The 72,089-nt window shown below is 35.9% G+C and overlaps 1 protein-coding gene across 1 annotated transcript; it reads left to right on the plus strand.

Annotated features, from left to right (window-relative positions):
* The first annotated feature begins 9,262 nt into the window (after positions 1 to 9,262).
* Positions 9,263 to 56,092, plus strand: LOC119072955 (prolactin-releasing peptide receptor-like). The gene is made up of 2 exons (XM_037178276.1): positions 9,263 to 11,155; positions 55,146 to 56,092. The coding sequence occupies exon 1, from the start codon at positions 9,742 to 9,744 to the stop codon at positions 11,143 to 11,145; it is 1,404 nt and encodes a 467-aa protein (XP_037034171.1). The 5' UTR covers positions 9,263 to 9,741; the 3' UTR covers positions 11,146 to 11,155; positions 55,146 to 56,092.
* Positions 56,093 to 72,089: the final 15,997 nt, after the last annotated feature.

The raw sequence follows: 72,089 nt of genomic DNA on the forward strand, positions 1-72,089 counted from the left end.
AAATTTACTCTTAATTTAGAAGCCTGATGTAATAATTAAAAACCAAGAGAAAATGTAACCAAAACCAAAATTTAGTTTATCCACCCTATATCACATTTTGAAATCGTGACTGCAGCGCCGTCATTGCGACCGCTGAGTTAACTAAATTTAAATTTGTGGATTCCATTGTTGTGGGATAAAGTGTGGGTTAAATAAGATTAATACCTTTGGAAAACCCGAAAACTAAATTTCTTCGACTGTATTGTTGTTGTGCTCAATGCCAATTATATTAACTAATGAGTTCGTCTAACTCTTCCATTTTTTTTTACTTCTGGGAAATTTCAATTATTTTCGGCTGGTGAAGAAGTTCACAGTCGCTGAATCACTGACAAACATTTCAATCAAAACCGATTCCCTTAAAACTTAAGTATCACATTTCCACCGTCATAATTGACAATGAATTCGAAAATTCAATTACACAATCCCGACTTCTATCCAGTCTGCAAAACACAAATGCAAATTCATCTTCAGTTACATCTGTGAATTCTCTCCGGGTACAAATTACGAATGCGAAATCCTTTTTATTAGGTTCGTTTATTTAATTTAATGATGGTTGGGTATAATTATACCTTTTCAAACAGAGATTTTATCGATTTACGAGATAACTGTTGATGTTTAATAAAATGGATATACTCAATGCGTCTTTCGTCAGGCATTTCACTGAATTTATGGATTTCATCATTAAATTGTTATTGATAAAAGCTCTTTTGATCGTAACTGTTTTAAAACTTTCTGGTCGGGATTTTCGAGGGACAGCATGCAAATATTGACATTGGGGATTTCATTCAGGATTTATTAGACTCATTAATATTCGGTGAGTGGAAAAGTTGGTGAAAATTTTTGACGACAAATTACTTACGTTTTGATTTGTGTTGCTTAGTGTTTTGAAGCAATTAGTGCAACAGATAATTAGCCATATTATAACGCAATAATTACAAGAATAATTTAATGGCTTTAGTCATCTGTTGTTATCAACTGCACAGTCCACGACCATAAATGCGTTGCGCTCTATCCATCATGCAAGCATGTCTAAGAGTATTATTTTACAGCGCTAGCAGAGGATACTCCTAGTTTTAACATCGTTTAAAATCCAAATTTTCGAAAATAATTTATTGGAGCCAAATGTAGAATGCGTCTGGCCACATTTTTGATCAACAGAATGTCTTAAAACAGTGCAAAGTAAATCGAAGATGTGGGCATGGAGCCATTTCATTTTTTTTGCTTCTAATCATGCTTTCTGTCGATTAAAAATAACTTGTCTGAATGGTCAGGGACTATTTTTTGTGAAAAACTTTTCCCCGTATTTTCTTGACATTTTCCAGAAATTTTCTTTCTAGAAAAAAAGAAGAAATTCGTAGAACAAATGCAGTGGGAGACTAATATGCATTAGGGTGTAATAGTTTTTACAAAATGTTTTAGTTTTTTGATGGGTCAGCAGGGTCAGCCACTATTTCCACCAGGGCCTACTTTTTAGAAACTTTTAGAGAAAATCGAGAAAATCAAGAAACTTTGAGAAATTCAAGAAACTTCGAGAAATATTTCTTGAATTTCTCAAAGTTTCTTGATTTTCTCGAATTCGAGAAATTTCAAGAAATTCCAGAAAATTCAAGAAATTCCAGAAACTTCGAGAAATTCAAGAAATTTCAAGAAACTAATTTCTCAAGTTTCTTAAAGTTTCTCGAATTTCTCGAATTCGAGAAATTTTAAGAAATTCCAGAAAATTCGAGAAATTTTGAGAAATTCAAGAAATTAGTTTCCAAAAAGTAGGCCCTGATTTCCACTATTTAATGGAAGAAACTCTCCAAACTATAATTTAGTGCTGGTGCCAGATCGGCCGGCTGAAAAATATTTTATATTCAGGCGGACCAAAAACGTCACATTCTCTCTCTCTGTCTGAGCTCCGCTCCATCCTCTGACATCTTTATCACCTGGGTCAAAAATATACCTTTTTGACGCCAGTGACATAAATTACTACTCAGTAAAATTCTATAGAAATTGACGTTTTATAATAAAAATCTATATATTTTGTAACTGCTCGACCAACGCACTTCAAGCAAAAGTTGTACTCTAAATAGGGTACTGAAACTTGACAGTGTCCCAATGACACTGTTCCATACAAAATTTTACACTGTAAAAAGAGTGGTGATAAAATTTCATACAAAAAGTACTCTATTTGACAGCTGTCATTAATAGCACTTTTGCTTGAAGTGCGTTGGCTCGACATATCCGCTTGTTCCAGAAAAACTGCAAAACCAAAAAAATATTTCGTAAAAACCGCTACACCCTAATATGCATGCATGTCCTATCGGTCTATTTGTAAGACTGCATGTGAGTGCAGTCTTATAGCATAGCAAAATATAGTTCTTGTGCGCTATTGTTGTTGTGATTTTGCACAAGTAGCAGCTGCGGTAGGTAGCTTTTATTCAACTCTCTTGAACGTGTGTATCCATTTTGTTGATTTTGTTTACCACTGTGTATCACAATACAATCGACTAGTTTCAGACATTCGGCACTTGTTGGATATGTTGTTAATTAAATACACTTGATATTTGCGATAACAAATTTGCGGTTTTATCAGCAGCAAAACTGTTATCCGGGGTTAATTAGACGCTGTGGTGAAAATGTAATTATAATGTGCAGGTTGATATTGATAGAAAATCAATGAATAATTTGATATGGATTTTTTCCCAGCAACTATGGATTTTCATTGTTTATATAGGCCTGGAGTCAATTGAATCGGATTTCATTTAACGTTTCGGATGACTTTAACGAAAACATGACACTTTTCTTTCAGCAACTGAGCACAAAGGGTAATCTTTCATGACTTTTTTTTCGTCTCCTTGGGATGTAATTAGAAGATAATATCAATGTCCTGGTTGGTTCGGCTTCACCAGATTACCACACCAGATTGGAATCCGGTTATTGAATGTCCCAACATAAATCAGAATCTTTAAAAATTAAAGAAACGATTTTCTAATGAAATATTTTGGCTACGTCATTATGGTCATGGCTACAGTAAACATCGTAAACTAAACACATAAATTCAGAGCCTACATTTCTCGCCCACATTACAAATCTATAGAAAAAAAGGTTTCTTCGGCAGTGTAAAAAATGTGTTATTGATAGAGCAAGAGCATGCACACACAGATATAGATGGTTTTAACTTCGGCTTTTCAGTACAATGAATGCCAAGACACGGTTCGTTCAGTGGCAAAGATAAATCCATCTTTGATCTCTCCCATTCTACCACTGTTTAAATGGGTATTTGATGTTTATGTCTTCACTTCCACGTATATGTACCAAAATAAAGCCATAAACGGCTTGTAGATAACGTTTAAATCGAATCTCCAGAGGTATTTAACGTACATATGTACTGGAAGAATAATAGACCCGAATGAACCACTCCGAACACCACATCCATTTTTCTCATTATGTAAACTGGATGTGTCAGTCCTATAAGACAACCTGTTAAGACTTACGTCCAACAATAAGTGGACATATTTTCTTGCAAAAAAATGTAGCAGAAGAGAGAGAGAAAAAAGAAAAGAATGTTCACCAGCCAACATATTGCAAATATAATTTATCTTTGTATGGTTTAATGTGTCACACAGGGTTGTCAATGCGATCGTGTCATTCGGAATGCTGAAATTAGGAAAATAGGAGTCTCGGGATACCCTGAAAACAGATTGCATGTGTGACATAAGCCAATATTATGATAGAATCTGGTACTTCTTTTGATCAAAGTTAAATTGCCGATTGAAACGAAATCTTCTACTTCATTAGTTTAAACACTAATTTTTCTGTGAAAATAACAGCAATATCCAGAGCTTTTATCTTATCGCTATCGACGACATATATGACACAGCTGTTCGTAAAAGCTTCAAGAGTAAACTAATCATATTTTCTTCATCTGGGACATTTCTCCGTATACGCAACCCTTTTAATTTTGTAATGGAATCTAGAGGGACAACTAACTACGAAAAACCTTGTGACATGATTTGTTAATGCTCAAAATGATTTTCTAAATAGTTTTGGAAAGGTTTTTGTTGTGTTGTGTAATTTTCGATGATTTTCACGATTTTCTCGGAACTGTGACATGATTTCGAGGAGAAAGCTACCCCTTGCTGTGAACATTAAATATATCGCACACATAACATGACCTAATATGTGTTAATATTAGAGAAAGTTGACAACGAACATGCCTTTTTTGCCGAACAGATACCGTTCATTATTCATCAGTGTTTCCACGAAAAGGACAGAAAAAGTTTTTCGCTTTATTCATTAGTTCATCAGAAAAGTTGGTCAGAAAATACAGTCGTCAACCAATTATCTTCTATAATTCTGTTTTTAGAACTTTCGTTGTTTATTTCGATATTCTCTAGCTTGGATAATAATGATAATAGTCCGCACAAATTGACAAAAACTACTCGATTCCGATACGGGACGAATGTAAGATTGATAGTTTGGACGATAGATTAAAAGCAAACACCAACCTGAAGCACACATTTTGGAACGATAGCTAATAGTATCAAGAAGATTACACTACAATCGGCACCACGTACTTAATATGAATCCCGAAATTTACGCTTCCACCTGTGCGATTTCGATATCGAAATTATTATCGAACATGACCATTGTCCATAACTGTGGACAGACTTCGTTTCGGCCAAACTATACTCAAAATTCTCATCTAACCGTATAGCACTGGAGCGCTGACAATTGCTCCGCAACAGGAAAATCGACAGAACTTTTGTAAAATTAGAAATTAGTCAACAGTCTGTGATTCTTCAAACAAAGGAATAAGGTGGTATTTTGACAGTGTCAAAACGGAGTTTGTTTGCTAGAGAGTGTATTGCCTCTTCACATCGGATGACTAGCAAACTTCTTTAAAATTTGTAAAATATTTTTGAAAATCATTGGCGTTGAGTTGTTTTGAGATGGAAAAACCAACGGAAAATTTGGGATGTTGTTAGGTAGGTTGAAAGTAAAATGTTGACCGTAACGCAGACGCAAAATTTTGTTTTTCCTGAGTATACAAACAAACAATTAAATTCCAAAATTAAATCTTTCCATCAAAGCCCGACTATGAAAACTAGATTTTCCTATCAAAGACCGAAATGCCAGCAATAACGCACAATATTTGCTCACAAACAAAATTTTTCCACATCCCTCAAGCAATGTTATATCTTCCTTTCATGTAATTTGTACCGTTACAGAACTTCCAGTATGTGAATTAATTCCAATCACACTGTAGCCTGTAACCATGCGAAATGTTTTGATTTCATTTCAGATATGAGACCCTTGGAACATCAGCCAAATTATTTTTATTTATTTAGTTAAACAAATCATGCAGAAATATGGGTAACTATAATTTTTCAAAAAGCTGCGAGACGATTTCGGTTCGGAGTTCAGGTGAATAGCACATTGGTGGTTGGCACATACGTGATTGTCTGACTACCAATGGTAGTCTACCATTGATTCTTTGTTCCTATTTGAAGTTTTATCTCTTCATGTTTCACATTTGGATCTACATTTTGTTTCGATGAAAATGATTTCCTCAGGGTGTCTGCTGTTCTTTATTAACCCATCACATACGGCTATTCCTCTGTTATCGATAATGACGACAAAAATAATGACAGGCTCTGGGTAATATGGTCCTTAAAATGCATGTAAAAAAAATCGAAGTACAAGATTTGAAATCAACCGATTAAAAATACTTTGATCGACTGGTCATATGCTATGTATTCAGATCAGAGAAGATTGTTGGAGGACATTGTCGAAAATGTGGTCGGAAAATTTCCAAAATTTCACAAAAATTCTTAAAATTTCTAAATTTGGTTTTCTGATAGATGTCATTGCAAAGTAATCAGTAAAGCTCAAAGACATGAAAAACAACTAAAAAGGCAGTAAGAACGACATTTACGATGCAATCTGTTGTGTTTCTAGATAAAATGACGAAAAGTGATGGAAAAATTTGAGAATTTTTGGAAATTTAATTTCCTTAAAACAGGCCCTGGCGTCATCAAACCTTCTAGAGTTCGGATCTTCACTGAGTCCCATCTTATTCAGGTGGTATCTCAACTTAGCATGACCCGTCAACACTCCTGCCATTTGCTTATTGCAACCCATCACAAACTCCTTCGCTTGCATGCAACTGAGTAGCTCTCTTTACCATTAGTTACCACGTTAAGTGATTACGATAGGAACCTCTTACCTCTATCTAAGCCTAAGTTGTGAAACTGCAACAACTTCCTCAAATACTTCAAAAGGCTGAGGGATACATTGGCTCTTAAAAAAAGCCAAAAAGAAGAGGGACTCAAAGTGCCGTGGGGCACTGATCTCTTCATGTAAAAGAATATTTTTTTCCGTCGAATTTTCTCAATGTGCTTTCTTTGATGAATCATTAATATATGATGCAGCCATGGTATCCCGGACGGTAACATCCCACAAGAGTGATCTCCCATGACTCCATGGTATCAAAGTCATACCGTCAGGTCTTTTACCATCATCTCTTGAAATACCTGGAGGCTGTACCATATTTGGAACACCTGCACTAGAGAAAGCATAAGCGAATATGTTATTCATAATATCATGTCTAACGTATTTTCCTTCTGCGCATTTAACACAAGATAAACCATGCAATCCATCTTTTTCGACTGTTTTACCGCAAAGACATTTATGTTCCTCACATATTTGAGTGCCTAATCGAAGACCAACAGCAATTCTAGCAGAATTGTTATCCAGTAGTAATCCTAATTGACTCAATGGGATCACTTGCAACCACTTTGAAGATTCTTTAGTCGATGATGCAAGTAGTCTGGCACGAGTTTTCAGGCCACCATTTTCAAACAATTCATTAAATTGATTTTTGATCTTCGGGATGTCCCAATTCTTTTGTTCCTTTTTAAGAGTATCGTTTTCTGGAACAAATTCTTGAGGAATTTCATTAATTAATTGTACAATCTGTTCATCAATTACTCGTAAATCAAATCTTTGAAGAATCACGTCACACAAATCTGATGAAGAAAAGACTGACGACAAGTAAGCCGGTATTGCTAAATCCTCAACTTTCCTAATACCCATACCTCCGAAAGACAATGGAAGCGACGCTTGATCCCAAGAAAGGCCTTCTACCCTATTATTAGTAATCGACTCCAAAGCTGACCTAAAAACTTCGTCAACAGACCTCAGCTTATCCGGAAGCAAGTAAGCTCTAGAAGCGCGCATCAAATAACTGAACCTACAACTGCTCAAAGATTTCCTAAAAACACACAAAGCAGGATGTACGTCCATCAACTTCAATCGATCACACATCAATTTGATTGATTCAACCTTAGACGAAAACATCCTCTCTAAACCTGTCTCAAACACCGGCGAGCCTAACAACTCAAGGGTAGACTCATCCACCTTCTTAATACCCGGCAACAAAGCTGATATCTCAGCATACATACGAGATTCTTCATCATCAGTCGCATTGATAAAGAAAACCTCGCACTTCTTAGCATTAAGCCGCAAACCTGACACCTCACAAAAAGACAAAACTTTCTGAATATCATCTAACACTACAGACAACTCATCACCTATAGTACCGTCATCCAAATACCAACCATTAAACCGAGACAAAAGAGCATGCGTCATCTTCATGATACCTATACAAAAACCTGGCGGACCTAACGGATCTCCCTGCTGAAATCCTCTCTGAGACAACAGAGGATCACCAACAAAGTACAGATTCGACACGAGCCTATATGCTTGTTGCAGCAAAGGAAACAGCTCAGGGCAAACATCCCGCACTTCACCTAACATAAACTTCCTAAACAGCATATTGAACGCATTCTCAAAATCAAGCTTAACAAGAGCCATCGGCCTATCATGATCAGCTTAACAAAACTTACGCACTGAATGAACTGAAGCCTCCGCTCCTCCCTGAATACCGTAACCAAACTGAATTGGTTTCAGCTTCTCAACCAAAGATTCCCTAACCTTGAAATTCGAGATCTTTCCCGCCATACGCCTCCAAACAAGACCAACCGCTATTGGTCTTACATCTGCTTCTCCCTTATTGAGAGCAGTCAAAGAAGCACCAAAAAAAACTTTCGCAACATCTTTTTCTACCTTACCCGACCTAATCACATCCACCAAAGAAGAAACAGCTTTAAGCAGACGACTCGCCGAATCGCCACAAGTAAAAGATATAAGATCTTTTAAATGCCTCGGCCGCAACCCACCAACACCTTCTGACGAACTCAAAGGAAAGCTTCTAATAGCCTTAATAACCTCATCTACCGTCGTCAAACCTAAATCAATATCCACTTTCACTTCTTCAAAAATCCCACCTGTATCCTCAGGGTGCTTAGCCCGTAACTTAACTGCCGTCTCAATCGTCTGAGGAGCCACAGACTCGTTAGAGCATAAAACTCTAATCGCACCACTAATATCTCCCTCGCTAACTTTTCTAGTAGCCGCCTTAACAACAACACTATCTTTATCCACAGATTCCTTGATCCTAAAGGAATTCCCTTTAGTTTCCAAAACATTATTCAACGTATCATTAACATTGACACAATCTTTGAAAACGTTCAGATTAGACCTAATCACATTAACCCCATCAGTTTAACCCTTAGACTTACTACTTAGACTTATTTTTTTAATTTTTTTATCAGTTTTGTATTTTCAATATTTTCTCAATCGCTTTCTTGTGCTAATGGTACACACGGTTTTTGTGTTTTTTATTTTCATTTTTCGAATTAAAATTGAAACTTCAATTGAATTACAATTTTATTTTTTGATTAAATCGATACTTTCTGAATAATGTTTTAAACAATTAATAAAATAAACAGCAAATCAATTGAATTGCATAAAAATACCATTGATACCCTCCAATCATTTGTAATGGATCCTGGTGTGTATAATTGAAAAAACGAAACATTTATTTCACTCATCCCAAACTGAATCATTTATGGGTCAATAACCATGAACAGTGCATGAACAGTGTACCACAATCAATTTAAATGCCACCATTCACCAATGATTCTGTTACGTTTAAGGGAATGCCAGCAAACTATTAATTAATAAAAATATGTGTTAAAACCATTAATAACCACAACCAGTAATTAATTTTGGAAAATTTCAATTTTCACTGAAAATTCATCAATAAAAAAATATTTTTTCGGTCATGTTTTACTAACAACAACCCAATTTTTTCCATTCTATTTCCAGACATAATTATCTTCAATGTTCTGAACAATAGCATGGAAACAATCACGGACAATGAACGGAGTGTGTTGTACTAAGAACCGCAATTCAATGGTCAAAATCTGCATAAACAGTTGTACGGCTGATTGTTTAAACCAGCTGAATAATATCCCATTCGAAATGAAAGACTCAGATCCATTGAATATAATAAAAAAGTGGAAAATGTAAGGTAAAAAAGCAATTTGCGAAAAAGGTGGAAAATTCTATAGAAACTTTAACAATCGTTAAGGAGTTGGTGATAAATTGAGTGTTGATTGGAGTACGAATAAAAATAATTGTGGGGCTGATGGGGCTCTGTATACAATAAAAATGGGAAAAGAGAAAAATGGTTGCTAGAAACCAGAAAAATAAATCTCGAACTTGAAGCACAATAAGTTCAACCGAAGGGCAAAAGCAACGCAAATAAAACAAACGAACGAAACGAGGACCACCCTCATTTTATATACCATGAATCGAAATATGGTCACGGAAAGCATCATACCTTTAAACAACCTAACGTCATCGTGGGAAAATTATACGAAATCCGAAAATTTCACCGGTAAACTGTTGAATGCCACTCTAAATCTACCAAGCGCAAATGACACACTTGCCAGCAAATTCATCATAAACAATGCATTTGTTCAGGCTTCGTTTAGTGTGTTCTACATTGCAATATTTGTCGTCGGCATCACGGGCAATGTATTGGTGTGCTATGTGGTTTTTCGAAATAAAGCCATGCACACCGTCACCAACCTTTTCATAACCAATTTGGCTCTATCCGATATTCTTTTATGCTTCCTAGCCGTACCCTTTACACCATTGTACACGTTCCTGGAACGGTGGATTTTTGGCAATTTACTTTGCCACATGGTGCCATTTTCGCAAGGTGTCAGTGTTTACATATCGACCCTCACACTCACTTCGATAGCAATGGATCGATTCGTGGTGATTATCTACCCATTTCGCCATCGCATGAAACTGTCGACCTGTATATCGTTGATAACTAGTATTTGGATAATATCACTAATGTTGACCCTGCCGTACGGACTGTATGTATCGCTAAACAATTACCCGGAATCGCCAGAATTAAATTATTGCGAGGAGGATTGGCCAGATGAGGTAACGCGTAAGGTTTACGGCACCGTTACCGTTTTCCTGCAATTCATCCTTCCCTTTGCCATTATGTCTGTGTGCTATATACTGGTGTCGATAAAGTTGAACGACCGAGCGAAATCGAAGCCGGGTAGCAAGACTTCGAAGAAGGAAGAGGCGGACAGGGATCGAAAAAAACGAACGAATCGTATGCTAATCTCAATGGTTGCGGTATTTGGTATATCTTGGCTACCGCTCAACGCTGTAAATATCTTCAACGACTACTACGAAACGAAAAGTGAATACTACACACTCCTGTTTTTCATTGCACATTGCATTGCCATGTCATCCACTTGCTACAATCCCATTCTATACGCCTGGCTAAACGACAATTTCCGAAAGGAATTCAAATTGGTGCTACCATGCTACAAACACTCGTTAAACAATGGCATTTACAATCGAGTCTATCGACCGAATCAAACGTTTTGTAACGGAAATGAAGCTGGACATCGTGAATCACTGTTGGACGGTACAACAACCAGAGTGACGGAAATTATTCCGCGTGGACCGACGTGCAATAGCAGCATCAAAAAACCGATTGTAAAGCCATTAACGGTTAACAACGACAGCGTCCAGTTAAGTGATACAGTGAATGGACACCAAACCACTAGCAGTACGAAAATTTCGTCTACCGGCGTCTTGGAAACTCCGTTTGACATCGAGACGCTAATTGAGGGCAGTTCGGAGCCGAAATGTCGTGATCAACCTTCAGAATTATAATTGGACAATGGTAAGTTGATTTGTTTTCTTTGTTCATTCTACCAACGAGTTGTTAGCTAAGAAGCTATTCGAACTGTGAACGTGTCTACTTGGCATATATACTTCGTGTGCACCTCCCTTGTTTAATTTTTACAAGTTGTTTCCCAATTAAAGTTTATCCTTTAATTGGAGGCACCCAATTGCAGCGATGCAATTTATTCTGAACTTCAATTACATGCATCACCACGCAGACATATTCCAAGCTAATAATACGTCGTAGGTCTTCACGTGCTCTATGTACGTATCAAAGTTTTACGAACACTTTCTTAATTGTTTTTACTAAAAACGTGCATGGTATTTTGAATTTTCGCTGACTTTTCAAAGGAGTTTTTCACTTTTAAACTACACAAATGCACAACATATTGTGTGCACCACCGAATAACTAATTCGTTGCACACTCTGGAAGCATTGTGTTACGTTTGCTGTTTGCATCAGTTTATTTGCCGTTTACTGTTAGTTTTTCAGGACGAACGTTCACGATATTACCATAGTTTCGTTAGAGACTTTTGCTCGTGACAAACGTACACCTTTTCAAAAGTTTTTTATGGTGCTTATGTAACACTACCTTCATATAAAGCGCCTATTGTACTCGAGAAGGGAGGAACATTTTATTGAAAACAGTTTTTTTCTCTAACTGAGAGGAAAATTAAAGGTTCAGTGGAAAATTGGTGAGAGTGCATGATATTTAGTCTTTGGAATAGTGTAGAGTTGTAATGCCCTTGGATCACGTCGGGGTCACCAATGTAATGCTCTTGGCATTAACAAATAAAATGAAACCGCTCTGGATCAAATATAACAATTTATTGAGCCCTTTAAGACTACTCTGTATGTTATGATGGCTGAGCGAAGAATAAACTTTTGTCTAAGTCACACCACTTGTTATACCTATTCCACAATCGGAAATAACAAGTATTGTTGATAACAGATGGAGCAATACATTGACACATTGACACATTGACAAGAAATAAATAGGGGTAGTGTGTCGGATTCGGGACACTACAGAGTTATAGCTCCATGTTTGGAATAGGTGTATTGTTGTGCCTTAGACTATGGAGTCGTATTTCGAGTTTTAGCGTTTGTGGAGACTTCAATTTAAGCATTTTCTAGAAATAGGGTTCAGAACAGATCAGAACAATCTGAAATTTTTTCAGATTGATCTGAAATTTACCCGATCTGAAAATTTTGATCTGATTTGATTCTGATCTGAAATCTGAAAACTTGAATCTGATCCAATCTGCATGATCTGAAGTGATCTGAATTTCCAAGAATAAAATCTGGAATTCCAAAAGTTGCCTTTATTATAGAAATATTTTTGATTTTTTTTATTTCTTCTTTACTCGTGGAGCCTAGCAGTTCAAGAATTTGTAGTAAATTAGCATTTGTTTAGTCATACTGATTTTCAGATCTCAGATTGATCCGAAAATTTTCGGATTCAAATTTTCAGTTTTCAGATCAGATCAGATCAAGCCGCCAGAGATCTGGATCTGAAAATTTCAGACTGCTTTTTTTGAGATTCAGATCAGGTCAGAACGATCTGTTCCGATCCATATCTAGAAAACTCAGACAACTTCAACTTCATCTAATACACAAATAATTCACAGTTTTCATACACTTATCGTTACTCGAGAGTTGGATATTTATAGATTTCGTTCACAAAGGATTTTCAGAAAGATTTTCCATAAATTTTGGGAGGATTTTCTTTTACATTTTCTGGATTTTCCAGGATTATCATCGTTTTTTAAAGATTTTCTGTTATCGGAGATTCTTGCACACGAACAATACCCTCTCTGCCAACCTAACTACATTTATTAAGGTGGTAAAATTAAAAATTAGTCAACAGTGTATGATGCTACAAACAAAGGAATAACGTGGTATTTTGACAGCGTCAAAATGAAGTTTGTTTGCTAGAGAGGGTATTGACACGAAGCAAAAAAATGAAATTTTTAAAATCATTTTCACAATCTGTCATAACCCACTCTTAAGTTTCGAGGATTTTATTTGATTTTTAAGAATTATTTCCATTGATTTTTACGAATTTTCATCTTATAGTCAGGGGATATCCTTGGATTTCTAAGAATTTTCTTTAGTTTTCTGAAGATTTTTTTTTAGTATTCTTGCATTTGAAGATTTTCTAGATTTCAAAAATTTTGAAAGGAAAAAATTTATAGGATTTTTTTTGCTGCCAAAGGATTTTCTAACTGATACAATGTGCATTTTTACCCAACACTTTAACCATATTTCGGTCAATTAGAATGAGAATCATGGCTCGGCATTCAATTGAATATACAATTTGTCGATGTATTACAGTGGCCGACTTTCAATTTTGTGCACTATTTTGAATCAGCTGTTTGACCAGCTGGTCCATGTAAACAAAGTAAGTTAATTTTATAAATTAACTTACTTTGTTTACATGGACCAGCTGGTCGAGCAGCTGAATCAAAATAGTGCACAAAATTGAAAGTCCGCCACTGTATGTCAGATTGTTATCCAAACATGTAACAAAGGACAAGGAACATTCGTCAAACTGCTACAACCAAATCTGTTGAAAGCTAACACATCCGTGGTCATTATTGCGGTCCTATATTTTTGAAAAAACATTCTGATAGAAAGAAATCATCGAAAGTAAACTAAAATCCAGTATTTAAATGTATGATTTTAAGCAAAGCATCGATGCCTCTTAACAATACCCTCTGTGTCTATAGTGCCCTAACTGTATTTATTAAGGTGGTAAAAATGTAACGTTGACATTAGTCAACAGTGTATGATTTTACAAACAACGGAATGAGGTGGTATTTTGACAGCGTCAAAACGAAGTTTGTTTGCTAGATAGGGTATTGCTCTTAACAGTCAAACTCGTAACTCATACAACATTTTTTTTATGAAAGTGTTACGCACTTCCTTTTCCGTTCGTTGAGTCCCCCTCCCGCATCTTCTACACAACACCAAACAATAATTATCCGTTTAAAAATGTTTTCTTTTTTTTGCATACAATATTTACATCACTAGATCGATATTGATTTTACATCAATTTCATAATATTTTGTTTGTTATCATGGTGTATTCGCTTGGGCTTTGTCAATGTTACGTTCCATGTACAGTGAAATTGATTCAATGAATATGCATATACCTTCGTTGATTTGAGTATTGACAATGAAAAGAAAATAAATTATATTTTCCATTAAATTGTGGTGTGAAAATGTGAGCTCTGTATCTGTGTGAGTGTGTGCGGTGAAGGTATGAAAAGAAAAAGTTAAACTTAATTTCAAATTCAAAATAGGTCGGGGAAAAAATGTTATAGACAACCATTGTTGCGGAAAATTGAATGTTTATGATATTAAGTTTCAAGTTGACACAAATGTGCACGTATAGTAGACTGTACGCATACGCATTATTATATTCCGTAATCCCCTTACCTATCAAAATATCTAATTTTTCTATTTTACGTAATCCTATCACCTATCATCTCGCATAAAAACTTTTCGTGATCCTGATGTGAGAGAAGCATCGGATAAACTCAATTTTGAGCACTTTACCATCTTATAATGTAGACAAACGACTCGGTTGTAAGTGAAAAGAAAATGGTCCCTTTTCATGTTATCGCTGCAACCAATCTGGTTTTACGATTTTAACCAGTTGGATAGCGAACTTCTCTCCCAAACAATAACTAGATTTATGTTCAGATCCGAGTTGCTTAGGTATATACTTATTGTGTGCGAATGTGAGCTCATGTAGTAAAATATGCGAATGGGTTATAAAATTCCTTATAACGTAATCATCTGTGACGATTACCTATCCATCAGCGTAATTTATGCTAAGACATGCTCGCTAAATTCTATACCCATGACAATAACCATAACGCCACTCTTTGCTTCGCTTGAGGCAAAAGATTTGTTCGATAAAAACATGTTGATAACATGCTGTTGTTCGATTAAGATAGTGGAGAAGGTGACAATGAGATCGTTGGAGTTTTCAGATAGTTATAAGTTGTAAGCAGAAAGATGAGGGTTCGGATTCAGAGGGTGCCTATACCGTACCCTATTGAATGAGTCAAAGATTTTCAAACAGAACAGATTGAAGGTTAACCTTATAGAAACGGCAAGCATACAGACAATTATAACAATTAAATCTGTAACTTCTTCTGTTCGAAGAACCTGATAGAAACGGCAATCTATTACTTCATGAGAATACACTACCTGATTAACATTCTCCTGCTCTTTTTTTGTCTGTCAAAATGTGTCGTCGATATTCCCTCGTTTACGCTCTTCTTACGCTTAAAAACAGATGTAGGTGATCAAATGTTATTGACCTGAACGGAAAAACACAAAGTCGGTCTGTAATTAAGGACAATTTCACATCCTCTATTTTCTTCGGCTTTAGTGGTTGACTCCAAGTTTATAATAAATAAATCCGACGAAACACAATTTATGTTATCAGACTAGTTGCCCATTTTGCGTACAGTAAGTGGATGTAGAACGCAAAATAAATTCTCCATCTTCTTTTTTCACCCATCTACAGCTATATTTTATGGTGTGCCTAACACATCCCACGTTATAAATTTCAAGTGAATGGTTATTCGATACCCATATTTGTTCTGTAAAAACAGTTTTGTTTGACTTGCACTCTTATGGTTTAATGGCTCTTAATTATATGGCGGTTTTCCTACAATGGAATGAAAAATAAACTCTCGATTTTTCATCGGAAAAATCACATTTTTATGTTACGTGTTAAAGGGCGACTCCATGTTTAACGAACACACAACAAGAGTCTATAAAAATTTTTGCATCATGTATACGTACCTCCTCGTATACAAGATCCATTGAATTTTATATAACATTGCCTCAATGGAAATATCTGATTTAGAGATGATTCACGTTCAAAGTCATAAATTTAATTAATTTTTCAATATTTATATGGCAAAATACTGGCATCGCTTACAATTTAAAAGTTTGCTGGTGATGGGACAACGACAAAAGCATAACTATACAACAACGATAGTCACTGTTTTGTATACATTTTCAATTTTACTTTTAACGGTTATTATACCGACCCAATTATAACAAGTTTTCTTATTCATCGGTTTGTAGATTTTAATTTGGCTGCGGTCTTGCATAACCTTTTCAAAATTGATCACTTTCATGGCACGCCACCGATGTGGTAACCACTGTGGAATTTTGAGGACAGGCCAATGGAATTTTCGGGAATAAGAAATGGAATTTTTGGAGTTAAATGGAAATATTCTAATTTCGAGAGGAATTTTGTGGAAATATTGGAATTTCGAGTGTAAATTAAATTAAATATTTAAGATTGCAGGGAAGACATTCGACCACTGTATCGATCTGAGATAAAATTAAATACAAATTTCGACGTTTTGTGTTAATATGCAGTTCAAATATACCATTTCTTATCGGACCATGGCGATAGTGGTACTTGATGCAAATGCTCTAACAACGCTATACCAATTTGCTCACGATCAGGTCTAGCGAATAATAGTTGAAATGTGAAATTTCAACTCCAAACGTTCTAACTCGTGACCAGTCTATGGTAAAACTACCACGGACGGAATATAGCAAGGATTTGCACGTACGTTGCACAATTAGAATTATTTGAATTGAATGGAACTTTTGGAATTTAGTGAAAATATTAGAATTTTGAGGGGAAATTAAATTGAATATTTAGGATTGTTGTGTTGACGAATACTTGGCTGACCTTGACTCCGCTTCTATTTAAGTTCGTAATGTTTGATTTGCATAATTGTGTTGATATAACTTCTCAAACCACGGAATTTTTGGAATTTTTAATTTAAATGGAATTTTACGAATTGAATACTAAAATTGGAATTATTGGGACAGATTTTTCACCAGTGGTTACCCCCTCAAACACCACAGAGGAGCACAGGCACAACCAATTAACGATGTGGTTTTTAGCCCCGTACGAAGTACGAAGGGGCTTATAGGATTACGATGCCGTGTGTAATTGATGGAATTCGAAGCAGACGGTAAGGGCAAAGTGTTTGCCTATGTTCATAGATAACGAATCCGCAATAAAAAATTTTGTCCGTCTGTCCGTCTGTCCGTCTGTCCGTCCGTCTGTCACGTCGATATCTTGAGTAAATCAAATCCGATATCAAAAAATTTTTTTCCCTGAAAGATAGTCAAAATAGTGAGGCTAAGTTCGAAGATGGGCGATTTTGGGTCGACCCTTCCGGAGCTGTGGCCCAATAAGTGACTAACTGTTTTTCGACGATATCTCCAGACATTTAAGCACTACACTTGTAAGTGATACGTCAAATGAAAGGTATTTACAATACCGATCGACAAAAAAAAAGTTTATGAAAATTGGATGACCGACTCGTGAGTTAGACCCCTTGGTGTGAACTAGGTACAGGGCGGCAAGCCGTTTTTGCTTGTAGGTTGGCCAAATTTGAACGTATTTAGATGGATTTTGCTTTATTAGATAGGTATTGACCGTACCAATCAGGGAAAAAAATTTATGAAATTATGTTCTCCGGAGCGTGAGCTAGGTCTCTTGGAGTGAGCTCTTATCTGGCTACTCGGCCGTACAGTGAACGTGAAGTATTTTGTCAATATCTCGAGTAAATTTTGACCGAATTTCATGAATTTTTTTTGTTTGAAAGGTATTAACGAATGTAAAGCGTCGGTACTATTTCCGGTCTCCTAACAAAATGGCTGCCGGCGGCCATATTGGATTTTATTAAAAGTGATATAAAGTGGGAAAAATGGTACTTAGAGAGTTTCTGTTAACATGGAAATAATGTGTTAAGTGTGAGGGGTTTCAGGGATTCCATATATGGACATCTATATATACCTATATACAGCTATATTGAGCTATATACAGACATATAGAGCTATGAAATAGAATATTCCTCTGTGAAATGTTTATTTACAGTGAAATATAGGTAAATATAGCGGTATATAGCTGTTTAAATAGGAATTTATGAAATTTGACTTCGTACGGGGCTGTCTATATTGCCTCCGGCAATTTAATTGTATATGATAACAAGGTGGATAATGTAAGTGATTTGAAAGGAAGAATAGTTTTTCAGCAGAGAAGAAAATGAAGTAAGAGAAATGAAGAGTTTCACATTAAAGGCTTTTGATACGAATAGGTGTTTCGTACGGGTCGGCGTTAGCTATGTTTTTTGTTAATATCTCGAGTAAACTTTGACCGAATTTCAATTTTTTTTTGTTTGAAAGGTACTAACGAATGTAAAGCAGCCGTACTACTTTCCACCTCCTAACAAAATGGCCGTCGGCCGCCATTTTGGATTTTTGTAAAATCAATACAAATCGGTGAAAATGATACTTACTTAATTTTAGGTCAATTCGAAATTTGTGTTACATTTGAAAGGAACGTCGTACGGGGCTTCCAAATTGCGCTATGCGCAATTTTTAAGACGTACACATTTCATAAGAATTTTACTTTACCGACGTTTACGGGCGCAGTAGGCTTACGGTAAGAGTAGGGCGACGGACGAACTAGGGTCACGTACGCAATAGATGTACGGGTTTGTACGGGGCTCAGTCGCAGCAAACGCTCCGACTGTTCTGACGGCTCGTTTTGGTGAGAAATGACATCCATTTTCTTTCAAGGTCGTAGTTATTAATTGAAGTAATGAATCAACATAAACATTTTCCTAATGGTGCAATAAAAATCTTCCGAGTCGTTCAATCCGAAACAATAAGAACAACACTATCCAACGCAAATGCGATAAGTCTGTCTAATAACTTACAATTTGTGCGTAAAATTTGGGTTTGAATTTAATTAACAGGCCTGTCTGAGCACATAAATTGAAATATTTCGTAATGCTGACGTTCTCCCAACTTAAAGTATTTATCAGATGAGCAAGTGAGCTTTTGCATTTCTGATGAGATTGTCTTACAAATTTCGGTAAAAAGCAGTTCAGGAAATATAATTCCTGTTCATACGGGGTATATGAACATCTGAAAAATGTGTGAAGTATCACTCAAATTACGACGAATTATATTTTCGACTATACCGAACTGATAAGAAACTTGTTCTCATTTCCCATTGCTGTTTGGATGATTTAACAATGAGATGTAAAATTGCGATAGGAATTTTTTTCATTTATTTTCTTTGTTAGGCAACAATTTTTGGAATCCGATTTACGTATTTGCCGAAATTAATCTTTCTCGTCTCTTTTGTTCTTTTTCTCATTCATTTCGAAAATCCCCGTTGGCAAAAGAAAAACTAAAACTCATTGTAATTGAAGAACAATACTTTTTTGCCGTTTCAACGATGCGTAACCAAGCAAACAAATAATTGTTTGAACGAAAAAAAAAGAATAAATAAGTCGAAGACAAAATTAATAAGACATGTTAGGGGTGATTCAATAGAGACAACGAGTTCATTATTACAGTCCCTAAAAGCACTTCCATTGGACGTAAATTTTCACTCTCAGATTTTTTATGCGTAACACATAAATGACAAAGCGGTTCTAAAAAATCTACCAATTAATTACCTGGAATTTGTTAGCTTACGTGACCTACGTGATTTTTGCAAAAAAAAAAATTTTAAGTTTTCGCCAGACCTGTGGCATTCTTTTTCATGTGCAAATTCACAGAAACATCTAAGTAAAAGTTTAGAATTCGCAAAGGTTTCGGTTGAGTCATGTTCGTTATGTTGCAGCAAAAGAACATGTCTAATGTTTATTGAACCCACTCCTTAGTGCAGCAACTGGAACAGTTGTTGTTATGAGATTTGTAGAGGATATCAAGGGGTGCTTCTTTAATGCCTTAAAAAACGTTTCGAGCCTACAAAAAGAGAGTATATAAACCCACTCAAAATAAACAAATTTTCTAGCTCTAGCAAAAACGTACAGTAGATATGAACCAAATTTGTGTCTGCCTAACTTTAGCTGGCTCACTCAAAAGCATGTAAAATCCATTACATAAACTCGGGATAAAAAGTTGAAAAGTCTCGTTTCGTGTGTTTATTGACCCCTGCTTCGCCTCGGATCAACAAAATTCACACGAAAACTCTACTTTTCAACTTTTTATCCCTTGTTATGTAATAGTATTTTTCGCAATTCCGGTCCATAATCATCACCTTTCCATGCATCCATTTAATGTCGTTTTGAAGGTATTTATTTCACAGTGCGTTTTTGATTATTTTTTTCGCACTAGGGCTTTTTCACATTTTTTCGCACGCTACATAGCTTAGTTTTTGCACAAAATATTTATAATTTTTATTATTGTAATATCAATTTACATCAATTTACATTAATTTATATTTGATTTCTGCTTGGGCAAAAGATAAAAGATTTCTCCAAGATCATTGGTTGATGGCAACGTTCCTAGTACAGACATAGCATTGCCGCGTTGTATATCTAAACTAATTCTTTGTTTAAGATATAATGTTGACCTCTTTTCGTTTGTTGCTGTTGAAATTCTTTTACCCAAATCATCGATGAATTTTTTTGCATGTGGACCCCATGGACCCATTGTTTCGAAGCCAACTGGAACGAAAATGTATTGACCGAGTAATGATCGATATAGTGAGATCTTCTTTTCTTCGGCTGTTGACGCGACCCAACCAACGTTTCGTGATGTGTGTTTAATATATGATTTAGCCACAGTATCTCCACAAGTTGCGTCCCAAAGCAAACATTTACCGGCCGACCAAGGAATTAATGTTATGCCATCCGGACGCTTGCCGTCTTCTCTTACAGTTCCTGGAGGTTCACGAAGTGCAGGTATTCCAGCAGACACTAGGCCTCTACGAATCGTTTCATTGAAAGAATGATGGCGAGGATGACGACCAGAAGCTTTTAAACAACTTAAACCATGATAACCATATTCGTCCACCATTTTCCCACATTTGCATAAATGACTGTAACAGATTTTGGCTCCAATTCGTAGTGCGACCGCAACTCTCAGTGAATCATTATCAAGGCATAGACCAAGAGAGGAAGATGGTAAAGCGCCTAACCATAAACCAGATTCTTTCTCAGATGCTGCTAGTATACGAGCTTTTTGACAGGCGTCATCTTCGAAAGAATCAATTAAGGTCGACAACTTTTTTTCCATAATTGGACATGACCAAGATTTTTGAATACTTCTTTTCACCAATGGAGCTTCGACTGATGATTCTATTTCCCATTCTTCAACTGCATTGTTCAGATATTCGTCATTTGTTGCTAAGATTTCATTTCGCAAATTCTTGGTTGAATACATTGAAGATATAAATGCTGAAGAAGCAATATCACATGCCAATATCAATCCAAGTCCACCTCTGCTAATTGGGAGTGAACTCTGGTTCCATGAATTTTCGTTCAAGCTGACGTTAATAATATTTTCAACTGAAAGTTTCATCATCTTGTCGAATGCGCTTAAATTCTGTTTAAACAACCAACACGGTGAGCATCTTAAAAGATGCATCATTTTGGGTATCAGAAGACAATTTCTCATAATGAACAATGCTTGGTGTGCTTGTAGGTATTTCAGTCGTGCAATAAGTAAGGCTATCGTTTCTGTTTTCTGTTCGAGGGCTTTCGGTATACCATCAAGTGTTAATGGGGCACCAAGCAAACAAAAATCGTCAGGAGATGGAACCATAATGCCAGGAATAACTTCATTCAATGCTTCTAATTCTTTATCAGTTAATGGTTTCAATCGCAACACCTCGCATTTCGAAGGATTCAACTTCAAACCAACTTCTTCACTTGCAGAAATGATGGTTTTAATATCTGCAATAACTAACTCAAGTTTTCCTCCAATACTTCCATCATCCAGATACCATTCATTTAATTTTGATTTTAAGCTTTCAATAATTGGCTGGATCACGAGACAGAACAATAGCGGACCCAGTGGGTCACCTTGCTGAACCCCTTCTTCAGATAGTATGATGTCACTACCGTAAACTAGGTAGCTTTTCGTTGCATAGCATTGATTAACATATGGTAACATAAAAGGATATTTTTCGCGTACAATTGCAATCATCTTTGCTCGAATAACTGAATTGAATGCATTAGAATAATCCAACTTTACCACTATTGAATCTTCATCCAATGATGACAGGAGAAAATCTCTGACCGAATGAACAATTGCTTCTGCTCCACCAGGTATTCCAAATCCTGTTTGCTTTGGCTTTAAATAATTGGACGCATCCTCTCGGACTCGATTGCACATTATCTTTGCTGACAATCTTCTTAACGTGTTCCCAACGGCGATTGGTCGAATACCTCCACTTTTTTTCAAAAGTGCAGTAAGATTTGCTCCAAACATTACAGGACAAATTGAGGCTGGGACTTTACCAGAGATCATTACGTCATTTAGAATACCGAGTGCATCTACAAGTTGATCTGCCAAATGACCATTTGTTTGTGAAACTAAATCTTTTAAATGCTGCGGTCGTAGGCCATCGATTCCACCGGCTGAACCATTGTCAAAGGATCTTATACCTTCTAAAATCTCTGCACGACTTACTAGACTTTGTTCAGACATATCGTTATTTGAACCAAGATCGCTGTCCAATTCTTCTTCACGTTTAGGGTGTTTACTGATTAAAGCGTTCAAGGTCGTCAAATTGTAAGGTGCGATCACTTCATCCGAGCATAATATTCTAACTGATCCTTTTATATCACCGTCTTAGTACCTTTAAGAAAGACTAAATTTTATAAATAAAAACTTTGCACAGACCAGGATTTGAACATCCAACACCAAAATTCTTCCAGACACCAAGCAACGACCATAGCCATTCGGCTACAGAGTCACAATATTATACAGAACGTATTGTTGAAGCGTACATACTAAGCATTGACTACTTGATTTTATTTAGCGCGTCTCTATACATCACATTGCAATGTGTATATAGAACAGGTTGCTTGACCGTTCAAATGAATTCATGTTTGCATGTGAATGTTTGGTAGAAATTTTGGTAATATTTTGCATTGGAAAGGTGATTATGGCCCGAAATTGCGAAAAACGTTGTATCTACCACGGTAGGTATGCCGGTATTTTTTCGCACACGACGTCTTGTCGACCTCGGCTTCGCCTCAGATCGACAATCGACATCTAGTGCGAAAAAATACCTTCATACCTACCTTGGTAGATAAATAACTATTACAAAGTAGATGTTAAAAGTGATGAAGTACCAGATTTTTTTTCGAAAATCTATCTAAAATGGCTCACATCAAAAGATGGAACAGATTTACACCGATATTCGTGAGATGCTTGTTTCTAAAAATTGTATTAAGATTATCAAAAGATAATCAAATCACTCACGACGTCCAGTACACCTCTGATACGGGCTTTACGGACTATTCAGAACCTGTTAACATGCTTGTTTATGTGTCTCATCTCATTTTAAGTTGACTAGAGTCTTAATTGCCAGTTTATTGATTAAGCTTACGTACGAACAATTCCCGTTGTTTGTTCAACACAAATTACATTCTGTTTCCTAACACGGAAATTTAAACATACATTTTCGCAATACAATTATTTCCAGTACAAGTTAAACAAACGTCCATTAAAATGTTATATCAATTTTGTGTTTTCGCATATATCTTCACTGAAAAGTTAGATTCCATGAAGTTTGGGAGTAATTTATAATTACAAGTATTTCAAGACAATCTTATTTATTGACTGAAACCCTTTCTTTATTCAATAATTTTTTTTCATTTTATTCTCCGGACTGTTACACCTCGCGGCTGTATACCTTTAAATAAGTTAATGAAGCGAGGTCTTTGGAACGAGAAAAAAGAGGAAAATTTTACTTAGTTTTTACATTCATTATTCAACGTAATGATGTGGAGCCTGCTGACTTGCAATTACTGTTGACAAACTTACCCAAATTACGAGTAACTTTATTGCTTTTATACAAATAATTTTGGTCGTTCCATGAACAACAGCTAAGGCGTGGTATAAGTTAAACGTAGAATGAATTGCTATTCATGATTTGATTATATGACTAATATGAATTATGTAATTCGTAAACCGAATTGTATACACACAATGTATGTGTCTGATAAAACATTGCGTATGGTTTATTCAACAGATTTTAGTATTATGCCATGTTGCCGGCACCATTGTCTCCAAGGAAGCTCAGCTCATCGTCGCACAATAGTTAAACGAATTCGAACCTCATCATTAAAATGAGTCTACACCATGTTTGTGAAAGCGGTTATTATGGAGTGATGCTTATGGTGTTGCTTTTATAACCATAATTAAGTCGCCTCTCTCCGTGTTCATTTTCAACTTTTATCTGAGATCTTTGGTTTTTCTTTAATGTTCCATTCGTCTTTATGCATGAGCTTTATTCATACGTTCATTCATACTGTTCATTCATAAGTTATTTGTCTGATGGTAGATTTTCTTTTTTTGTATTTTAAAGTCGGATTAGCTCAGTTTATTCTTTTAATTTGCCAAATATTTCGACTTCAAATCGAAGTCATCATCAGTGGCTGTAACAAAATTCATCAAAAAATATCAGCGCACTGGACACAATACAACTTTTGTTTAAATGTAAAATTACCTCACAGTCAAAAATCAAATTCTAAAGTAAATTACACAGTATCTCCAATTCTAAAATAAATTGACAAATTCCTTTACATTAGAACTAAATAAAAATCAAAATCGGTAAATCGACAATCTTACATAACATCGGTGGTCAAAACGAAATCTTCTCTTATCAAAAAGAGACCGAAAACAGTCAAACGACTATAGTTAAACGACTAAATGACAATCTAAAATCATATAAAGTCCAAGCAATTAGAAAACATCAACACAGCAACAGAAAATTACAAAATCGTCATTCAACAAAACGCATCACACACCGATAATGTTGTTATACGTTGCAGACAACATTATAGAGTCCGTTTGTTTGTTAGGACAATTCTTCGTTCTCTTTATGGCAATCATCTCCAGACCTTCTCTTTTCTTCTTGTTACTCTCTCGATGAACAATTTTTGCACGATTCCAAAGCGGAGTATGATTACATTCAATAGTATGTTCACACAACGCACTATGTCCTTTGTTCTTAATGCTGATATTATATTTGTGTTGATAAATACGTTCTTTCAAATACTGTTTAGTGGTCCCGGTATAGTTGAAACCACAAGTACATGGAATACGGTAAATCAATTCGGATTGCAACAGTTTCGGAGTGCTGTCTTTAAGCTTGCTAAACAAGGACATCTTCAAATTGTTGTTACTTTTGCCAACTAACAATAAGTCATCTTTGCAGACCGATTTCAGCTTTTCGAAAAGGCCTTTAACATAAGGTATAGCAACAATTGGTAATTTCTCTTTTCGATCCAATTTGTCAATAGTATGAGCAGCAAACTTATCTCGTACAGACTCGACTAACTCTTCTAACCGGATACAAATTTTCTCTTAACGTCGTTTTTAGCAAATCGAAATTCTTGTCATGATATTCAGGCTCGGATAATTCCCAAATTTTCTTAGCAAGTAATGTAACGGTGTTTCGTTTATAACTCATTGGAAGATGCGATTTGAAGTTTAAATATCGACCGGACCAAGTAGCTTTGTGAAACCAATCAGTCTTGACGCTTCTGTCTTCTCGAATGCACACGACTTCCAAAAACGAAATTTTTCCATTATTTTCCTTCTCTACAGTAAATTGTAGATGTTCATTATACTCGTTAAATTTTGAAACAATTTCTTCGACTTTGTCAACGGGAACCGCAGTGAGAATGTCATCGACATAACGCCAGAAAAAGGGTAATTTGAAACCCAGTTTCTTGATGACATCATCTTCCAAGATTTCGAGTACTAAATCTGCAAATACTGGACTGGCAGGCGAACCCATTGGTGAACCAAATATTTGTCGATAGAATAAGGGAGGGACTTATCGATTTTATTCGCGATTTCTTGTCAAATATCAATAGAAATACGAAAAATAAGAAACTCGTACATCGGGCATCCTCAAAATATTGTCTCATTTAAAAGATTTTACAAAAAGAAAATCTATGAAAATAGCACTTCCCACTCAATTTCACACCCAAATCACATCCACCTTGAACTTAGTCAAATATGGTTTAACGAAGAAAATCATCGTAAAAGTCGTTCATCGGAACATGATTATAGTTTTTCAAACGTCAAATCGCCAACACAAAAATGTAGTGTTTGTTGTGAAAATGTCATAATTTCGGTGATTTCGGTGTGATTTAATTCAGATTTTGTGAGGAAATGTGCTTCTTGTGTTGTTTTTAACAGTTCACTTATCGGTTGACTTAAAATATTCGTCGAAGCAACCAAAATTATGAAAAAAAATTTATGACCAATCATGTAAACAAACAACAATATTGTCGTTTGGTGGGACGTGAGTTGCAGAAGAGATGACCCAGTAGAAATAAAATGACGGCGGTAATCTTAAAAATTACGTTTTAGCGGAAACGTTTTGCTTTAAATGTGTATCCGTTTCCGGTAAAATAAATTAGTGCGAAAGCAACTACTTTTCATGAGCTTTATAATAACACCTTTAGTTAGGGGTGGGTCACATCCCTTATTGATCATTAAATTGAAAACAGCATCCTTCGAGAACAACTTTAATGCCCGCTAAGAATTCATATTTGGGGAGGTTGGTGAATTTCTTGATTTTGGTCCAGCGTTTGTGAACAGCAGCATAGACAACCTCGTTAGGAATGTTGGTAAATAACGAAACAACATCTAAAGAAATCAACCTGTAGTTAGCTGGCAGCCTTATCCGTCTCAGTTTCGAAACTAGTTCAGTAGCATTGCGTATCGTTCTGCCAGATTTACCAACCACATTTTTCAACACGTTGGCAAACATTTTAGACAAATTATAGGTGGGTGAATTGATACTCGCAACAATAGGTCTAGCAGGTCGATTATTTTTGTGGATCTTAATCAAACCATACATCTTTGAGCACACTGAGTTGTATCTTCTGTAGATTTTCTATACAGAATCTAAATTTATCAAATTGAGCAACTATTACTTTACAGGCGGGCGGCTCCGTGCTCGTTTGTTAAAATACAAGATTTGTAGGGGTAGATCTGGGCGATATTTCAACACATGCGGAATACTAAATATCTCCTAATCTAGAAGTGAATGCTCTGTTAAGAGTACAAGCCGAAAGCAAGCCTCGTAGCGATTTTTCTAAAATTATTGGCGTTTGTGGTGATAGCTACTATTACAAACATTTTAAGCCCCCTTCTCTCACATTCGAATTTAAAACTTCATTTTGTCTCTCTCTAGCAAACAAACGTCGTTTTAACGCTGTCATAATACCAACTTATATCTTTGTTTGTAGAATCATACTCTGTTGACTATTTTCTAGTTTTACATGTAAAATGCACAGGCAACATTGTATTTTTACCACCTTAATGAAAGTAGTTAGGTTGCTAGAGAGTGCATTGATATCTTGAGAAAACCAATCATTTTTATGTAATTTTCTGGTCGGTCTATTACTTCTTTTGATCTAAGTATTCTTAACATCTTATGAAGAATCTTTTACTTCGTTAGATTTGAATTTGACATATATTCTGCGATAGAGGGCCTCATTAGTCTCTCCTTGTCGATTCCTTTGTTTTTGTCATAGCGGTCGTTAACTGTCACATTTTGTTATTGACCTCGCTGTGCTAGATTTAGTTGGATGTCGTCATCGTTTTCAATGTTATGTTGACGAAATGGTTTTAAGTTTAATTCATTTGGTTGAAGAAAAAAAATTGCAATAAAATTTTACGTTCAAACCATTCATTCAGGAATGGGACAATACTTTCGCTGAAGTTTGTTCAACATAACAAAAGCTTAACTGTGTTCGGAAAATCTGTTTCTGGCGAGTAGATTATCAAAATTTGATATACGGAACATTGTTTAGTTTGATATATTCTTTGCATTGGGTTTGAGCCCTGCAGCTACAGCCACGCAAATAAATAAAATCTTTTTGTATTAAAAACACAAAAACTTTTTAAATTTTATTTCGTTTTAAGCCCATGCGAGCTTTATATGTCATCTACAGTCTGTGTTGCAGGGGGAACAAAGACTTTCTTCCAGAATTATTTTAATGTTATCTAAATTTCATTCCCAGCATTCGGCGTTCTAAACTCTTTCCTTTTATAGAACCAATTAAATCTACGTAGTGACTATTCGCCCGTACGGGCGAATAGCATTCTTATAATACTAACACGATTCGTCCGTACGGGCGAATAGTATTCTTATAATACTAGGACTATTCGCCCGTACGGGCGAGTAATATTCTTATAATACTGACACTATTCGCCCGTACGGACGAATAGTACTCTTATAATACTACGACTATTCGCCCGTACGAATTCTGTTTAAATTGCACCAGTGTGAGTTTCTGGGCCTTAGAATCATAATTCGACGTATTTCGTCACTGCAGCTACGATCGAAAAGTGATTGCTAAGAAAAGCTGAAATTGTTGAAATGTTTTTGTTTTGTTTTTCGTCTCATTATGATCCTTACGGCACAGAAAACGTAGTTCGTGACTTGTGACGAAAGCAGAAAGTTTTCAGGACACGTCTTAAGCTTGTCCTAACCAGGCGAAGACGAAAAATACTATTTGCATACCAGAGTCTGCCCATGCCAATTTTTATGAATCTTTGGTGTCGAAGATGTGTTCGTGTACTAGTACTTGCGTTGCTGTGGCGATAGACGGTTTCCGGAATTACAGCCGAGAGGTATGTTGGGAATCGACAGGACTTTTTGGTATTCTCTAGAAAAGCGTGTTGCCTTCTTACTTCTGGTGGTGCTTTATCACAGAGAGCGTAGAGCCATGGCAGAGGTTTGGATCCGACCGTACCAGTTACGATTCAATGGCTTCGTTGAGTTGTGTGTCTACTTTTTGTGTGTGTGCGCTGTTTATCCACGAGGAGCAGCAGTATTTATCGTATTCATTGTTTGTTGGCACGATGCGGATACACCCCAAGTGGTGCCGGTTAATTTGTTCAGCAAGTTTTTTCTTGTGCTGATTTTCTTCTTGTTTCAAAGTTAGCGAACGGTCGAGCGTGACTCCCAAATAGGCTGGATTGAATTCATGTTTTAGACACGAGACGTTGAACCAGATTCTTAGCTCTAAGGAGTCTGCGCGGTTGTTCAGGTGAAAGGCCGATGCGACGGTTTTCGATGCGTTTGGAATTAATCTCCACTTCCGGCAGTATTAAACGTAATTTACCATGTCTTCGTTCAATGTTTTGTTCAATTCTTGGATTTTTTTTTTTGTGGTGGAACGCATATGTTTTGTCATCGGCGTACAAAAACTTGCGAAATTTGCGTGTGCAGTTTCGATGTAATTGGTGAGTGAAAGGACCTGGTCATCGCATCTATGTCCGGTACGGAAACCACCTTGGTCATCTAGCAGGATTTTTTCAATTTCCATTCGGTTGTACAGGACACGTTCCATTAATTTTAGCGTTTCTGGTTTTCCTTCGTTCTTGTTCGGTTTTAGAAGTGCCATTACTTTTGTTATTTTGAACGCTCGTGGTGGGATGTTCGTCTTGATTATGTTCGTGAAGAAGCCTGCTAGCTATGTTCTGCATCTGGGTCCAGAATTCTTCAGAAATTCTGGGTGGATCGCTACTTCTTTTGGAGTCTTTTTTCGGAAATCACGATTTTTTTGGTTATCCGGCTCAGGAAATCTCTGTCGTGCGGAGCTTTTAACGTTTGTACCAATTTTCGTGCGATTCTATTCGGTTTCATTTTCGTTTTTTTTTTTCGAATCAAAGCTCATGCTATTCTGCTCGATCTGCATGTCCATGCTTTCAACTGTTTGAGTCAACTTTTTCTTCCTCGTTTCATCCAATTATTTTAGAAGCTCCTTAGCTGCTCCGGGACTTTAATTTTCCTTAACCTCATTGTGCAGCAGTACAGACGGTTGCTCTCTTCGCACCAGCACCAGCACGGAATGTATTCCTTTCTATTAAAATTTCTCTTAAGCTATGTGTGCCTGTTGATTCTCTTTAATCGAAAAATATAGTAAATTCCAACTCATTCATTTGAATTCCTTCCTATATCTTCTGGGCACGTACCTTTTGGCTGTGGTGACGATCATGATTGTAAACGGTGGCGATACATATATCATTTCACTTATTCAACTTTATTTAAGTATAATGTTTTTCAAAGAAATAGTGTCAGTATTATAAGGATGCTAATCGCACGTACAGCCACCTGCCACAGTGATGATGTTTGGCCGGCCGGACACTATTTGCCCGTACGGTCGATTAGCATTCTTATAATATTGAGACTATTCGTCCGTACGGTCGATTAGTATGCCTATGATACTAAAACTATTCGCACGTACAGACGAATAGTCTACTTATACTACTGACGCTATTCGCCCGTACGGGCGACTAGCATCTACCTTAAATCTAAACTCTTTCTTCGTTGGTCCAGGCCAAAATCCAAAACTCTTTTAATGATCGAACGTTTTATTCAAATGGCAAATAAAAGAAAAAAAAATTGTTTGCAAAGCAAACAGCATCAACAAACGAACATTTTTCCCGATTCAAGTTAGGACTGAAATAACATTTAATGATCCTGTGAAATAAAAAGGTCAAAAAGTTTTTGATAAAAATCTGACCTTTTCGCTGTAACGCTTCCAGTGAGATAGCACAGCATCATAAAATTATTATGTCTTCGTTACATTATCTTTATTGGGGAATAGAGTGAGCATTAGATTTGTCTGTTTGTCTTAAAGTAAACATCAGTTACAAGATGAATGAAAATAATAATTTCTATCACGGACATTACAATGCAACAGTATACTCACAAAAGAGCAAAATCATTCACGTTATGTCTTACCAACATTTCGGTTGTGATGGATAATTGTGGAATTGTAGACGATAATGGAAATGTGAAATTAAAAGCTTTGACTGCGGAAGTCAGTCGTCCTTCTGATTCTAAGTTTTCTTGTGCGTCGCTCCTTCGTTCTATGATTGAACATAACATGACAATGGCACCCTCTGGCTGACCTTTTCCTATAATAAAGCATCCCTCAAGTAACGGCCCCTTAAGATTTAACAGAATGTTATTTCTGTTCGTCAAATAAGAAATACGAAAAACGAAAATGTTTGCAAAGCAAAATGGTCCATTAAAAATGATGATTATGTTGAGGAAATTTTACATTTTCATTTTCTTTACATCATTTTTGTCTGTGATTCTATGAATTTATATTCTCTAAAAAATGTCTATGCGTCGTAGTATGGTTCAGTGTACCATGTGATATATTCATAAACAGGTCTCATACGTATTGCCTTATGACATGCCTGTGTATACATGATTAGTATATAGGAGAAAACATACTTATTCCATTCGGAAATCCCCATTTCAACAGAGCTCATATTCGTATAATCAATCTAAAAATTCCCCATCTACTCAGCTCGAATCAAATGGGTTAAAATTCATTCATACCATTCACACTGGAATAGTAAGATTGATACGGTCTCGTCCTTCAGAAAAAACTGTGGATAAACCATTTTGATTTGCATTTGTATTGTACGAGGAAATTACAGCTATAGCTGGAAGTGATCATTTTCAGTAATGTGACTGAGCTGAAGTTAATTCGGCAACGACATGCAAAACTTATTTTATAAATTTGAATTTTCAATCTTACAATACGGAAAATTTTCCTTTTGTTACACGTGAAACCTTTCAATTATAAACATCTACATTCTCAGACTGCGCTGAGATACTTTTACTTCAATGGAAATGTTCCTATTGTTATAGTTGTAACGTTCTAAACTTTTACGTTTCACAAAAGACCACTTTACAGCTTCTTTTGCACATTGCGCAAAAATATATAGCGTGAAATGCATGCATGCATGTCTGAAAATCAAACAATGTTTTCATCGTAGATAAATGACGAAACTATGCATGAGTTTTCCATGATAAATTGTCATTTCGCTATGGAATTTTAGCGAAATAATTATTCTTGTAAACGGGAGTTGGAGATGGGAATTCGCAAAAATAATTGATCATAATGTTCAAAGCACAATCGTGTTCAACACTCTAAAGCAATGAGGTAATGATTGAGAAGTAAAATCTTCTCAGCAACAATCTGTATGCGAGATCATCATGGAAACAGCTCTCGCCAGCATAAAATATTTTTGCCGACGTAGTACTTATGTACACAATTTACTACAATGTACACTCGACAGTATATTCCCAGATTTTAAGTAGCCATGGTTAGGGCAACGATAACATCAAATTATTCGAAACAGTGTATTCCGTTGGGTATATCCCGAGTATCGTAATAAAATAATTTTGATTTCTGTTGGATTTCAAACTGGAGCAAACACAATTAAAGCGTGTAACGAGATTGAGAATGCGTTCATAACATTCTGTTACCTCGTTTATAACAATTCATAATTTCGCAAATATTCTCGAATTCTGTGCAATGCAAACTGAAAATGGAAGATAATGGAGTAGTTCCTATCATTGCTGCACAGATACAAAATTAGGATTAATATTTTTAGGTCCGCGTGGGATTACTTTTGATTTGTTAGTTACGGCTATGGATTAAAGAAAGTATTTTAATCTAGCAGGGATTTTTTGACTATAATAACGGTTCGAAATAAACTCCGACGGGATTAAAAACGCAAAACGCTCAGTGTGAAAATTCTCGGTACATGAAAAATGGTCTTCTTAGAATTCAAACATTTCCCATTTCAGATATAAAAAATGTCTCGCTACACGTAGCACATATAAAAAACATAGCTAACGCCGACCCGTACGAAACACCTATTCGTATCAAAAGCCTTTAATGTGAAACTCTTCATTTCTCTTACTTCATTTTCTTCTCTGCTGAAAAACTATTCTCCCTTTTAAATCACTTACATTATCCACTCTTTGCCTTGTTATCATATACAATTAAATTGCCGGAGGCAATATAGACAGCCCCGTACGAAGTCAAATTTCATCAATTCCTATTTAAACAGCTATATACCGCTATATTTACCTATATTTCACTGTAAATAAACATTTCACAGAGGAATATGCTATTATATAGCTCTATATGCCTGTATATAGCTCAATATAGCTGTATATAGGTATATATAGATGTCCATACATGGAATCCCTGAAACCCCTCACACTTAACACATTATTTCCATGTTAACAGAAACTCTCTAAGCATCATTTTTCCCACTTTATATCACTTTTAATAAAATCCAATATGGCCGCCGGCAGCCATTTTGTTAGGAGACCGGAAATAGTACCGACGCTTTACATTCGTTAATACCTTTCAAACAAAAAAACCATGAAATTCGGTCAAAATTTACTCGAGATATTGACAAAATACTCCACGTTCACTGTACGGCCGAGTAGCCAGATAAGAGCTCACTCCAAGAGACCTAGCTCACGCTCCGGAGAACATAATTTCATAAACTTTTTTTCCCTGATTGGTACGGTCAATACCTATCTAATAAAGCTAAAACGAACGAAATATGTTCAAATTTGGCCGACCTACAAGCAAAAACTGCTTGCCGCCCTGTGCCTGTTTCACACCAAGGGGTCTAACTTACAAGTCGGTCATCCGATTTCCATAAATTTTTTTTTTGTCGATCGGTATTGTAAATATCTTTCATTCGATGTATCATTTACGAGTAGAGCGTTTAAATGTCCGGAGATATCTTCGAAAAACCGTAAAGCACTTATTGGGCCCCAACTCAGGAGGGGTCGATCCAAAATCACTCATCTTCAAACTTAGCCTGTCTTTTGACATTACCAAACGGGTAAAAAAGAATTTTCAAAATCGGATGCGTTTTACTCAAGTTATCGTGCAGACAGACAGACGGACGGACGGACGGACGGACGGACAGACGGACATTTTTTTTCTTGCTGATTTGGCATCTCTGGACAACCACAATTGGTTTCCCCTTACTCAGGGAGTCCAATTCGACGTGTTACAAACGTATGCGTAATCCTATAAGACCCCAGTACTTCGTACGGGTCTAAAAAGATTTAATTTTAGCAATTCAACATGAAACGAAAGTGATTCCAGAGGGATTAAATTTTAATTACAAAACAGATTCGGCCGCGTCCTGTTAATCTCGAAAAATACTTTTTTTTCATCATAAGGAGAGAAACCACGAAATTACAGTATATGTGTGAATTCGTATGCCGAGAGAATTATTTTGCAAAAGTAAAGTATGTATGTTTCGTCGAGACGCAACATACATACGTATGCAAAAATAATTCTCGTGGGATACGAATTCACACAGATACTGTGATTGAGTGTGTTCTCTCCGTATGATGAACACAATTTTATACGCTTTATGATACGAAAAACAGAAAAAACAAAAAGAGCAAAAGAAAGTGAGAGAGTTAGCTCTGCCTTGGTATACATCAATTGAAAACAGGTAGCATGCGAGTAAAACATCATCTATATCCCTAGACCTGTTTACAAGGTCTGCTCAGAGAGAACTAAAAAAACTATGTTTTCTGATAATATTCGACGCGTGATTTCGTCTGTTTTCGTATCATTTTTACACGCTTAAAAATTAAATCGAGTGTGATATGCCTTGTGTATTTGTCACGAATTTTGTGATAGAAAGTAATTCAACAAAAAGCAATATTGTTCCACAAACAGCTGTATCGATTCTGTCGTTTATGCTTGACTTCTGATTTATTAGTTTCGTTATCTGCTACACTGGGTATAACAAAGCTCTCGAATCTTGGTCTCTTGGTGGATGTGATGTCAGGGCTGGATTAATCTATAGGCTCAATGGGCAAGGCCCTGGAGGCCGCTGGAGCAGTTAAGGACGCTGAGTAATAGTATAACGAGGGCAAATACCAATTTTCTGAACAAAATGAAAAACTTTCTTTTTTTTTTCATCCAACTTTCATTAACCCAGTGTGCAGTCAGGGATTCTATTCAGACATTTAAGGTAGACGAAATTTTTTTTTAACGTCTTGACTCAACGGCTTGTACACATCTTCTTTTGGACCGTCACTTTATTACTAATAACATGAGCTTTGGCTGAAAATTTTCCAATTTCCCGTGAGTTTTACCATCGTTTTAATGTTCTATAATATTACCAGGAATGTATGTTGTTGCACTACCGTATGTGTCTTATAACATTCTTGCCGCTTTTATGTTTCTGAACATATCAAATTATAGGAAAGGTAACGTGGGTGGAGTGAGTATGAACTTTTTCAAAATTCGCACATTAAATGCACTACATCAAAATGCACTTAATGATGACCTAGATTATGAATGATGTCAGATAAGTAAAATAAAAAGTATTTTATAATGTCGGCATCAGAATAGCGCAGCGTCTGTTCGTAAGCAAAAACAACCATCAAAGATAACTTCACATTACTCACATATATGTACATCTTGACATCAAATTGAATGTAATGTCCTCCAAAGTCATCTCGACCGGAAATTTAGTTTCCAACGAACCGCCATAAACTTGCAAATCCAAAATATATTTGAAAATTTTATTCGAATTATTTATTTTATGCTCGGAAAATGTTATGTCTCGTATCTCATGTCATTACGAAATATTTTGGGGAAACGTACAGATAGTAATCTTATACTTTTGAAATTGAGGTTTTTAGATATACACAATTTACGTAATAATGAAAAGAAAACCGCTCTTCACTTCTGCACATGTTTGTATGTATGTGGAGTGTGAAAGCAATGATTCTGTACAACGACACTCGATATACGACTGGAAGAAAATATTTTTGTATGCAATTTGGTGTTGTATTTTGATTGAATTGGAATATCTTTCGTATTTACTTTACGTATAAGTGATGGGAAAATAGGTCACATGGAAATGTGAAGAGCTCGACCCTTTAAAGAACTCGTTTAAAATCAGTCTCGTTTCAACAAAGGCATGAAATTCGTTCCAAACACGCATTAGTTCTAGTCTCTATAAAGGCAAGGCATTTGTGCACCTTGCTTTACTTCACTTGATGCAAGCTCTTCTACACTCAAATAGCTATTCTATATAATTTTAGAGAAATTTCGCGCAATAGATGTGAAACCCGAGGCGAAGCCGAGGTTGACAACACATCGGAGAAAATTTCCAGGTTAGACACACAAGTTAGGAACAAGATTTTATATACATGAGTGGGATTCTCAATTTTACAGACTTCACTTTTACGCACTAGTGCGTAAAAACATGCAAAGTACTCTATTAGGGGCCGTAGATCGTCTGTCATAATGTATATCGTAAGCATAATAAAGTACTTTGCACCGAAATTCACACAACGATTTAAACAACAGAGTTTGCAAATTTTCCACATTATGGTGCTGTGTTTTAGAAAGTATTTTTAGCCCCGTACGAAGTACAAAGGGGCTTATAGGATTACGATGCCGTGTGTAATTGATGGAATTCGAAGCAGACGGTAAGGGCAAAGTGTTTGCCTATGTTCATAGATGACGAATCCGCAATAAAAATTTGGGCCGTCTGTCCGTCACGTCGATATCTTGAGTAAATCAAATCCGATTTCAAAAAAATTTTTCCTGAAAGATAGTCGAAATAGTGAGGCTAAGTTCGAAGATGGGCATATTCGGGTCGGCCCTTCGTGAGTTAGGGCCACCTAAGTGATTTAAGGTCTTTTGGTGATATTTATGGCAAAACAAACGATGGAAATGTAAATGACACGGCAAATGATAGGTATTGTCAATACCAATCCAGGAAAAATAGTTATTTATCTACCAAGGTAGGTATGAAGGTATTTTTTCGCACTAGATGTCGATTGTCGATCCGAGGCGAAGCCGAGGTCGACAAGACGTCGTGTGCGAAAAAATACCGGCATACCTACCGTGGTAGATACAACGTTTTTCGCAATTTGGGGCCATAATCACCTTTCCAATGCAAAATATTACCAAAATTTCTACCAAACATTCACATGCAAACATAAATTCATTTGAACGATCAAGCAACCTGTTCTATATACACATTGCAATGTGATGAATAGAGACGCGCCAAATAAAATCAAGTAGTCAATGCTTAGTATGTACGCTTCAACAATACGTTCTGTATAATTGTGTGACTCTGTAGCCGAATGGCTATGGTCGTTGCTTGGTGTTTGGAAGAATTTTGGTGTTGGGAGTTCAAATCCTGGTCTGTGCAAAGTTTTTATTTATAAAATTTAGTCTTTCTTAAAGGTACTGAGCTATGTAGCGTGCGAAAAAAATGTGAAAAAGCCCAAGTGCGAAAAAATAATCAAAAACGCACTGTGAAATAAATACCTTCAAAATGACATTAAATGGATGCATGGAAAGGTGATGATTATGGACCGGAATTGCGAAAAAAGTTTTTTAAAATCGGGTGAGTCGACCGTGAGTTAGGGCCTTAGAAGTGAAATGCTACTAGGGCCCTATGTGTATTTTACATAGAACTCGAGTAAATTTCATTCGTGTTTCGTAATTTTCGTTTGATTTGGAAGGTAATCGAAGGCCGAATAGAATGTAGTTGAAAAAAAATTAAATTTGGGTCCTCGGACTGAGGCCGATACTAGGCCCTTCAAAAAAATAAAATTTTAGGGCGATTTGAAATTTTTGTTTCATTTGAAAGGAACGTCGTACGGGGCTTCGTAATTGCGCTATGCGCAATTTGTAAGATGTACACATTACATAATAATTTTACTTTAACTACATTAACCGGCGAAATAGGCTTACGGTCAAAGTAGGGTGACAGACGCACTAGGGTCACGTACGCAATAGATATACGGGTTTGTACGGGGCTCAGTCGCAGCAAACGCTCCGACTGTTCTGATGGCTCGTTTTGTGGGAAAAGTAGGGCTGTGTCTAGAGAGGGATTCTCTTAAATTTCGACTGACCGAAATCGACGGTATTTTTTCTGTGACTTTTTTATATATGCCTAGTTAGGCCTTGGTGCCTAGGCTTCAAAACCAGTCTCAGATATTTGTGCTCTTCCATACCTGGCTGGTTGTAAGTGGCCAAAAGTCGAAAAATGGGGTTTCGTAGTCCGTTTTTCATTTCGGTAAGGTCTCGAAGACACTGGCGTGTACGGGTTCGTTGGACAGCTAAGATCGAGTACTCCGGCGGCAAATATTACCTTCAAAAAATTTGGTGATAAACGGCCGAAAATATGACTTCCGGAAAATTTCTTAGAATCGATGGAATCTCGCTGAACTTTGACGAGGGCTGTGACCTCACTAATGTAATTGTTTGATTAATTTATTATTTATTATGAAATGTGAAGGACCTCAGCTTTACATCGATGTGTGTCCCACCCCGCATATATAAAAAAGTCCTGGAAAAAATAGCGCCGATTTCGGTCAGTCGAAATTCAAAAGAATCCCTCAGAACGTTTCCCATCTCCTTCTCTCTCGGCTTTTCGCCTACATTTCCCATCGAGCTACCAGTTTAGAACACTTTATAACCACTTCCTTCCTGACGATATTGACCGTGCAGAAATGTTGCCTCTCCTCGAAAAACACTGAGATACAGGCAGGGCTTACTTTAGAGAATTTTAGTTCCGAAAATTATGAAAAAGTGCCGAAAAAGGTCTGAAAAAGTGCCGAAAAAGTTCTGAAAAATTTTCGGAACTTTTTCGGAATTTTTTCAGAATTTTCGGAATTAAAATTCTCTAAAGTAAGCCCTGGATACAGGTCAATCCAATTTCCTCTAAACCTTATTACATGTAACACTTTGTCTTGGTTCTATGAGCAATATGCACCGAATGTTGCTAAAGCACATTATCTTAAAAGAATTGTGCTATGAAGCGAGGAACGATGCATCGTTGTAACACAATCGTGTCAATATTTTCAAACATTTTCCGTCAACAAACAAATGCATAAATCTCTGAAAAGTTTTAAGTGCAATTTTGTGTAGCTTATTGTACTATCTGGTGGCAGCCAGAGGGTGTATGCTAGATTTTCCACGTGCTATTTCTTGTATGTATAATGTTAGCCATATGATCTATTCTTAACTGAGTGGGTTAAACCGTCGTTTAGCAACATCGTGAATAATATTTCAAAGCTAAAATTCAATCGCTTGTTTTTATACAGAATTTCCATAACATTATTCACAAACAGGAAGTGTGTTATGATTTCCTATACACCCGAACAACTAACAGCTTCCAGGCAACACTAAAATGCTTGATACAGAATTTTTGTTTGTAAGCTGAGCTGTGTAGGAAATTTTATAAAATACACGGAAAACGGAAGCGCATTACATTTCGTTATCCGAGTATAACATTTTAGCAGATTATTGAAGAGATCATTCAATATTTGTATTAACTTACGGCTCCAAGATGGACAAGATTATATGTTGCCGAGAAGTTTATTACATTTGGCAGAACGTTAACTTAATATTGGACTTCATTTAACGTTTACCCGCACTTCCGAAATGTTTGATACTTTTTTGGAAACTTGCTCGGAGCGTCCAACTTTTCATAATCGACTGTGGAGCTACATAGGTTAGGTAGCCAGTAATGGTGAAGTCTAAAATGAAACATTCTTCACTCAACAAATCGTTCATTAATTTTGTAACTTTGAAGAAAGAAATAACTAGAAAAAATCAGGTTTGCATTCGAAAATCAACATCTTACCACGGTCGAAAATTTTCCATTTTTGTTGGTTGATTTGAGAATGCGGTCTTTAAATAAAATGGTTTCTCGTAAGCACAGTTTTCGAACCAATTTTAAAACCCTAAATGTACATTTAGGACTGGGTATGCAACAGATATACGGGATCGTATGGGGCTTTCTGCAGTAATTGGCTAGGATCTCAACTCGTTTCAAAAGTGTCTGAAATGTACACAAAACTTATTCGTGGGAAATCTGGTACTGAAATGAGGGTGGCACTTCAAAGTTTCAGCGAAATTATTCTGTGTGTGCTACTGAGAGCACTGTAACATTTGGTATATTTCACGATTCGCGTCGCTAAAATTGTTCTAAAAATATTTTTGTTTTCAAAAGGTGCATTCGTTGAACATTTTATTGTTTCTGATACAGGAAACGTCAGTGAAATTTAGACATGTTTCTTGTACAACTGTTTTTCATCTGGTATACACTCATACAAATAAAACTTTTCACACGTTTTTATACGGTCTTCACCCGTATGAACAGTGGCGGATTACCCTATGGGAAATTCGGTACCGTGCCCATGGCGCTGGAAACATTTGGCGCTGAGGTCAGCCACAGAATGGACAATTATTGTCTGAAGAGAAATTGTTTATTAGTTTCAAACTGAAATTAAAAAAAATCTGTCACAAACCTATAGAGAGTTTGCGGATGCCTAATCACGTAAAGCACAGTACGCACGTAGTTTTGAAAATTTTTATTTTGACGAGTGCAGGAGTCCACAGGTTAAAAGTGAAAAATTCAATTCGTCTGTCATAGTATTCAGTCCAAACATTTACAAAAAGGAATTATTTTGCGAGGAAACATTAATGGTGAAGTCTAAAATGAAACATTCTTCACATCATGGAAAGTGTAAAAAAACGAGGAAACAGTGCCTCTTCGATCACTCGAACTAGTTCAGAATGGATTGCTGAGCTGATGTTCATTTACTTTTAACTCACACCAGTGAGCTATGCCAATAATCAAAAAAACATTTTTTTATGGTACCAGAGTTTGTGGAGCGATACCTTATTTTTGAAAATTTTCTTGCTCGCTGCGCTCGCAATTACATTTCTTCCACTTCTATCGTAACACTGTCATTCATTTCAATAGTCTCCGGAATGCACGTCTTGAACAAGCATCAATTTTCGTTAGTACCACCTTATTATATGAAATTCATATAGAAAAATTAGCGCTTAAATTGCGTTTGCCAGTGGCGCTGAAAACCTTAATCCGCCCCTGCGTATGAAGACGTATAAGTGGCGTAGGGTAATTTGGCACACGGTGCTAAAACAACGCATTTTTCAACTACGTAAACCGTGAACTCGCACACGATTTTTCGATACCAACATTTTGTAAAAGGAGTCATAGAGTCGATGAAGTTTAAAAGTATGTTCTTTTGTCACCGTGTGCCAGATTCCCTGATGCTGTATAAGTACTTTATAAGTACAAAGAATCTGAAAAACAGCTGAAGGAAATTCATGTCTAAACATCACTGACGTCAACTGTATTCCCCTCTAAAAAACGCTCATATTGTACTCAGAATTCAGCAACAGTTGTTGGCTCTATTACTCTGGGAAATTCGATTTTCCAATTTCAACGTTCATATAACTCGGTACGGTGTAATTCGATTTCGCGTTCACAATATGCTGCAATCATATCTTCACAAACGCACATCTCTCATCAATATTTAGACTTATGAAACAAACATGATGGCATCGAACAATATGAAATTTCCTTTTCTTATTTGAAAGAAATTATTGCTTCATGCACTACGTACACACAAACAGCAGCGATCAATGAATTTAATATGAGTATTGGATTTCCCATGCGTTTTGCATCGAATGAGAAAGGCATGGAAATTTATTTACCATATCAGCTCAACTTCCTTTGAATTGTGCAATAAGGGAATTCCACAGAATCCACACTATCATCGCCTCAAAGTTAACCAAATATATGCCAATTTACTCCACAGGTTTGCTTATAATATGCTGTTCGATATATATATATATAGAAGCAGTTGGTACACAGATGTTACGTCGCAGGGACTAAAATAAAATTTAGAATAACACGAACAGGTACAACTTCCATGCCATGAATGGTAAATGTGAAATGTTGCGCGTGGAAAGTTAAATGGTTTCCACCATTCAAAAAGGAAGATTTTATGACTTTTATCCGAATCGCATCCATATTTCATTTTATATATTAACCGGTGGCATCGCCACCGTAAACCTGGGTTTTATTACAGTTGTTAACCTCTAATAACAATTTCGCAATTATAATTTATTGCGCATTAGGTGGGTGTTACACAATTCGAATCTTATCACATCATTGACAACTAATGAATAATTTATGACTACAATTCAAGTACAGAGAGACCCGATAATATATATATGAATTCCAGGCAATACGCAGAGGGTAAATAAATCATTCGGTTCGCGCAGCGGTGTGTGCACTTCAAATGAATTGTTTTGTATTAGATTTGAGACCCATGGGAAAAGCCAAATTTAATTAGCTGTGGAAGCTGTAGGAATAGATAGATAGGGAGAGAGAGAGACAGAGATGTTCTGGATATTGAACGCATTCGTTAATAACTGAATATTTAGTTTGCCACCAAAATATGAGGCTAATTGATAATTATCGACAGTCCCGTTAGAATACATATGTGCAAGTTGGTCAGACGATATGATACTGAAAATGTTTTTGCCGTCATCTTTTCCAGTCCCACAGGGAATAATATTATTAACAGCTACACATGTACAATGTACATCGTATAAGCGCACTGAACCAATTAGGGGCCGTTCACAAATTACGATTACGATTTTCAGAACTCCGGACTTTGTATACGCAAGACTGAATGGATTGAACATGTATTAAGTGTCCACTTTTGTCGAACCCATTCCCCCTATCCAAAAGAGAGCACGTACTTTGTGACTGGTCCCCTAACGTTTTCATGAATCGATTGAAATTCGTCACTATAAGACCCATAAGACCGTATCGAATAGCTGTGCTACAGCGACCAACTGTCTCAAATTCAATTAAAACTCTCTGAAACCAGATATTTAAATCTAATCTAAACAATGAAATCGGTTCCCTGGAATTGACATACAGCTGCAGCGAATAACATTTTGCTGTTATAATATTCAATTTAAGCAGATTTAAGCTCGTAATAACAAATTAGTTGCAATTAATGTGGACACAAAATAAAATGAAAATTTCGATCTGAAGGAAAACGAATAACAAATGGTTCCGAGTGAGCAGCAGCAATTTATGTGTTGTTGCTTCTCCTGCGATAAAACATGGAAGTATTTTCGCATTATTATTGATACAAATTAACGTAATTAATTTTGACATAGTGGCAGCTTTGATGGTTTACTAGAACAATTTCGTAAATGCCTGAGGGAATCGTAGAGAATAGAGAGTCTGATTCATGGGTCGTATTTTTCTTGACACGAAATCGTCGATTGAACTCGACTTTTGTTTTCGGATCGGATAAGATTTTATTTTGTTTAGTAGCCCGAGTGAGTGTAGTGAATGAAATTCGATTGGACGAGTTTTCGGATGAAAAATCGTTTTTCTGAGTGTGATACATACACGACGTTTTCCTTTAAATTATTAGTTCTCATCGAATGGGTCAATTGAGAGAAAGGGAAAATAATGTTAGAACGCACACCAAATATTTTTTGTGCGATAATTTTCTCAGATACATGGATATCTAAACCTCTGAGGTAGTTTGGGGTTAAATAACATCAGCGGAGGAAATTTACATGACCGTACTTGTAACCATCAATATTTCCCCATTTTCCGACACAAAACTTAGATATAATTGCGTACGAGTGTTTATCTCATTTATCCCGACCTTCTCTGACTTCACGGGCTTTCTATTGCGTCAAATATTTGCTATGCCACTTGTTCATTTGTGTCTCGTTACTATGGTGAATCTTGAGGCGACCAGCAGGTATTTCCGATCATTTTACAATTTTTTTCGACTTTGTTCTAAGTGATCGCCATTGCCCTAATTTTTTAAGTGACCACAAGTGGGCAAGTGAGATCAAGGTGTAATCAGTAGTGTCATCAAAAGTCTCTTTTTTCTTTTGATTAAGAGATTGTTACAAATCTATCGCTTCGGTAGGTTTAATATACATTTTGTTGTTGTGAACATACGCATTTCATTCACTAGCAGATGAATCTCAAGTAACATTCTGTTTGTAGTAGATAGACTACAGTTGATCAGAAGCAGTTGATCAAAGATCATTTGATAAAAACGGCTCAATGAACAGTGTTCATAAAAGTCATACAGATTTCGGGGTAGTGGATCGACAAAACCGGACAACGAATGTTGGTAACACAGTGGTAATTCCCTCAATGTTTTTAATACGGTAGTTGAAGGCAGCGTCCTGAAGATAATAGAAATTGGAATTCAGCTAGAAAATTATTTCCTATCCTTTCTAAGGACGTAGATAGACAATCCAAGAGTGAATCTGTGAATGACTAAAACTAGGAAATATGTTAACGAAATTATTAATTATTCCCTTCACCGTTAAGTCGAGGGTCTTAAGTCAGAGAAGCCGTCTTCCTGTTTACTCGGTTTAATGTGAAATGATGAAACGTTAGCAAAAAATGGAAAATGCCTGTAACGCTTGATGACACGATAACTTGAGTAATTCTAAACCGATTTTCAAAAATTTGTTTGCAATCAACGAGCAATAGTTGGGTCAAGTTCATATACGAACAGTATCGAATTAATGGCCCCGGTTCTCGGAGTTATTCCCAAAAGAATTTCTGAAGATTTTTCATGGGACGATAACTTCAGTAGTTCTGAAGCGATTTGCGAAATTTTTGTTTCCTTCATTGAAGCAAAATTCATGCGATCTGTTTCACAGATGAGATCATACGTTCAAAGATGTATTTTATATGAAATGGTTTTTTACAGTTGTGTAACAAACGGTCAAGTTTCAGTACTCTATTTAGAGTACCACCATGGTTGAAGTGAGTTTTAAGATCATCTTCACATCTGTAGTCACAATGCATACACTTTCAGTTTTACGAGAGAGCTAAAAATGCCATTTATATTTCGATTCTTGCCCTCTTCTCCCAACCTATGCCTTCGATTTTATTTATGTATTTTTAGAGTTTTTAACACAATCCAGCGCGATTTTTACATGTTTGTCCACTTTCTTTTTGCAGTACTTTTTAACCTATTGCAGCGCGTTTCGGCTTATACATTTTATGGCTTTAATTTTAAATTGCAATTGGTCCAATCTTCTTACGTCCATTCGAATTTATAATCCCTCCATTACGAGAGAGTCAATAAAGTAAATTTGTTATAAGGAAACGGATGACACGGGAAACGGGGGCATGCTATAAAACATTCAACAATTTAGTTTCCAGTAACATTTACGGATGTTGAATGTATTTCGCTATGATTTTATTGAAAAACCTTTCTAAGAACGAAGCGAGATAATCTAAAAAAAAAAAAAACCGAATTATGCGGCCAAGATTGTTACATAAAGTCGATTGTCATTTTCCTTGTTTCCTTTTAATTTACCCCAACTACTGTCTCTCTGACACGCTGACAGAATGCTTGTTACCAAAAACATTTCACCGATTAAGATCTTAAATCGTCGTTTGTACTCCAAATTTTGCTACACATATATATCTACACCAGAAACTGTCGCGCCCACCCAGTAAATTTAAGTAGGCAGCAGTTCTGTAATCTCGGAAATTATTGAAAATCCCCGTTTTTTAAAGTTATGCCAAGAATGGTGGTGGTGTGCGTTCATCGTCGGAATAATTTTCCCGGTTTTAGAATAAATTTTCCATTAGAATTCATATTCTCTAAACTGATATTTGATGTATTAAATTAAGGAATTTTTATTAACATAAATGATTCGAAAAATGTCGAAAAATGAATAAGAAGTAAATTTTGAGGTTGACTTTTTTTCCATGCCATCAATTCAAGGGTGCACGATAAACATAAATAAAATACGAAAATATCCCGCGAAATGTAATTTGGATGGAAATTTATATAATATTAAACGGAATTCCTTCCTTTTTTCTGGTGTATACACAAAATAAAAAGCACAACAATATGTTCGCTGTTATGGCTGTTAAAAACCGTGATTTTCAATGCGAGTTGAAATCCGATTTGTGGCCGTTTGTATTAGTATTTTGCTTTACGATTTAACGGCGGGGAAAAAGTGTACTCAACACAAATGTTTCCACTAACATTTTCTGTATCATTTCTCGAAAATGTGACTGCAACTTTATTTTTATTGCGTTAAAAAGTTGCCAAGTTCAACTCGAGAGCTATACGTATACGAACAATTTCCCTGCGCAAACTTTGCTTCTCTCCAAATATTTGAACGCATTTGCATAATTGAATTGCTAAATATGTTTCTGATATTTACAGAACGAAATACGTTTCTTTATGGCGTCGTATACAGTTCAACAAGTTTAAATCCACACACATCTATCCCGCGGTGGAAATACTCTTCGTCTCTCATTGTAATTATATACGCAACTTAATTTACATATTAAACAAACGCTCAGAAAGCCATTCCAAACGTTCGGTACGAGATGTGGGAAAAGGCAACAGAACATTAAAGTTCTATCAAATTTAAATGATTGAGGGTTAAAATGTTCGACTATATCGTCACCGTATAATGCGATTAATTTCTGGTCAATCTGAATAAATTATCCAATCCAAATCTCATACCTCAAATTAACGAGTAATTTCACATAACGGAAATTTTTGAACCGAACCGATTTTTGATTAAGTCATCCGCCTTGTCATCACATTACGCTATATATCATCCCATCATGTTATGGATTATCAAATATTCGATTAATATATAACACGAGTAGCATCTCAGTCGGTGAGGGTGAAATTTTTGTTGATAATTTCGTACACATCTCTTATTAACCCCATCGACCTGTGTGGGTAATATCGAGTCCGTGACATGCATGCGTTAACAAATTGTTGGTGAGTGTATGTCGAACCACATATTTTTGGTTCCTGATTTTGCTATCCATACAAGTAAAAAAGATATTTTGTGCTTATTGAAACACTTGAGGTTGAAATGGATACATAATATTGGTGTCTCAGAAAGTGATTTTCATTCAGTTATTACCCACCTTTCTTGTAGATTAAAAGAAGTTTCTGCTGATTTCTGGAAAATAAAAAAAAGTTTTTTCTTGCAACTACTTTCTATTCACATCACGGCATTTACAGAGGTTTCGAATTGGGATATTGGGTTGGTTAGATCGTTTTTTTATTTCATTTAGGAAAAATGCTATTTCGCACAAAAACAACAGTTTTTGTCGTTCGCACGTCGCTAATGGCGTTGTTCCTTATTTCGAAATCGAAATTTATATTTGTAGCAATGCTTAGGCCGTAGACACACTACTCGATTCTGACCCGACCTCCCGTGTCAGCGCCGAGTTGATTTTTTTTAATATGTAACTTCATCAGAAGTTCCTGCGTATATAATAAAACAACGATCTGACTGACTTCCCCAAAGTTTGCAGCTAAGAGCAATTATACCTAGAGAGGTAATTCGAACAAACTTACGTCAAATATGTGATCCCAACATGAAATACGAAATATTTATTGGTAGGTGTTTGTCACGCAATGACGCAAGATACGAAATGTGTATCTTAAATATACTGATGCAGCATTATTATCGATCCCATCAACGCAATATTGCTCATGCGTTTTCGGCCTTATGTAATCTTTTTATGTAAAAGCAAAGTACCTAGCAGGGTAATAGTTGTTTTTACACGTCAAATAGAGTAGTATTTTGATACCAATAATACCATTAGCAGCCACCATTAAAGCTACTAATGGTATTATTGGTATATTGGTACGTGTAAAAACATCTATTACCCTGCTAGGTGCTTTAGCAAAAGCAATAGGAAATCCACGAGGTTTCTTCGACAACTATGCTGCTGTGTAGTCTCAGATTTTGAGGATAAACAAAACATCGAACAAAATCAGACATTTTGGGACAAGGGGTCACAGATATTACTGACTTATAGCTCATTCGATTCGTTGAACTTTTCCGAGTAAAACGTAGTACTACGTTTGGTGAACTTTATTTTGTTGTCGACGCTCGAGGTCATGAAGTAAGGGTCTGCCAAAAGGGACCAAAAATCGTTTTCTCGCGATTAGTCGAGTAAAACCATTTTGGGAAAAAACTTCTTTTTAGCTAGCCTTGTAGGCCTTGAAGAGACGCACATTTTGAGTATACACACCACCAGGTCGATGTTGACCTGTTGGTGATATCAATCACTTTAGGTGAAAAAATAGGTGATTTTCCCAAGTCCCTGACCGGCTGCAGTGACATAAGTCCGATACATGGTATGTACGGTGAGAGAGCCTAACCTCTAGTAGTACCATAACATGTAAAAACATCCTTGGATAAGTTTCACTGCAAGGGGTTGGAGCGACTTTAGCGGAAGTCCACCCCAAGTCGACGAAATTTTATCCCTTTCTTTCGTATGTTTTTTGCTTTTTTGAGGTTTTTTGGGCGGCTATTCTCATTATTTATCGCTGACAAGAGTTAGATCAACTAAAATAAAGAATTTTTCGATGTATTCACGTGGTTCTTATACTCTTGGAACCCAAATTGGAACCCAACTTTTTTGTGGCTATTCAATATTTATTTTCAATAAAATTGTTATCTGAAGTGAACTAGACTAAAGTAAAGAGTTACTTGATATATTTCGAACGTTTTATGCATATATTTCGACTATTTTCCAGTAATCGAAAATCGTAGTATCACTCTTAAAAATGAAAAATGTCCACCTCAACAACGGAAAATTGATCGTGTGTTCTCACAACGTCGCCACAAATACATATTTGTGTTCATAAAAACTGTAATTTCGCTTGCGAGACAATTTACTCTTTAACATTGCTCTCACCGTAAGACAATCCACATTTTCCTTTTCATGTCGCCATATCGCTTCCGCTTTCACTGTTAAATTTTCGAAAAATTCCCTAAACATTTTGATCACAAAAACTCGGAAAATTCCTCGATACATTTGCTAGGCGGTGACCGAAGTTTACGATTGAAAATAAGCGAAGCAACTTTGAAATGCAAAAGTATGAAGGTGAAAGAAATGGAAACCGACGTGTATACAAGTTTAAAACATGTAGCACATTCAAGTTGGCGTACGGTACGATAAACTATGATAATCAACTCATGTACACCAAAATACGTTTCGTATACTTTACGTTGAATTCACTTTGTGTACTAAAAATAAACTCACGTTCCATCCTGCCAACGTCATTGGTTCAAACTCTTGGCTGTTAATAATCATAATACATTCAGCATCCGTAAATGTGTCTGGAAAGTAACTTGTTGAATATTTTATAGCAAGCGACTGTCTTCCTTTTCAATTCCACCTTGACATAGAAGACATCTATTTTTGTCTGAGAGAGATTTTTATTCGCTCTCTTGTAATGAAGGGATTATAGATTCGAACGGACGCAAGAAGATTGAGCCAATTAAATGCAATTTGCATGAGTAATATCTGAGGATCGATTGCGAAACTAATAGCACAGAAGTAAATTTAACCAAATCCGTAATGCATTTCCACAATTTTCGTATCAAATAATTTCGTTATCTAATTTCCGGATATTACTCATACTCATTCACAGTATTAAAGCAACCAGAAACTAATCACTTACCACTATCGCCAGTTTAACGATAACATATCCATATGTGGGATTTAGTGTACGGAATTTGCATCCGATTCTTGTGAGATTTTAGTTAAATGTATGCAAATAGAACGCAATATGGTTATGCAAGCGTCGAATAAATCTTTAATGGAATTTAAAGAAAAGACAATGATCAACACCCACACGTACACACATGAAGGCTTTAATATGTAAATGTAAATCCAACTCCAGTATAAAGTTTAATATTGGCTTTGCAATTGAACACTGGCCGTCCTTTTCTGTACGATTACACATGTCTGTAAACATTGCAAAACATTTTCCAACATCGAAAACGACAAGCATATTCTGTTCGTTCTAATCGGCGAATACTTATGGCATTTTCCGCTCACTTTCTCGATTCATACTTGCTTTGCAGTCTCAATAGTAGATTTTTTGACATCTCCAATTTCCACTTACAATAGATCATTGTCAATGTCGTTTGAGCTGTCAAATAAGTTGTCAATTTCACAAAGCTAACCTCAAATCGAACAAAAAAAGTATTGGGTTGTGAGACGCCACACAAATTTTCATACATTTCAAGGGGCGGCTCTGTTCGTTCACATCTTTTGAGGTTAGCTTTGTGAAATTGACAACTCATTTGACACTTTTTGAAAGAAGAAACCGCTATTTGACACTGATCTATTACGAAGATTATTTACTCGTTAATATCATCTCTGTTATTAGGCAGAAACGGGTCGGAGCAACGCACTTCAAGCATGAGTGGTACTCTAATTAGTGTACTGAAATTTGACAGTGTACCAAATAAATTGGCACTGTAAAAAAATTGGAAAAATTTTCATACAAAATAGTACTCTATTTGACAGCTGTCACTCGAAGCACTTTTGCTTGATGTGCGTTGGTCGGAATCATGAAAATTTTATCATAAAATGTTGTAACACTTGACCCTTGTGACTTTAAGCTGGACTGTCTGAAGAGTTTCATTAGACGCACTCTTAATTGAAGTTTTAAAGGTTTTTTTTCGTTCGGTTTATCAATACAGTAAATACTGTGTATTGAGTCCATTATTTGGCGTTTTAAAAATGAATCCCTCCTGCCGTGGTTAGGCATGAATTTGCTTTAGCTGTTTTACAGCTGGTCCACTCATACAAACAAAAGTTCTCATACTTCTTTGCACGGTTTTACCATTACGTGTCTACGCACTTTTGTTCGTATGAGCTGAAGCAATTCAAGAGAAAAAAGAAAAACCGAACGAAGTGAAACCTGAAAACTTCTATTAACATCAAGATTAACATCAAACTCCGCCCACCTGAAAGTCACTTTTGATACTTCCTAAAAAAACCGACCTCCTAGGCTGCTCAGCAGAAACTCTACGTTTCATAATATGGTCGAAGAGTTGATACTGTGGATATCCGCCTAATTTGAGCCACAATGAAAGTCATCTTGTATTTGATCGAATAAATCGAATCTATTACTTCTTTTGATTTTCAGATGCAGTCTATTATTTCATCATTTTTAACGTCAACATCAACCAGTATGTTTGTTCATGGTTGATTTTCGTTGTTGTTGTCGGGAACATATGGCATCACTCGTTCGCTTTCTTTGATTCACTTAAGTCTGTTCATTTAAAAAATATTTCTGTTCACTAGCCGTCTTCAAGACATGATTTGAAAAGGGAGACATGCCAAGATTTGCTAATGTTTATTTAGACATCAATTAAACTCGTATACCATAACGGTAATGAAATGGAATTAATTTTGTCAATATTTCCATTCCATCTATCCCACCAGTTAATTTGACCTATCAACACACTGCAATGATAAATCGTATCGATGTTAACCTGTACAAGAGCACCCACGTTCGCCATAAAATAATCTCGTTTCTGCTAACACTGGTAATTGAAATCGGAAATATTTTATGCGTAGCACAGTCACTGTAATGCAATGAAAAGCTACACTTACCGAAAAAGTTACACATTCTATCGCTTAAACGTCACGTAACAAATTAGACCTTAATTTCGAATCAATTTGTCATCTTTTGTAATGGAAAGTTCTCTTTGAGAATTGCTAATTCCTTGAACTTTGAATTAAGTTTGGGTTCATTTACTTTCGAATATAAATCAATTTAGATAGAAAGAAAAACTCTGCAGCACACAACCGAAGCATAATGAAAAGGATGAATGAAACTCGTATGTTCGTAAGTTTTCTTGTAACGAAAATTGGAAAATTTTTGTTTCGCCGAAATTTCATTTCCTTTTGAGACTTCACATTAGTTTGAGTACGAGAATCCAGAACCAAATTAGAGGAAACCTAAATCAAAATCATTTATTAATTTAGACTGTGGTTCCCATGCTAACACTTTAAATTACACTCATCTCAAAATAGTTAGCAAAAAATATTCTTGTCTTTGGTTGTCTCACATGAAGTCAGTCGCATGAATATTGCTAAGTAGTTTGAGGTGAGTGTTTTTCATTGCACTGACCCCTTCAACGATTACAACTTTCTTCTGTCGTTGAATCTGCCAGTTAACAACTGCAAATATTCGAGCTTATGTATCAGCATTGATCCATTGACAATATCAAATACAAAACCATGATTAGAAGAATTCCAAGAAGAACAAATGCAAACGTAGTAATAGTATTATAACTGGTAATTGAAAGATTTGTGCTGTCACTCACAAATCAACGAACGCACAAATCATCGTTCCATTTAATTCTAGCCAGAAGATGCTTAAGCACCATCATCATCAATTAGTTACACCCATTGTATAGGATGATGATATTTTAATATCCGATGTTTCAGTTTAATAAAGGAACATGGGAGCAATTAAAGTATACGTTTGATGTGCACACCATATGAAAGCTTTCAGCTTCATAAATTTATCCGGAGAATATCATTTTAGATTGTAAGCCGTTTGGATGGCTGTGTGTGTTGTATTTTCATCGTATAATATTCGGTTAATTACAATACGGCTTAACACATCACATTGATACCCTTGGGTCGAACGTCGAACGACGATAGTAAAATGATCGTTTAATTTGTTGCGCAAGCTATCATAATTCGTCAAAAAGATTTAGGTTTAATTGGGCATCATTTACACATTATAGTCTCGCATCCGACCTCACATCCAACAACGATAAAGACAGAATGTCTTCTCACAGTGCGAGAAAATTAGCCAGTAACATTCTCAACGATTTACAATCCAATTGATGTTATTCATTCCACATGCGATGCGATATCCATGTTACAATTCATATCGAGGGCAACATTACTAAAGGATTGTAACTACCACTCTGGAGCCACTCAACCGATTTTCATAAACGTTTTTCCCCTGAGACTCATATAAAGTCAATCCGACTGTTAGCTTTAAGTATATGGTCGGAAAATCCATTTTTATCGATTATTTATACCACTGACGCGTTGTAGGGTGAAGCAACATAAAAAGTTGAAAATCAGTCCAAATCAGTTTTTTAGAATGTCGTTTAGAGGTCACAGATTTAAGAAATCTTTAAAAAGAAACTGCTCGACATGACACATTGATCTACTTCGCGATTTTTCGCACAAGAGTAAGCAAGAGTAAATCATTCTTCGTTAAATACTAGTCCTACTAGACCTAATAGATTAGGGGATTATTTTGGTAAAGAAAAAAAATGGTTTTACTCAACTTACGGCCAGGCCATGGATGGTCCTTCAACTTCTCTGACATTTTTGATTTTTCTGCCCAATCTTCCAAACCATTGGTATTGGTTGGATTGACTTTATGAGGCTCAAAATATCACAAAAACTGAAGCTTTCAAGGAATAAGAAGGATTTTGAAAATCAGTTGACCGGTTTACAATAGTACCACTCGTTCCACTTTTGTTCGTTGAAGGGGAAAAGTGGAACTATTGTGTAACGCTGCATTTATGCGACGTAGAGATAGCTCCACTTTTTTCCTTTACGAAAAAAGTGGAACTAAAACAATGGTACTATTGAAGTACAATTTCTAAAATGAATGATATCGCTAGAGTTGACGCTTTCAGCTTCGTTACGCAAAAATTAAATTTTACACCCAATTTTAGTTCAAACAAGCTGGCTTAGTTTTTCTCATCATCTGCCAAATAATTTTTACCAAAAAAAAATTTGACTGGAAACAACCAAAATGTTACCAAAAAAATCTGCGTCGCATGTGGCAGATAAATTTTCTTGCTGGTCTGTTCCTGAACATTTGCCACTTTGCGACGCAGATTTTTTTGGTAAAATTTTGGTTGTTTCCAGTTTCCAGCTTTTTATAAAATTTGACGAAATTCGAAAATTTGACGAAATTTAACGAAAATCAAAAATTTGACGAAATTCGAAAATTTGACGAAATTCGAAAATTTGACGAAATTTAACGAAAATCGAAAATTTGACGAAATTCGAAAATTTGACGAAATTCGAAAATTTGACGAAATTTAACGAAAATCGAAAATTTGACGAAAATCGAAAATTCGACGAAATTCGAAAATTCGACGAAATTCGAAAATTCGACGAAATTAGAAAATTTGACGAAATTTAACGAAAATCGAAAATTTGACGAAATTCGAAAATTTGACGAAATTCGAAAATTTGACGAAATTCGAAAATTTGACGAAATTTAACGAAAATCGAAAATTTGACGAAATTTAACGAAATTCGAAAATTCGACGAAATTCGAAAATTTGACGAAGAATTCTCTATCTGTCACCATTCAAGAAATATCTCCAAAACCCCAATTGACCCATCCATTTCCAACTTTCGACATTTTTCACAAATGCCCTTCTTTTCTACTCGTAAAACTCTGAGACTTTTCCGAAGAAAGTAACTCTCTATCTTTCATAACCCAAAAAAATATTAGTCCTTTCATCCTACGCTCGAGTAGCTCAAAATTTGGTCACTCTAATCACTCTAGCTCAAACGAATCTGCCCCGATTTTTTTAATTATTTTTTTGTTCGAATCGTGTTACGAATACCTTTCATTTGATGGGTCGCACGCCTCTGTAGGTTTCAATACAGCTAAGCTACAGCCGAAAACGCGTTCCCGACCCTCGAAAACCACTTCGAGGCCAATAAATCAAAATTCTGGTTTTTCCTGGGGTAATGGCGTATCACAATTTCATTTTTATGCCCACCCTGAGTGTCCTGCAAAATTTCATGGAGATTGGCTGACTAGTTTCCGAGATCGTCCGTCGATAGATAGATAGATAGATAGACAGATAGAAACATACAGAGTAAGTTGAAAGATTTTGATTGTTTGGGAAAAGTCAATTTGGTGTATTTTCTATCAAAATGACCAACTTCAAAACGATGTATCTCCGGTAATTTTAAAGCTACATAGTCGAGTGATAGCTCGTTTTGCTCGTATTTGAAGCGCGAATAAGATAGAATAGGATTTGTGGTGATACAGGCCAAAGGAAAGAAATTTAAATTCTCGCCTATATATAGTTGCCGCGTCTCAAAAAATTTTCTTCGTTCTTTTTTTGGAAGTTAGACTGCGTCAAGTCCTCCGCTAACGCTCCGGACATGATTGTAACGCTGGTAATCAGTTGAGTAGTTCCAGAGATATGGTAGTGATGCCCTTAAGTGATGTTGCCTTCGATATGTATAAGTAAATGTCTTTACTTTCTTGTGGAATCAATAAAGAGAATTGAATGGTGATTGTAGCTGTAACTTCTTTCTATTCTCCGTCTGTAATCCATCGTTTTATTTACATTTTCTTTCGGTTATAATTCGAAAACATTTTTCTTCAATTTTCAGATTATCTGGATGACAGAGGCGAATGTACACTGGCACAAAGGGAAAGCTCAACGAGGATTTCAGCTGCGAGCGTTTATTCTCAATAAACGATTTTAATAATGAAAGTGGCAAACAACTTTTCGGCAACAGTCTTCAGTTAATTTCGCAGATCAACTGTTTTTATGGCAATTCTGTCGGGCATTCTCAATATTATACCAGTGGCGAATGGGAGCGCAGGAAGAATTTATCGAAATTTATATTGTTAACGAAATTTATCGGATTTAGTGAAATGGATCCAGTGGATGAGACGGGATAATTTGATGAACGAGAATTATACGGTCTTTTTTTGGGGGTGGGAGAGAGAGAGAACGACTAAAATATAACCGAACCGTCTCTGTGTAAACTTTATGGTTCCATTCACATTCACATGTCAAGGTATTTATGATATATTTGGTGTCGGATGATAAATTTTTATTGCGGAACGAAAAGTTGCACCATCTTTTTGCTTCGTTAATTTTATCCGAAATTTATCGGAGACCGCTGCTTCTTGTTTCATTATTACTTCAGAGTGAAAAGAAAAATGAAAATGGAAAATTCAGAGAGACCGTCATGTATATAACATCATCAACAGCTCTGCACACAACTTTGCATATTTTCATTGAGCGCGATTAAAAGAAAATCAGCTTGAAAAACTAAAAGCGGAATAAGTTCACTGTCTGATGGTCTTAGTGTCTCATGTACATTTTACAACCAGTACTGCATTATTCATGCAACGACTGAATGCAGAAGATTTTCCAAATTAAACTTCTTTGAAGCCATTCTGTGTGTACCGAGAGTACGTTCACATTTTTCTCTTATTCATTTTCTTCACATTCTCCGTTGTTGCACACGTACGTTGGAACTATTAGAGCTTATTAAGGTTTCCTTCATCTCGAATGGAAAGAATGAATTTATTTTGTTTGTTTCGAGAAATAGACAAACCTTTTCCCTCCCTCATCGGGATGGATTTATTTATTGTCTGATTCAGTTAATTTGTCGAATTTGTTTTTGCACAGTATACGGTGCAGCGTGTTTCTACTCCGACTCTTTTTTATTATACTTTTATTACCCAGTACCTCCCATTGGGAGGATTTATAATTAGATTTCTTATTTTCACTTCACCGCATCAGTATTTAAGAATTTTCAACATTTCGAAGCGCAAAGTGTATGCGACAATTACGTTTTTTGTCCGTTATTTTTCTCTTTGATGGGTTCTTAAAGCGTAGGGAAATTTTAAAAATTCTGGAGCTTTAAGACTTTGTTGTTTCAACTGTTAACTGAAATCAATGGGGAAGTGTAACACAATGGAAAAGCTTGAAGCTTACAATAACAAACTATTTTAATTAAATTTTCCTTTGTAAATGGTCCATTCAGATTTTAATGAGTTTCCCTAGCTGCGGTTATTACGGCCCGTAACTTACGGGTGTTAGCTGGTGGTTTTTCCTGGAAAAGCAAATTAAAAGATTTTTCCACATATACGAACGAGTTCATCAAAAAACTGTTTTTTATGGCAGTGTTACATGCGTCTGAAAACTTTTGGGTTTGAAAGTCATATTCTGCAAGACATGTGCTTGATGTCGATAATATGGCAATATGACAATATGGCGTTCCCTTTTACTTCAGGCCGTCAGTTCGACATTTTTCCAGGCATTTTGGTTCAGTTGAGAGTCATGTCGTCAGTTCAAAATTTTGGTTCAGTTGATATTATTGCAGTCAGTTCGACATTTTCCTATGTTCGGTAGAATAGTGTGAGCTCGTAATTTAATGAAGTTTGACCAACATCATGCAGCAGCTTTTGCCTGATTAATGCAGTATAACTGTTGCATCGCAGCGAATTTAAAACAAGAATAGACCGGCTAAAGCCTGGTGAGGTCTTTTTTCTAATTTCAGTTTGGAACTACCAACTACCAACTATTTGACCTACCAAAACTACCACATTTTCGAATTGCAATGTTAACTGTGAACTATCGGTTATCAGATAACAGATAATTATTATTTGCCTGGTGTCGATATGCTCATGGTGGCTTTGCAATTTTGAATGTCAATCCATCTCGCAACTACCAACTACCAAAGCTACCAACTACCAAATTTTCGATTTATAAATAGGCGAGCAGTTAGAATAACTTCGTCAGTCGGTGAGTAGTTCTCGAGTAGTAAACATATCTTCCCCAAAAATTACGTTTGGTAGTCAATTATAGCCTTGGTAGTCCAACTACCAACTACCAAATTTTCGAATTGCAATGTTAACTGTGAGCTATCGGTGATCAGATAACAAATAATTATTATTTGCCTGGTGTCGATATGGTCATGGTGGCTTTGCAATTTTGAATGTCAATCCATCTCCCAACTACCCACTACCAAAGCTACCGACTACCAAATTTCCGATTAATAAATAGCCGAGCATGTAGAATAATTTCGTCAGTCGGTGCGTAGTTCTCGAATAGTAAACATCTCTTCCCCAAAAATTACGTTTGGTAGTCAATTATAGCCTTGGTAGTCCAACTACCAAATTTTCGAATTGCAATGTTAACTGTGAGCTATCAGTGATCAGATAACAAATAATTATTATTTGCCTGGTGTCGATATGCTCATGGTGGCTTTGCAATTTTGAATGTTAATCCAGCTCGAAACTACCAACCACCAAAAATACCAACTACCGACTGAGAGCTACCAAAACTACCAAATTTGTGGAACAGACAGACGGACAGACAGACAGACAGACAGACGGACGGACAGACAGACAGACAAACCGGCCATAATAGGGTATTTTTTCTAGAAGAAAAAAGACCTAACAAACTTATTCTGTCAAGGTCTGTCCATCCTGACAAATTGCTAATTTCAAAAATCTCTTACATAGCAGAATGTGCAACGAACTTGGCAACGAAACATTTTGAAGTGCTAGATTTTGTATCAAATGCTTGTATACACCTTGCACAAATGAAGTAGCAGATTTAATGAATTTGTTGCTACGGTTAATTTTATTCGTTAGCAAATGCTATTTACAATGAACAACATCAAACGATGAATTTTGTATGTTGAAAGCCCACTGCTGAGGGTATAAAGCTTACTTTGAGAGAGAGTTAAATTGTTCAACTAATGGGGGATTGAAGTTTTGACCAATTCGACGCAGAACGTTATTCTAAGCAAAAAATTGTTCTATGGTATGCCTCTAAAATGCAGATTTTTTTTTTAAATTAATTTTGTTTACAAAGTACGACCCAAAATCGACCCAATTTTGTCAGCCGCCTAAAATGTGCCGGAGGCCGTTTCCAGTCTCGATGAAAATAAGTATGTGTAAGGTGTTCTGCAGCAAGAACTACATGGGTATCAAATTTCTAAAAACAGTGTAAAATCAGAAATAAAAGGCCGCCATTTTGTAATTTCCTTACGGGCGGCTGTACGTTTCGAAGTTTAGACGAACTTCTAAAAAGATCAGTGCATTTCAAAGACATACCACAAAACAATTTTTTGTTTAGAATAATGTTTTACGTCGATTAAAAATAACTTGTCAAAACTTCAGTCCCCCATTCGGAACAATAAATTATTAAATTCGACCAAACGAACAAAGTTTCATCAGAGAAAATTCTACAGCTGCACACAAGTATGTGTTGGAAATGCTGGAAATGTGTTCAGTCTTTGGCAAAATTTGAAACCATTTATACGCCACCATAGTCACCATAACGTTTACAAAATGAACCGCAGCCAAATAACGAACGAAAATTTCATTAGCTTTGAATTGACTATACAGCTCCAATCGATTCAGTGTGGAATGAATTAAATTTGGATATGTAGTCGCATGTATATATATATATATATGTATCACGTGCGATTGGCATTTCTTTTTTGTTTAGAAAATGTTTACTCTTTGTATATATATCTGTCGAGTGTTATACGATCTTATTGCTTTTTTGCAGTCTTCCTTTCATCGCTTCCACCACAAACGTCTTATAATACAACCATTCCGTCGGATTGTGTGTTTGAGTGTTCGATGAAAGAAACCCTCTAACTGCTCTTTGTAGCTGCAAGAAATTGCCAAGATGTAATAACATTTTGTTAATGAATAATTTCTCCATCATCTCAACGATACGAATTCAACGTAATGGGGCTGGCTGGTTGAGATGAAATTAAAAATTCTTTTGTGTTACAATTTTCCCAGTTGTAACGGAACGGATGAGTTGAAATTTTCCACACGAAATTCGGATTGAATGACGTGAACGCGGATAATCCTTTCGAAATAAGAAACATTTTCATTCTATCCAGTTATAAACACATCAGAAAATGTACAAGGTGTGACGTACCATACCCCATTTACGATGGATGGGAAATTTTGAGTCAATTTATTGCGGTTGAAATGCGATAACTCACAACCCAAATTTTCAGAGGAATTGGAAGATTCGCTTCATTAGAAAGGGATAATCAGAAAATTATTTGTTTGATCCCGAAGAAAATTTACGATTCTTCGTGCCATATTATCCTAAATTACAAAGGTCAGCCAACACCAGTAATTAGCCTATGTCTGTTGTAAATTGTAAACCCAGAGAACACCTATGCTTAGCCTGTTACTGACGGCTGTCATCTGTTATCGACCACGACAGCAATAATAAGCGACAAGCTCTGGCTAATGAGGCTTTACGTAGTAAAAAGCATGTTCAAAACAAATGAAGTAAAAGATTTCTGAAATTAATTTCTGAAAATCTTCGATCAAATGAAATATAATAGTTTGAACAGCAAGGAAGGGCTGCTGGCTGTTTAAGCCGCTCAAAATTTCTTAAGTCAACTTTAGGAATGCTAAGAGCTCCTTCACTGTATTGCGCGATCGGCTGTTGTACAACAAGTTCGGCTCTGTAACAACAGAACACCTTAGATAGGTACATAGGTATCATCAAAATGTCGGTCCTACTCTGCTCGTTATTTATTTTACTTCAGTTACAAGACGTAATACTGTAACAAAAGCTGACCTTTCGTTATTTCGAGTATGTAGAAGGTTTCCACAAGAAAACGTAAATTTGCCAGACGTTATCGGTGCCACTAGATGTATAGCTTCACTACAAAAATAATCATTGTTGAGGCCACTGTTGACTGTATATCTTCCATGATAAAATGGAATGTATTCTGTGTCAAGTACGTGTTAACGGTGACAGGCAAATCGATTTTTTTTTCTTTTTTCAATTAACGATCAACCAGGCAAAACAGAATATTGTCTTTTTTCACATGTCTGTTTACGGCTCAACAGTGAATCGAAACGAAAGCGTCAATATGGTCGACGATAGATTATTATACGGACATATACAAGATCTACCGATTACAAATGAAGGAAAAGAAATATTTGTCACATCAGTTCATTATGGTTTCGAAATGTAATATTCGTCTTCTATGTCAAACGGACGTATATACATCGTCTTCATTTTGATAAGCATACACAGTGCCGAGTGTCCGTGATGGAGTATATGAAAAGAAATAATAAAAAGATTGAAATTGGATGAAGAACGAGGGAAATATATTTATGAGGAATAGTGGAACGAATAGAGGACATCGGAATCGACCACTTGTCATATACCACGAGATGTAGAAAACTTTGTTGATTAAAAAAAAAATTCGCTGCCCGTAACCTATCTAGTTCTTTGTCCCAAATTAAAACTCTTATCCAAAAAGTGAGGTGTGACTTTATTTACTGCACTCAAAGGCAATACAAATATGATGTTTTGTTGACGCTTCGTCTGATGACAGTTCGGGTTAGAAAATTGCTATTTTCTCTCCTCGTATTTTGACACTGTCCCAATTGTTTTTGTTTTGAAAATTTGTGCAACAAATTGATGATGACGGAAACCGGTTAATCACACCTTGCACAACCTCTGCCCTGGTCGTAAAACGTGGCTCTACTATCTTGTTGAAATTTCCTACTTTTTCCCTTCGGTAAACTAATAACTATTGTAGTGAAGTCGAACAGTTGATGCAGAAACTTTTTTCATTAATTTTGTAGCAGTTGTACATATTCTACTTAAAATGGTTATTTGTTCACCAAGGTGAGAAAATAGGAAATTCTAATTCTAAGAACAATTCGGCCAATTTTGAATTTCCTATTTTCTCCCCGAGGTGAGCACAAAATTTTTCATCTGTGCGTGGCATGAATAACCGTTTTTATCCACGAAGAAAACACATCAATTTGTTTCACCATTTTGCAAAACCAAAACAAAGTGACAGTTACAGAGAGGAAAACTCTGGTTCGCCCAAGGGGAAAACAAGAGTTGAGAAAATTAAGATTTTCTCACCTGAACTGTCATTAATTTCATTACAGTTTGTTCATTTCATTTTTACAGTTTCTAAAGATTGTCGATATGTCAGAGTTTTTAATGTCAATTAAGTTCTTCCCAAATTGCGCAATATTTGAATTCGCGATAGAAATTTTAAATTTTGCGCCAAAAATTCATAATTTGGGAAGAACTTAATTGACTGGGTACATTAAAAACTCTGACATATCTAAAACTGTGTAAAAATGACATGAACAAACTGTAATTTTAACGTAGATTGCTCAATAAAATACGACTTGAAAAACAGTTTACCGCCAATTTTTGTAGTCGCTGTCGTTAACAGATGATATAGCCTCGATTACTGAAATTTGGTGAATTCGGATCTAACGATACTGGACCTTCCTATTATTTTATGCTTTTTATTTAACTGGACTTTTGTCTCCCATGTGTGTCATTTCATGATTACTCATTTCTTCAAAAATATTATCATACAATGAATGTTGTTTCTTTTTTAAAAAATACTATTACAGCCGATACTATACAATTGAAGTATGGTAATTACGAGGATCGACAATTTTAATCGCGGGTGTGTTTTTAGCTTAACGAATTGAAAACGGAACTGCTATAATGATGAGACTAATGCCAATTAGATAATTCAATCGCGATGCATGTTTGATAATGTTGATTCAATATTATTGTGGTCATAGTCATTGTCATAGTGGTCGTTGTGAAATAGGAATAAGAAATGAAAAAAATTCTTTGTAATGAAAAAATGTTTAAATTTTATGTGCAAACGTATGATGAGCCCCATACTTTTTTGCATGTAATTGGAAACAATAAAATTGATAATTAAGGAAGTGTTAAGGTAATAATCTTTGTTCATCGATTATTAAGGGACAATTTTTCATTTAGGATATACTTTGAACAGAAAAGAAATTTATATTGGACATGTGATATATTTTATAAAAAAGAAAAATGAATTTAGAAACTGAGCCAGAGGAAGAAAGAGATGTGTTAAATTAAAATTTGTAAAAAACAAATAATTTAATGAAAATTTAGTGGATTTATTTTAGCATTATTATATACATACACAGACAGCTAGTGCAGTAGTATTATACATAATATACTATAAATGGAAATTATTAAGTAGATGATTGTTATGAATTAAAAATTGAATATAAGAATAAAAATTTGTTGTTAAAAATAAGAGAACGTCTAATAAATAACGTATGCTTGCAAAATATAATCTCTTTTTTATGTGCTTTTTTATCTGGAAATACTCTTAAGGCCACAGAAGAAAATATTTTTACTGAGGAAGGTGCGGGAAAACAGGGAAAGTATATTATTTAAACACTCAAATTGTGACAACAACAACTATTAACTATTTACAACCAATTGTCACAACTGAAGATTTACGTAATAAAAATACAAACACAAAAAATCCGCTGTTTTCCTGACTCCTGATCCACGAACCCAATTTTCAAAGACTATAGATTTTCTGATTGGTGTAGTCGTCATTTTACGTTATATCTCATCATTGTTGAATGCTCTTCTTAAGTTATCCGATGAAAGCTTGAAAACTGAAGAAAACAAGCGAAATCACAGCAAAAAAGGGTTTGTGACTTCGGGACAATGGCTATTAATCTGCCAGTCTGCAATACATTTATATTTGACTAATTTTCGTCAATACCTTTCTAGAGACATCAAATATTTGTAGAGAAATAAAAGCTGTTCTGTTGCGCAAACCCGATTTATAATTAATATTTTGGTTCGTCAATACTTTTCATTTGGCTTATCGCACCGATTTTTTAAGCGAAAACATCCAGAGATATGCTTGAAAAACTTTATAAAATCATGGCCCTACGTTAGTGAAGGGCCGTGACGCAAGTCCGTTCACACTGAAAAATTTGACAAAAAATTTTTTCCGCAGGACTGAGGAACATATATACACGAACTTTTTGACTTTTCCCCCTTTGCTCCTACTACCCCCAAAGTATTTTATTCGTTATGGGCGTCCATACGAGTTCAACGAGCTATCACACGCCTCATAAGGTTAAAATTTGGCCGAGATATTAAATTTCAAAACTTGGAAATTTGCAGAAATTTGTATGAAGTCATACATTTTGAAATTGATGAATTTTACCAACCTTTGTTACTTTGTCACTTTGTCACTCTGTTACGGCGAAACTTTTTAATTTACCGGAGAATTTGGCTGAAATTTTCAGGTTATGTTAAGGACGTAATTCTAAGAAACTAATTTGAAGGAATTTTCTTAAAAGCTTATAATTTCGGAGCTATGAGCGTTTTGAGACATTGAGCTATATGACCCATAACTCAGAAAATATAAAAGATAGAATGTTCGTTTAAAAGACAAATATATAGAGTTTCAGATTTCATTCGACACGTGTTTCATGGTTTTTCTAAAAAGTCGTCTATTTGGGAGCTATGAGCGTTTTAAGTGCGAGCTATGTCAGCCATAACTCGGAAAATACGGCAGATGGAAACCTCGTGTAAAAGACAAAGTTATAGAGTTTTAGATTCTAGTCGATACGTGTTTCATGGTTTCACTAAAAAGTCGTCTATTTGGGAGCCTTGAGCGTTTTAAGTGCGAGCTATGTCATCCATAACTCGGAAAATATGGCAGATATAAAGTTCTTTTAAAAGACAAATTTATAGAGTTTCAGATTTCATTCGACACGTGTTTCATGGTTTTCCTAAAAAGTCGTCTATTTGGGAGCTATGAGCGTTTTAAGTGCGAGCTATGTCAGCCATAACTCGGAAAATACGGCAGATGGAAACCTCGTGTAAAAGACAAAGTTATAGAGTTTTAGATTCTAGTCGATGCGTCTTTCATGGTTTTCCTAAAAAGTCGCTTATTTTGGAGATATGGGCGTTTTAAGTGCGAGCTATGTCAGCCATAACTCGGAAAATACGGCAGATGGAAACTTCGTGTAAAAGACAAAGTTATAGAGTTTTAGATTCTAGTCGATGCGTGCTTCATGGTTTCCCTAAAAAGTCGCTTATTTTGGAGATATGGGCGTTTTAAGCGCGTCAAATTTTCGATTTTCGTCAAATTTTCGATATTCGTCAATTTTTCGATTTTAGTCAAATTTTCGATTTTTATCAAAGTTTTGATTTTCGTCAAATTTTCAAATTCCGTCAAAATTTTCGAATTTCGTCAAATTTTTTATTTTCGTCAAATTTTCGATTTTCGTCAAATGAAAGCTTGAAGATTCAGATCAAAGACAAAGTTATACAGTTTTTTAAGACGAATATTTTCGTTCAAACTGCACAACATGATTGTCTATTATCTGCGACCAATTTCTAAAAAATCACAACTTTCAAAAGAGCTGATATCGCCCAAAACCACTTACAGTGGAGGTGTGACGCAAGTCCTGTTATCCACTTACAAAAGAACTGATATCGGTGTAGGTGACGCTTACAGATTCGACACGCAAAAAGGTATGCGTCACAAATGGCAGCTGATGAGGAAAGTACGCGAAAGGCTTATCAACAAAAATCTTACCAGAAAAATTTTAGGAAGAAAATTATAATAAAAAAGTATGCGCCACAAGGGGCAGATGTTGAGGAAGGAAAATTTTTAAAATTGTGAAATATATTCCTTTAAAAAATGGAATTCAAATGGAAGAAAGCCGAATCATCTGCCCCTTGTGACGCAAACTTTTTTATTATAATTTTCTTCCTAAAATTTTTCTGGTATGATTTTTGTTGATAAGCCTTTCGCGTACTTTCCTCATCAGCTGCCATTTGTGACGTATACCTTTTTGCGTGTCGAATCTGTAAGCGTCACCTACACCGATATCAGTTCTTTTGTAAGTGGATAACAGGACTTGCGTCACACCTCCACTGTAAGTGGTTTTGGGCGATCACTGTTTCTGGAACTTGACTCCAAACTTCTGTCCCTGTTTTGGAGTCGAGTTTTGATAGATTTTTTACGGCAGAAAGTTAGGTAACAGAGTAAGTAATGCAAGACTCACAAATTTTCATATGATGAGTCTCAAGCTAAAAGTGTCTCTGCTCAAAACAGTCAGTGTATTTCCCTGTTTCCTGCTGGTTTCTGACATTGATGTCAAATGATAAATTGGGTTCGTGGATCAGTAGCCAGGAGTCAGGAAAACAGCGGATTTCCTTTTTTGTGCAATTTACTTACATAAATCTGCAGATGTAATAATTGTTGTAAATAGTTAACGATGTTAAAGTTGTTGTTGTCACAAATTGAGTATTCAAAAGTCTTTTCCTATTTTCCCGCACCTCCCAGGAGTCGTATTCCTACTTCATATTTTCAGTTTGGAGTTGATAAAAACTTTGTTCTTTGTTTTTGTTACTTTATTTCAACATTATTATCGGTCGTTATTCTTCACCAAAGAAACTAGATCCATTAACCAGTTTAAAGTAATAAAGCAATGTAACAGACTAGCATTTCTTCCCCTATTTTCTGCTTGTGTTGCCATCCATTGTAGGTGCAAATTGTCGTTTAATTAACAAGCGAACAAACGTATGCACTTCTTTGGCACTTCAAGTAAGAACAATACAGAGAATTATACATCCTCGTTGGTGTTGCTACATACAATTATGTTTCAATAGCATAAGGAACTCATCTTTATCGGATAACGACAAAATCTTCACAATTTTAATTAAATGCGGAAAACTATTTTCCAATAGAAAAAGGTAGTTAAGAATCACAACACATGGCGTCCAATTTGTCGAAAATAAATTATTTCATGATATCACTGAAAAGCAACACAGTTTTATGATCGGACCATCGTGGAACTCCTAAGGAAAAAATGGGGTTGGTATAAAGTGGAGAAAATTGACCGATTAGATGTGTTCTGTGAAGGTGATCGTTGAGATAACAGGGGCTCGTTAACGATCTGCCTTTACTCAATGTCTCTCCCTAATTATTTCGCGTGTACATAAGTTAAACTGTATTCTACCTCCATTGGTTCGGTTAACTACTTTACATACGTAATGTCGTCGACGCCCTTCATTTTAACGTTTCCTTTGAGTCGAAACAGACCAAATCAAATCAGCAGCATTTTGCAATAACCATGTTTAAATGGTAGAAACTTGGTTATTAAAAAATTAGGAAGTTTATGTTAGGTGAAGTTAGGGATGTGTGCCCAGAATTGCTTCCTTTGTTGCAGCAGGCTTATAGTCATTTCTCTAATCTCTATTATCTTGATGAGGTTTTGCTGTCAAGAAGAGGATACCAACAGGGTGATCCAATGGGTCCCCCTGGTTTTTGTATTGGTATTATGAGAATGACGCACTCTCTTTCTTCTAGGCTTAATGGTTGGTATTTAGATGACTGAACGATTGCTGATAAATTATCAGTGATACTTGCCGATATTAGGAGAGTTTTAGATTTTTGTGTTTTGTCTGGTTTACCGCTGAATACAAAGAAATGTGAGGTTTTTTTTGTTAATGCTTCGAGTGAAGATGAAGCTAGGATGTATGCTGATATATCAGCATTGTTGCCAGGTATCAGGAGAGTTGATGAGTCTTTTCATGAGATATTAGGGTCTCCGATTTTTGAGTCAGGTTTAGAGAGGGTTTTTTCTTCCAAGGTTGAATCGTTGAGAATAATGTGCGACCGTTTGAAATTAATAGATGTTCATCCGGCTTTGTGCATTTTTAGGAAGTCTTTGGGGAGCTGTAGGTTTAATTATTTGTTGCGTACTTGCAGTACTTTTTCGCTGCGCGATCGTTTGAAAAGTGTTGACAAGATTTTCCGTTCTACGCTTGAGGCGATTACGAATGTTAGGTTGTCAGATTTTGCTTGGGATCAAGCTTCTCTTCCTTTAGTTTTTGGTGGATTGGGGATTCGGAAAGTTGAAGACTTGGCAATGCCTGCCTATCTGTCATCTGTGTATTCATCATCTGATTTGTCGCATGAAATTTTGAGTAAATTTAATTTGCGAATAATTGATGATGACATTTCAAGCATAGTAGATACCATTCCTAACGATTTTATTACAGATAATGATGAAATGAGAAAGGTGCAACGAAACTGGGACCTACCGGTGATTAAGAGCAATTTTAGCGAGATGTTAGATTCTAGTGAACCTGTTACTCGTGCTAGACTACTTGCGTCATCTACCAAAGAATCTTCAAAGTGGCTGCAGGTTGTCCCATCGAGTCAACTAGGTTTATTATTAGATAACAATGCAGCGAGAATTGCTGTTGGTCTTCGTTTAGGATCCCAGTTGTGTGAAGAGTACAAGTGTAATTGTGGTAATGTGGTTAAGAAGGACGGTTTGCATGGTTTATCGTGCAAATTAAAGAGAAGGATTATTGCTAAACACGATTCTGTCAATAATGTTTTTGGTCATGCATTTTCCTCTGCAGGATTTCCCAATATTTTGCAACTACCTGGTATTTCTAGAGACGACGGTAAAAGACCTGATGGTATGACAGTAGTTCCGTGGAGTCATGGAAAATCACTTTTATGGGATGTAACAATACGTGATACTTTGGCTCCTTCATACATCAGTGAATCCTTTAAGAAAGCAGGGTCTATTGCAGATAAAGCGGAGAGATTTAAGCATAATCATTATATACGTCTTAAAGAAAACTATTTATTTACCCCCCCTTGCCTTTGAATCATTAGGTTGCATGGGTCCAGAAACAAAGAAATTTATTGACAAGTTGGGATCGTTGATGAAGAGTGCATCAGGGGAGCCACGTTCCAAAGATTATCTGTTGCAGAAAATTTCTATTGCTATACAAAGAGGCAATGCGGCATGTATTCTTGGAACTTTAGGAAGTAATAGAGCGGATGATTTTTATTTATTGTAATATTTGTTGATTGAAAAGATCGTTTTTTTACTGACTGTGCCGTATGCGAGCAGTCTTTTTTTTTCATTTTCAAAATAAGTGTTACCAACACATAAAATTTTATCCTACGTTTTCATGACCTTCAATCCTTCATATATGAGTTAATTTTCCCTTCTATAAGTTAATTTTGCAAGACCTGAATTTTAGCCTGTTTCGAGTCTTAATTTTAACAAATCCATAGATACGTATGCAGACGCGAAGAAACATTTGTAATTCCCACTACAGAAAACAAGCTAACTAATTAAACCATTCGTTGGATGTCAGATGTGCTGTGCATGCCCACGTTTTAATGGGATAAAAATATTCGTAATGCGATCGTAATTAACTTATCTTAGTGTTCTCGTTAAACAAGCTAATCAGCAAACTCGCATTATCAATTTGAACCTCACAGAAAACTGAATTTAATGTCGTGTTACTTACTGCCGTTCTTTTTTTTAAGCAAATTAGATGGCTACGACAACACTTTCGCATTTAATTAAGCAAACAGCAAAACATCAACACAACACACATCATCATATAGATAACATTGTGTCACACAGCAAGTGCTTCTGCAGATAATTAGACCTTTTCCAAAAATAAACAAATTTTTTACATACATAGAGCTAGTCGCATGTAGTGCGAGACACGCGTTATAATTAGATTTTGTGTAACATTTAAGCAGCGTTGTACAGGCTTACGAGTGTTACTTTTGATGAGATTGGCTGATACCTGAATGGAAGAATTTATTAACGAAATTGCCGAGAAAGAGATTCCATTACACAGTAAGAGCTCGGCATATTCCACGAAGGAAATATTATTTACGTCCTTTCGGAATGAACTATGTGAAGGTAAGCGATGAGACAAATGAACGCTTTTCGTCACTTATAACTTAAAACTTACCTCTTCGATAATCAGCTCTGCGCTATAAAGTCAAACCAAAAACCCCAAAATTGTAGCCCTTCTAAACCTTTCACAAACGGCAAGCCGAATCAACAGTTGAAGGAATAGGATCTGCTACTTCATTTGTTATAAGTATTTTCAAGAGATCGATTTCCAATCTCTTACTTCATTTTCTTGACCATGCTTTTTGCTATATAAGAACGTATTAGTCAGACTTTGTCTGTTATTCCTGAAATCGCTATCGATAACAGATGAATGTCGTTCGTAACAGGTATTTGTCTCAGTTAGTCTCTAGCCACCGTTAGTTGCATATCGCATATCGTATATCGATCAGGTGAGTTGACTCAATATTAAATAGCACGCACTTACCAAGCAAACAGAAGAAAAATCATAAAAACTAGTGAAGTCGTGAAGTGAAAGGACATCAAACACTTGCCGTTCAGCGGAAGATGTAGCAGATTATAATATGATTAATTCGCGATGACTCGATAAGTAAAGTTCACGCCGATGTCGTCGACTGTCTACAAAAATGATTGTACCTTTCCATTGATGGTTAAAGTGGCGAAGCAATTTATTACTATATTGAAATGATTTCCATCGTCCATAACAAACTTTTAACGGTGATGAAAATTGCAACGCCTGATGAATAGATGAACCATACCACTCATTATCTTCATACACCACAAAATGTTTAATTCTTTTCAATAAATTTTATGTAAAAAAAAACCTTTCGAAAATTGAAAAATGTGTGTGTCTTTTACGGTTGTTGAATGATAAAGTGTTTTCATGGCACCGCAACAAAGGGAAAATGTTTTTCAGACTGAACTCAAAAGGTACATCGGTTCCTACAAGCAAACGGAGACTTTTCCCTTTCTTTATGTCAGGTCAACCGGGTCATGGACAAGCATCATAATCTGTCTGATTACAGTAATAAAGTTGATATCGAGATGTAGTAGGTATGTTATTAATATATTGAAATGGATACATGTGCAGGGCAAGTAAGATTATTAAATAAATTCTGTAGAGTCTGATGATTTTCGTTCGTCGTTCATGCAGAGAGAATCCAATATATGCATAAGACTGATGATTATGACTATTAACTATTACAGTTCCATCAGCCATATATTTGACTAGACAAATAACTCAAACGAGTAACATTTCAGTCCAGAATTATGCTTCTGAAAATTAATATTTCCAACAGTCAGCGATCGTATTTAAGGGAACGCACTTTATATATTAGCAAATGTTTCCAAAGACAAATGAAAATATTATTGAACTGAAAACGGGAATTATTATTTGCGTTGTCTGAGGTTGTGTTTCGAACTCTAAGATATCGTTTCTAACATTTCATGAGTTTGGAACTCAAATGTCGTGTGAATGTTGTCTGTGTTTTAAAGACTTTTACTCAACTAGGTCCCACCTGTTGGATGGGTCAGATAGATTTCTTGACTGTTTGTGTGAGCTTCTCAATAGTATTTTTATTGGCAACGATTTATTGATTTATTTCAATGAAATGTAATTTTGTATGTTGATGGCCACAAAAACGCATTTAGAAGAAGAACTACTAGAACGGTCTAATAAATCTCTCATTAATGATTTAATTCTGTTTAGTTTCACTGAAAATCTTCGAAACTTTGTATATAAAATGCCCCGGTAAAAAATGACGTATGTTTTCAATAAAATTTAAACACGTGTGAATTGCGTCCCTCGCTTCGCTCTAGCCGCAAACTTCACACTCTTTATTTTGGTTCTGTTTATTCGGTTTTGTTTACAAGGCAAAATCAAATAACAAGAAAAATACTATTGAAATAGATACAAAAATGGGAAATCTTTTTTTGTCAGCAAAATTATTCTTTTTTTGCAGCAAAATTATTTTTTTATCAGCAAATTTATTCTTTTAGTTCAGCAAATTTATTGCTATTGTGACCAAATTTAATTCTTCGTCTGCAAATTTATTTTTTTGAAGCAGCAAATTTAATCTTATTTTGTCAGCACATTTATTTTTTTTGCAATCTGCAAAATTAAATATTTTTTTAGCTATTTTTTAGCAGCAAATTTATTTCTATCAGCAAAGTTAATACTTTTGTCAACAAATTTATTTATTCGTCATCAGCAAAATTAATTGTTTATTTTAGCTATTTTTTATCTATTTTTGGTGAAATGGATTTTCATATATTCTTTTCGTCACTAGTGGTGAAATGGACACCAAAACCCAATGCTTATCGAGCAACACCTCTAACCATTCGGCTATTGAGATATATAATCGCAGTGTAACAATTTTCAAAATTTCATTTTTCGCAGCTGGTTGCAGAAAAAGTTGTATGCAACACGTTGTGAAAGTGGTAGTTTTTGTCACATGCTTCGCTCGCTTCGCACGATTGATAACATTACATCTAGTGACACAAACTACCACTTTTCGCAACTAGCTGCAGAAATTACTATTTCACGTCTTACGTCAACGTAAATAGTTATTGACACTACACGGACAATTCATTTCTTTTTACGAAATGGATACCAATTTTCATTGCACTTAAAAAGCGTTTTAACACGCCGAGCGATCCGGCCCAGCGGAGGGCCGCAATGCGAGCCGGGCGCCGGAACGGTGTCGGTAACTTAGGAGTTAATTTTTTTTCTCTCGCATCGTCTAATAATTAGTCTGTGTAATTCATTGCCCATAAAGAGCGTTTTAACACGCCGAGCGATCCGTAAACTTAGTTAAAGTGAAATTATTATGAAAGGTGTGCATCCTAGAAATTACGCATAGCGAAATTACGAAGCCCCATTCAAATCGAGGGATAAATGCTTTTTTAGGCACTAGGTGTGTAGATTGTCACTCGATACCGCAGGTCGAGCGTGACAATACACATCGTGTGCCTAAAAGATCTATCACCGAGTTGTGTACAACGTTTTTCGCAATAAAGGCAACGGAAAGTTCTACTTT

The sequence above is a fragment of the Bradysia coprophila genome, assembly GCF_014529535.1.
Source record: "Bradysia coprophila strain Holo2 chromosome IV unlocalized genomic scaffold, BU_Bcop_v1 contig_84, whole genome shotgun sequence".
NCBI classification, from domain to species: domain Eukaryota; kingdom Metazoa; phylum Arthropoda; class Insecta; order Diptera; family Sciaridae; genus Bradysia; species Bradysia coprophila.

Bases quoted from the DNA above. Each gene is read 5' to 3' on its own strand.
- LOC119072955 (XM_037178276.1), top strand. From the start codon at position 9,742: ATGAATCGAAATATGGTCACGGAAAGCATCATACCTTTAAACAACCTA.